This window comes from Bidens hawaiensis, unplaced genomic scaffold, assembly GCF_021521415.1.
Source record: "Bidens hawaiensis isolate Kalapana, Puna unplaced genomic scaffold, B.hawaiensis_p1.1 tig00028552_1, whole genome shotgun sequence".
In the NCBI taxonomy this organism is placed as follows: domain Eukaryota; kingdom Viridiplantae; phylum Streptophyta; class Magnoliopsida; order Asterales; family Asteraceae; genus Bidens; species Bidens hawaiensis.
The window spans coordinates 73002-133949 of NW_027494679.1; the positions used below are offsets into that span (position 1 = coordinate 73002).

Consider the following 60948-nt stretch of genomic DNA (forward strand, 5'->3'; position numbering starts at 1 on the left):
AAGAGATCCAAGAGATCCAAGATTCAACTAGACCACCTACTACATCCAGATAACTAAATTAAAAGACATTTTTACAAAAAGTAAACTAAATTCCATAAATCCAAGTTATGAAACCCGAGACCTTGACCACTTGAGCACAACACTGCTGAGCTTTCCCTACAACAAAAGAAGACAAACGTGAACATAATATGGAGGTTCCAAACTACACAAAAACTGACAAAATTTCAGCAACATTTTGATCCTCGGTACCCGGGCTGCCCATTTGAAAACCGTCATCTTTCATCCGTTAGTGTTTGTTTCATCCAGCGAGCCCAAGACTCGTTACCACATATAACCAGTCCATCAAGACAAGTTTAACAGCCTTGCTTTTATTTGCAATACTTATTGGTTCCAAATAATAACCTCTAAATCAAATTTAAGTTCATTTTTACAATGTACTAATATTACCAAACTCTAATGCAAAACAAGAACTCCGCTTTAATAGCATGCGCTTCAAATTTATATTAATGCCACGTTGTCCACAAGTTATATCGAAATACAGCAGCGCACTAATAAATCACAACTTGTTAAGATAAATGTAAGATTAACTTACCTTAGCCCGTAGAAACTCCATTACCTTCGTCCTCTAATTTGTCCGTTGCCTTGTAAGCTCCAACGCACCTAGCTTATTTACAAAGCCAACATATCACAATTAGGATACATATTGTATAATAACTTCATCGCAGTATTTGTATCCCTCTATGAATCAACATCCTCTTTTGTTCATCAACAAAGTCAAAACAATGTATTGTTTACTAATTTACCCATTTGGCTCGTTACTACAATTGCAAGTGTTACGAACACTTTGAAAAGTACCCTAATAGATGAACGTAATACTTTAAAACCAATGAATCATGTATGGTTAAAAATGTACTCGATTAGTCATATTTATGACTTTTAAAAATATTAGTTTGTGCAGCATTTATCTGCGCAGCTGTGGTAAGTGACTGGTTTTACACGCTTAACGATCATGTTTTCCTTTGTTCTAAAATTCTGATGAAACTAGACTAAATAAAGTTTTCAACCCAAAAAGAATCACCTTAGTCGGGTCAATGGTTGATTTTATATGATTTTTCAAAAAACAGGACAGATTCATAGATTAACCGAAAATTCAGCTTTAACCATTCTGCTATGCCGATTTGCATTGCAGTTTTCATGTACTTATTGTCCATGTTTTCTCTTATTATAAAGATCTATAGAAACTAGACTCAATGAGCTTTTCAACAATATAAAATACACCCGAAAAGGACGTTTGGTTGATTTTATATGAATTTTCAAACCTTAACAAAAATCAATGGAAAAAGCTGCGAAAATCATATTTACTCTTCTTCCCAATTCGACCTAACATTTCATTGAAGCCCCAAATCATGTCTCAAACCCCTGTGATGTTAGAAACACCTAGCCAAGCAAATATGAACCAAAGATATCTTAATTTCTATTCAAGACCCTTAAACATGCAAATCAAAATCCCCAATTAATGAACACGAACCCTAAATTTATCATTTACTAATATCAAAATCATATAACCAAATTGATAGACCCAAATCACTTGTAAATGTGGTGTGTGCATTACAGACCCAATTTCATAGGTGATGATGAAATGCCTTTACATTATTTCATATTCAAAAACATGGAGATGAACAAGGAGAGTTATACTTACCAAAGAACATTGATGAAGCTTAAAATCACATTATGATCTTGGTTTTCACTTAAATTACCAGCTATCGAGCTTGAAATCTCTTCTCCTTTGTCGAATACACCAACACGCACCTTCTATTAGTCAACACGCACCAAAAACATGGGATGTTTTCTTTTTCCCCTTTGACTTATATTAGTCAATTAGTTATTCAATTTCACAACACCCCTTCCACTTATAAAGATTGGTCATTCCACTTAATTTATTATTTATGTCAAGATTTACTAATATTATTTTCTTGAAGTATCCACCTTGTATAGATTAGTATAGATTATAAATATATAATCTATTTATATATAAATAAAGTCTTAGTTTCTTAAGACTGCTTTCAGATAACAAAAATAAGGATGTTACATGCAATTTCTAACTTCAAATTGAAACTAAGGCTTTTTATGCAAAACAACATCAACAATGAATCATGACATCATAGGTGTATTTCTTAATATTAATAAAATCTACAAAATCTTTTAGCAAAAAAAAAAATATAATAGATACAATCATAGATTACATAATTTCTAAATTCTGCAATATTGAAACCCTTTTTATTCATTAATAATACATGTTTGCATAATTTGTTATCTTGTCATGTTGACCATGCGACAGTTGTAGATTTGAGAAACCAAACCCATTCCCACCCAAGATGCCACATCAACAAATAGACACTAACTGAACATGCATAGAAAATTGCTATCGTATGCCATTGATATCACATCAGGGTGTGGCTGAACATTTAAAAAATTATATATTTATTATAGAGTTAAAAAAATATTAATATAGAAAATGAAGAAAAAGAAGCAATGTGATTGTAAAAAGAACTAACCACTGCCAAAAATGTGACAATCTTGAGCTACATGGTGGGGGGCTTCAAGTCGAATAAAAGCACCCTTGTTTCCATCTGCATCAACCAAAAATCGAATAAAAAACCTACACCACGTTTGCTCGGTCCTCTAACCGGATTAGGTTGAGGATCACTCCATAATATATCACACATCAACCTCGAAACAAAAGTTATTAACATAATCAAATTTTAATACCAAACAAAAAACACAAAGTAGACAAAATACTTTCCTTTGTGGGCTTGCAAACCCGATCAATTGATCTAATGTCAGAGAGCTTTACTCCATCAGGTCTAGAAAGTTCACCATGAACAATAAATATCTTCTCATTTATAACATGAGCCAACGGTAAATAACATAAAACTTTTGTAAATAGCTCCACAAATTATCACTCAATTTAGACCGCACCTCACCCTCAAACCTATAAGTCTTGTTCGTGCTTTTACTCTCATGATTACCACGCAAATGATGTATAGCTAGAACAAATCAAGAAATAAACCAGATAATTAAATAGGCAAAATTGTAAACACCTAAAGAGTAAAGACAGAAAATGATGTGGCCATGTTACCTGATAGAGACATACACTTGAATGCAAACAATGTTTGTATCACCTCCAACAAAGTCACCATTAGACAAATAGAGATTTTCTTCTGAAGGAAGACCATTGAGCTCAAAGATATTTAAAAGATCATTAAATTGCATCCATACAAAGTCAATTAATAGGAAACAATACAAAAAAGTTTTAATCTTGACCGTGCACATCACCACAAACGGTGTGCTTTCCATCTGGAACATTTATGTCAACCAGAGATGGGAAGTCCATACATTTAACAAAATAATGAAATATAGGAAATTTACATATATTATTCATTACAAACAAAAGACATAAGCCAATACCGGTAAAAGTAAGCATAATCCTAACCATATAACCGTAATATACAACATTTAGACACTAATACAATATGCAGACTCTGTCTAATGAAAGGCAATACACTTTATTACTTTAATAAGAAGCACAACTGCCCAAAAGTTAACGTTAATGTTAAAATACCCAATGAAAACACAACGCATATGGCAACACCAAACTTGCAAGCAGAAACAAAAATCAGTGAGGTGAAACTCCAATGAGAAACCTACTAACATCAACCCTAAAAGTTAAACTAAAATTGAAGATGAAGAAAACAAAGATACCTTATGCAAATATTTGCTTTACTCCATGACTACCTAATTTGATTCTAAATAATCAAAATCCTTTTAAACGTAATTAGTTAAATTTGACTATCGAATTAATAGTTTTGCAAATATAATCAGTGTAATGAACATCCAAACACCCCAAGGATAAAAAGTTAAACCCTAACTAAATTATTATAACAAATTAATGAAAATCAACTCACGTATTTGTGGGTTCCGATGCGGAAGTGATTGCCGAAGATGAAGATGAGACCGACGAAAGAAGAGTGGTGGGGATTGCTTGTCAAAGAATCACATGGAGCATCATAGAAATTACCTCCGCCAATAGAAGATCAAATCGATTGTAACATTCGTCTAAATAATAGCCTTAGATAGCTGTTATTCGTGTTGGAAGATGATCGAATGCAGAGATTAAAGGCCTTTGACCTTAGATCAGATGAGAGGATCTTGTGCTGATTGAAGAAATCAAACCGAGAACAATACTTCTTAACCCTAACAGTGTTTTCATATGGAACTATAGGGACGACAATTAAACAGCAAGCAAGAGTGATTGGAATAAAAAGGAGTTGCGATAGGTTGTGTCACGGTTTCACGATTGAAGGAAGACGAGATGAGGCAAACGATTAGGATTTTGAGATATTCAGATTCATAAACCCATGGATACCCACGAAATTTAAGGATTGAATCAGAAATCAAGAATCTAGTGGCTTTGGAAGGGGGATGCGATGTGAGAGCGACACATAGGATTTTATGGTAGGTAATTTTATATATATATATATATATATATATATATATATGTTATACCTCATTCATCCAACACCATTGCCACTTCCCACCATTCGCCACCGACGCCACATCCCGTTCGAACACCACTGCCACTGCCGAACACCATCATATCTCGGCTCCTGACGCACCTCTTCTCGGCTCCCCATCACACCTTCCCGGCTCCCCCATCGCACCTTTCTGGCCCCCATCGCAAAACTAATTTGAGCTTGTTAATTTTTTCTAGTTGATCAAAATTAATCATATAATCTGAAGTAAAACCATTTTCTTTTTTTTTTAAGTTTATTACTTCGGTTATTTATAGATTGTTTGATTATTCACAATCGGTTTCTTTTAGATCAATTTTAAAACTCATTTAATTTTTGAACTTATGTTCCCAATTTATTTTTTAAAAAAAGAGCACATGGCTCTGATACCATTTGGGTATTATCTTAACTTCTCTTTCCTTCCTCTACACTCTTTCTCCTTTTCTTCACTCTTTCCTCATCTCCTTCCTAATTATTCTAAATAGTTAGAGCAAGTAGGGTATCGTATCACAAGAAGTATGTGGTCAATGTAATTCGTGTAACATATTTAATATTATGAAGTAAATGATTTTAGTGTTGATCACACAAGCAATAGTTTAAATTAAGAGAACTAAGTAATGAACACGTAAATGAATTTCAAACAGTTAACAAGCAAATCACACCCGGGAATTCAAGTAAGCAACCAAACAGTATCTCATGCAACCTAACAGATTTATTATTAATGATTAACTGAAAACTGATCAACCAGACAAAACCTTAGACGTCAACAATTACTTTACACACGACACTGGTTATCAAACAGTCCTTGCCAGTGTGACTCAGTTAAGGGTAATTGTACGTTTTATCGTATTCAATCTAACCAAACAGTTATATGACTAATTATCTAGCAACTGATAACAGATCGTTCAGACCAACGTAAACCTAAACCGACCGAACACACAAAAATACTAAACATCAATAATCATATATCAATCTTCAATAACAAAACATAAGTATTCTTAATCACATGAGAAAAACTGTAAATGGTTACAAACTATACATCCCGGGTGCGATTCTAGGAGATTAGCCGAGCCGCGACATCATCGAATCTTCAATACGGATGATATAGATCATAGATATGGTCTTGACACGAACTAGGATGGTGGAAATCGCCTATAGGACTGCTGGAAATCGCCTCTCGGTTCTAAAAACGGAGTTAGGGTTATTGTTTGATGAAGAATGAGATATAACCTATTTTTCCCGTCTGCACACCCGTCGCGGTACGCGATGGCTATATCACCATCTCATCGCGTACCGCTACCTAAGAAAACCTCAAATTCAGATTTCTCTCATCGAGAAACCCAAAATTCATATATTATGGCTCCCGTAACTCATTTTCTAGCCCAGGATATGCTCGTTTTACTTCAGGGTCGCATTTTGGCAACCCATCTTGTTCAGTTTTAGCATCGGCTTATGATTTCTCATCCATACTCTTTCCGAATCATTGTAACACTTCCTAAGACATCAAATCATACTTCGGTCTTCCGGAGATATCATTCCATGCTCGTACAGGTCTCTCATTTAGCATCTTTAATGATCAATGACCTGAAATACAAAAGCACGTATGAATTACCAAAGTTCTAACAGTATACTCAATAAAACTACATAATTAATACACCAATATATGTACAAAACATCCGACCATCACAAACCAATTAAAAACTTTACCATAATATTAAATTAACCAAAAATCAATAATAGTTCGTCAAACCATTTATCAAAAATAGTACTCAACCAAAACCTAGTTAGTATAAAGTAATTAGCTACTCATAATAAAGTATAAAACAAAAATAATATATAATTTATTATTGTTCATTAAAAAATAAATAAAGAGAGATAGACAGTAGCTTACGAAAATAATAATAATATCTTCTGTTCACACCTATCACAGCAGCTCACCAAAGAAATATCATTTCTTCTTTTTTGACTTAGTCACGTTTCCAATCAAGCACATAGGCGCCCTCTCTATATTATTCTTATTCTTCTCGTTTGACTTGTGTGCACAGGAGCCACCAACTCAACCAAGTTATATTTTGCTTAGCTTTTTTCCGTCTCCACGTCAAAAAACCAAAGAACCCCCAAAAATAATGTTATATATATAGTTTAGGTTTTTATTTTTAGCTTCAACAAATATTAAAGCCCATATGCGTTTTTTTTTCATGTCATGGTTCCTTTATTTCCTTTGATCCTCTCATAAGCCCAACTCATATGTCTTGTAAAATTTGAAGTCCATTTGAAATAGTTCAACGAGCTCTCCTACACTTTGTAAAAAAATAAAAATTAAAGTAATTGGAGCATGGTTAACGTGAAATTTTATCTTTTAATAAGCATGTGAACATGAAACTCCAAAAAATATGTGGCCATTTATTCCACCAATTATTACTTTGTTGCCATTGTGGTCTCAAGTTTAACATAAATACTTTAATTTAGCTTGTTTAAAAATTTAAACTTTAAAATCCAATTATGAGCCAACTAGAAAGAAATATATTCAATAAAACCGGGCTCAAAATACTAGAAAATGTAAGAAATATTTATATAATAGCATGTATCTTTTAGACCATATCAAATATCCCCGCACTTAAATCTTTTTCTTCCCGAAAAATATATATATATTGCAATGGAATCATAATTCAAGACTAGTTTTCAAAACATATAGGTTATATTTTAAGCACAGATAAACGCAAAAACCGCGATTGCCGATATTGTTGTCCACTTATACCCAACCACCAGCCTATGAAGCCCCCAATTGCATTAAGCGCTTTAAGTTCAAAAACCACGGTTACACCTACCCCATCTCAGATCAAGAGAGCTAGAAAAAAACTAGAGTCGAAGCAAACTGGTTTGACAAATCACCATAAGCCAATGACTCGTTTATGGTACTAATTAGATGCACTCGGTGAAATTTGATGGATGAATGGTCCTGTGAAGGTTGGACGAGCATACCCTAAATATTATTAACCTTTGTCCTATAATTTCCTAATTTTGATATTAATTGACTAAGAACCTTCGAGCCCCAATAGTGTATCCTCATAGTCACTATCCCTTTGGTAACACGTAAACTCTAAGTCCCGTCTAGTATGTGCAACTTTGGCCTCTTTTACTAAGTTTGAGAATGCTTCTTTGACATTTTTCATTACATAACTTTCTCATGGTCATTTGCTTTTCGGACCAACTTTTCAGAATACACTTTCAAAACATACTTCTCTTTTTCTTTTTTTCCCTTTTTTCTTTCGTTTTTTTTATATCACACTAAAGTATATAACAATTTCTAAGTTCGTAAAAAGATGGACATGTGGTGGTGTGCTGGTTTGAGTGCATTTAAGTATTACCATCTCAAATATTTTAGATTATGGTAATCCTCCCTAAGCATCGAAATTCGGTTTCACCATTTTTCAAATTATTAGATATATAAAATCTGTTAAAACGGACTATCAAAGCTAGTTGGGCCTACCGATATATCTCAAGTTTAGTGCGTTATCTTTAATTTAATTTCATATATAATAATAGTTTTAAAAACCAATCACAAATTTTTCTATCATTTTCCATTATTTGCAAAAAAATTTCGTTAAAATTTCGGGACATTTTTTTAACTTTTTTTTTTATTTTATATTTTTTTCTTTTTTTAATAAAATTTGAAACTGTTTTTTTTTTACTTTTTTATTTTTTTTAAACTTTTTTTTAGCCAAAAGAAAACGTTAGTTCCCATCCCCACACTTAAAATCTACATTGTCCCAAACGTAGGAATTGAAAAAGACAGAAAATAAATAAAAATAAAAAAAAATTTAAGCATATAAAACAATAAATTGGAACAGACTACCCTGGTAATAATGCAGTTATCTTCTAAAGTCTCGTTTCAAGGCGACCGTATAGCATTTCATTCGCGGCTGCAGCTTCCGGGTGTCCTCTACAATATGATAGGCTCAGAAAATCCTCGTCCGAATGGAGATTGAGTACGAATGAGCAAAATCCAATCCTGCAAAACAAAACTCAAAACAACCCAAAGCAGACATCAAACAGACTCTAAGGACTAAAACAGACTCAGAGAAAAAAAAATAAAAAATAAAAAATAAAATAAAGCAGAATAAAAATAAAAGAAAATAATGCAACTAAATTTTTATACAAACTAGACAACTCGGGGAAAGTCTCGAGTGTGCTCTCCTCCTCTACTCTCTAGGCGGATCAAGGTAGATCGCCTCATACTCATGATCACCAAGTGGACCTCCAACATAATGCTTCAGTCTATGCCCATTCACTTTCCAAGAATGTCCATCATCAGCCTCTATCTCAACCGCTCTATAAGGAAATGCTTCTTTCACAACGAACGGGCTAGCCCATCAGGATTTTAATTTACCCGGAAACAACTTCAATCGGGAATTATATAGAAGAACCTTATCCCCACATTTGAATTCTTTGGACCCTGTTATATGTTTATCATGACATTACTTCGTCTGCTCCTTATACCCCCAACTTCTTTCATATGCTTCATTCCGTAGCTCCTCAACCTCATGAATCTGAAGAAAACGTCTCTTCCCCGCCGCAGATAAATCAAGATTTACGGCTCTTAAAGCCCAATACGGTGTATGTTCTAACTCAACCGGCAGATGACACGCCTTTCCATAAACTAACCGAAAGGGAGTGAACCTGATAGGCGTTTGAAAGCAGTACGAAAGGCCTAGAGTGCATCATCTAGCTTTTCAGCCCAGTCCCCGTGACTGTTCCCTACTTTTTTCTCTAAGATCCTCTTAATGCCACGATTCGTGTTTTCCACTTGACCACTAGTCTAAGGATGGTAGGCCGTAGAAAGTCGATGGGTAACCCCATAATGTTCCAAAACCTTATCCATCTGAGCGTTACAAAAGTGGGTACCCCGATCACTGATCAGGGCCTTAGAATTACCGAATCGAGCAAAGAGTTTCGAAGGAATCCCACTACAACTCGTGCGTCATTTGTAGGTAAGGCTTGAGCCTCCACATATTTAGACACACGGTCGACAGCAACGAGGAAACGGACCCATAAAATCAATACCCCATATATCGAAGATTCAACCACCTGGATGGGGTTTTGGGGCATCTCATTTTGGGATGAGATGTTACCAGCTCTTTGACACGCGTCACACGAACGAACAAACTCATGCACATCCCGAAAAATAGTCGGCCAATAGAATCTGACATCAAACACGCGTTTGGCGGAATAAGACGCACCAAAATGGCCACCGGTCGGGCCTTCATGACAATGTCGAAGAATACTACAAGCTTTATCACCAAAAACACATATTCGAATCACCTGATCCGTGCCAATACGGAATAGGTACGGATCCTCCCAAATGTAGAACTTGATATCTGCAAAGAACTTTTTCTTTTGCTGATATGCCAGTCCTGGCACTAACTCACCAGAGGATAATTAATTAGCAAGATCAGCAAACAATGGAAACCTCTCATCACTTGCCTTTACATACAGTTGAGTCTCACCCGGGAAATCATCACCAATTCCCTGTTCCCGGGTCTTGTCAATGTCAGAATTTTCAAGCGGCGACATTTTCAGCTCCTCTTTTATCTTTAATATCTATATAAAATTCTTGAAGCAAAAGGATCCAACGAAGAAGTCGAGGCTTCGCATCTTTCTTAGCGAACATATACCGCAGAGCCACATGATCAGAGAAAATGATAGTTTTAGAAAGCACGAGATAGGAACATAATTTATCGCACGCGAAAACAACCGCAAGAAGTTCCTTCTCTATCGTGGTGTAATTCTCCTGAGCATCATTAAGGGTTTTGCTAGCGTAATAGATAGGATGGAAATGTTTCTCTCGACGCTGCCCTAACACAACTCCAACAGCAAAAGCGCTCGCATCGCACATGATCTAAACGGAAGAGTCCAATCGGGAGCAACAAGAATAGGAGCACTCACTAACCTCTCCTTAATCAACTCAAAGGCCCTCAAACACTCCTCACTAAAATCAAACGGCCTATATTTCTCTAGAAGTTGGGTCATCGGATGGAAGATTTTTGTGAAATCTTTAATAAACTGGCGATAGAATCCCGCATGACCTAAGAAACTACGAATAGACTTCACGGAAGTGGGCTGTGAAAGTTTGGAAATGGTGTATACCTTAGCTCTATCTACCTCAATCCCCGCACTAGAAATCTTATGACCTAAAACAATACCCTCACGAACCATAAAGTGACATTTCTCCCAATTAAGCATAAGGTTCGTCTCTTCACACCTAGCAAGCACTCGATATAAGTTACGCAAACAGTTATCGAAGGAATTCCCAACGACAGAAAAATCATCCACAAATACTTCCATGGAATCCTCGATTAACTCATGAAAAATGGCCACCGTGCACCGCTGAAATGTGGATGGAGCGTTACACAATCCGAATGGCATGCGTCGGTACACGAATGTGCCAAAGGGACATGTAAATGTGATTTTCTCCTGATCACCCGGGGCGATGGGGATTCGGAAATAACCGGAAAAGCCGTCAAGGAAACAGTAGAACTGTTGTCCTGACAAACGCTCAAGCATATGATCGATGAATGGAAGAGGGAAGTGGTCCTTTCGTGTGGGCTCGTTAAGTCTGCGGTAGTCAATGCAAACTCGCCACCCTGTTACAGTCCGTGTCGGTATGAGCTCATTCTTTTCATTCGTGATAACTGTCATACCGCACTTTTTAGGGACCACCTGGACTGGGCTAACCCACGCAGATTTGGAGATCGAAAAAATCAAACCAGCATCGAGCAACTTAATAACCTCCTTCTTAACAACCTCCTGCATGTTCGGGTTAAGCCTCCTCTGCGGCTGCACCACAGGTTTAAACTCGTCTTCCATAAAGATTTTATGTGTGCAGAATGACGGGTTTATACCTTTGATATCCATAAGCTTCCATGCGATGGCATGCTTATGAGATTTCAGACCAACCATCAACTTCTCCTTCTCCTCCGTCTCTAAACTCGAAGAGATGATGACGGGAAGTTGTGACCCCTTCGCTAGAAACAAATATTCGAGGTGAGATTGTAAATCTTTTAGCTCTAAAGATGGGGGGGGGGTTCTCAACATATGGTTTTTCGATTGGAAAATCTCGCTCTTCAACCGCAAGGACATTAGAAAAGATTTGGGAACTAATGGTCGGCTCGTGTCCTCCTGTCTCAGGTAACTGTTGCTCTTCCTGCTGCTCCAACTCAAAATCAAATTCTGTCATCTCGAACGACTGATTTTTCACATCGATGATCTGGGTGTCGGACGTGTCTCTCTCGCAAACCTTCATAAGATAGTCACCTACATGCATCATAAAAGTGTCGATGAAGTAGAGAGGGTCATCCAGCTGCTGATTATGCTTCATGGATTTCTGCACATCGAATGTGACTGTGTCATCATGAACTCGAAGAGTCAATTTGCCATCGGTAACATCGATGAGAGCGCGCGCGGTGGCTAAGAAAGGACGACCGAGGATGAGCGGAACATTCGAGTCCTCATCCATATCGAGAATGGCAAAGTCGACCGAAAAGATGAATTTGTCCACCTGCACCAACATGTTCTCCACAATGCCCCTTGGGAACTTCACAGATCGGTCTGCCAGTTGGATACTCATTCGGGTGGGAAGCAGCTCTCCCATGTTAAGTTTGGCAAACACAGAATAGGGCATGAGGTTAATGCTTGCACCGAGGTCGGCCAAAGCATTGCTAACATGAAGATTACTAATAAAGCAAGGAATCTTAAAGCTGCCTGGATCTGTCATCTTCCTAGGAAGCTTGTTCTGTATGGCGGCAGAACACTCCTCACTAAGAGTAACAGTCGAAAGCTCCTCAAGTTTCTTCTTATTAGTGAGCAAATCTTTCAGAAACTTGGCGTGTTTTGGCATGTTCACGAGAACTTCAATAAATGGAATGTTCACATGGAGCTTCTTAAGCATGTCGAGAAACCTAGAGTACTGCTCCGAATCATTCTTCTTCACCAGACGACCGGGATATGGCGGTTTTGGCTTATAGACGCGCACCGGTTTTTGCTCAACCTGCTTATCCTTCTCAACTAACGCACCGCCTGACCGTGAGATATTTGCTGTGCCTCGCCTCTGGTTTACCTTGTCAGGCGGTGTCTCTAAATCCAACTCCTCATCAACTTCCTCCTCCTCACTTGGTGTATCTCTAACGACCTCGCCCACTTCGGGTCGTCACCGCATTGGCCTGAGCATTTTGAAATGGTTTAGAATAGGTAGGACTGGGATTAGGGACTGTGTTACTTGGAAGACTCCTAGAGGGTCGTTGATCAATCTTTGCGGACAACTCACCAAACTTGGCCTCGAGATTCTGAAATGCGACCTGTTGTCCCTTCATAAACGTCTCATGCTACAAAAGAGTGGATTTGGTGTTGGCATCATTTTGTAATAGCTGATTTAACAATTTAGATTGGTTAACCAACATCTCCTCGATCTTGGAAGTACAATTTGGTACAGGAGCAGGTTCGGGGGTAGGTTTTTGGAACAGATTCTGGCGTTGCTGATAACCGGAGTTACCTGCCCGCCAATTAGAGTTATAATTATTGTTTCGCCACCATGAATTGAAGGTACGGTTTTGATTAGCAAGAAAATATACCTCCTCCTGAAAATCAACGGGACAATCGGCTGTCTCGTGATTTCCATGACATATCTCGCACCTACGAGCTTGCAACTTAAGCTCTTTGATCTCTCTCTTCAGTGCCTCCACATCTGCCGACACACTAACATTCTGATCAACATGATGCACTCCACGTGATCCTGAGATGGCTGCGGCCTTGGCAGCCGAGACCGACCTTCTACTCGGTGTATGCTGATCCTCTAATGCTATGCTCTCGAACATTTCTTCAGCCTCCTCTATGGTGAGTTTATCAAGCATGTTTCCTCCGGCGGCGGTATTGAACCGTGTTGGGTTTCCGGAGTAAGATCGTTATAGAATTTTTCAACCAGAGCCCAATTGTTTAGGCCATGCTGAGGACAACGGCTTATAAGAGTTTGGAAACGCTCCCACGCGGAATAATAGGACTCATCGGGGCCCATATGAAAAGAACGGATTTGCTCGCGTAGTCATCCAGCCTTCGATGGAGGACAATACTTCCTAAGGAACTTGGATTGCAAGTAGGCCCATGTGGCGATTGAGGCATTTGGAAGAGAGTCAAACCATGTAACAGCACGACCGGAAAGTGAGAATGGGAATAACTTAAGATGAATGACGTCGGACGAGATATTATTAATATTAAAAGTTTCGCAAATCCGCACGAATCGGGACAGGTGTCCCGGAGCATCTTCGTCATCCAAGCCGTGGAACTGAGCAGAATTGGTGATAGAATTCATGACGTGAGATGGAATTTGCCAGTTTTGATTATTAGTTACAGCAGGTCGGACAATTGCAGATCGGGCTCCTACGATCCCATCGTTGGTTCTAGCATGAACGGTTTCTCTCGGCGGCGGAACGTCGTCACCCATATCTATTCTAGGAGTAGAGATGCTAACCTGGATGTCGGGTGAATCGCTCTCGCTATCTATAGTCTCCATAAGTCGCTCCCGAAACTCTCTCTTAGGCTCTTTTGATGCAGTGAATAAAGGTGGACCTTGAGAACGGGTATTATGCATGAACTAAAAACAAAAACTATTTAATTTAATTTATTTTTTTTTTAAGAAAACCTAAAGGCACGTAAAGGAAAAATAACAACTAAAAAGCAAATAAAAAATTAAACATATCAGATAATCAACTCGGTTTAAACAAAGAATTTGCCAGTGTCCCCGGCAACGGCGCCAAAAATTTGATGTGTGAAAAACGTATATAATATTAAAAACCAAGTTTTACCGAATTCACCTAAAAAACCACACACAATCGGCAAGTGTACCGAACGCAATATAGCTAGCAAGTAAAAACGGATATCGAACCAAGGACACTATGGGTAAACTCTAATTATTAAACCTAATGTTAATAACCTAAACTTTCTTTTGATTTTTATATTTTTTTATATTACTTAAACTAATAATATTAACTAATTAAAAATTAACTAAAAATAAAACTTTATAAAAATTGGGTTTTAAAACAAATATGAGAAACGACTACCTAGGTAATAGAATCCTGCTAGTTAAAATGAATAGTTAACGAACTTGACTTTGTTGAAAAACAATATCTTATAAATATGACACTAAAGACCACCAAAGTACGCTAGATCGCCTCCCGGCCTCACCAACGACACCCTAGAACTCCGATGACATGTGAAACTCAATTGTTAAAGGTTTGGATCACCTCCAGTCTCACCTTGCCTAATAATATTATGGTACCCCCAAACCCAAATCACCTTCAGGTCTCTTCGAATACAATATATATTAATATAAAGGGGGTATTAATAATTAACTTGAACAAAACTTGTATCACAATAATCTAAGGGACCTAGGATAACTCAATCCCGTGCAATTATTACCCAAACCCACAAAATACAAAGATGACACAACACTAAATCACCTCCCGGTCTCTCTAGTGAAAGAACAATAAAATCTAATAAACTTTTATAAATTATTCCTACGGTTATTTCGACCATAAACCACAAACAAGTTAAAAACACAAAGTAAACAACCTAATCATGTGTCTAACAATAACCAAAAAACTATCAAACACAAGTGGAATAAATATTAAAGTAATAAACTAGATTTAATTACTCACCAATATTATGACCAAACCAATTAAAAACCTTTACCATAACATCAAATCAACCAATATCAAATAATAGTTCGTCAAACCATTAATATAACATAGTACTCAACCAAAACCTAGGTAGTATAAAATATTTAGCTACTCATAATCAAGTATGAAACAAAAGAAAACAATTCATTTGAATTCATGACAATAATTATAAAGAAAAATATAAAACTAATAATAATAATAATAATAATAGTTTAGAACCTTTCTCTCTTTTTGCTTATGATCGTTGACTACTTGTCTCTTCCAACAAAACAAAACCCTTTTTTACCCTCTACGTAGCAGTCCACCAAATTCATGAAATATATATTCCTCTGTTTGCTCCAAAGAGTATTAATATATTAATGTTCTTTTCTGATTTCTTTCTTTTTGTTCTTCCTACGTGAGCTCAAAATAAACCCCCACCAAACTCTTCGTTTGATTTTTTATTCTCCGTAGCCGCACCACAAATTCAATTCTCTTATTTCACGTGCACCTTTATAATATTTATTATATGATATCTTTTGTTTAATGACCTAGCCCATAATTAGGCCCCTTAACCACCGCATCAATTCTCTTGTGGTTTGCTCCAATTCATCCCAGGATTAAGTCTGCTATATTATATACCATAAATTAGCTCATAACTCAAATAAATATATTACAAGTTAAATCGTAGAGTTATGTAGTTAATAATAAATAAGTCCAAAGTATTCCTGTAATCCAACGACAGTTTTATTCATTCTCTTTTAACCATTATTCGTTTACTAAGTTACATTGTTTAAGCTTATAATAATAGTAATAATAAAACATCTTCAATAATTCAATCGTTGAACTCAAGTTTGATAAAAATATTTTGTTTTAGCTCGTTGAACCTTGAAACCAATAAAAATATGAATATGAGACGACATGGTCAACTTTTCAATAAAAATTACTTTAAAGCCACTCAAAAGTGTGAGAAATAGTTATAATATTTATATATAATTTAGCCTATATCAGTTACCAATTTATTTTTTAAAAAAAGCACATGGCTCTGATAGCATTTGTGTATTATCTTAACCTTCCTCTCATTCCTCCACACTCTTTCTCTCTTTCTCCACCACTCCTTCCTCCTCTCCTTCCTTCTTTCCTTACTCTTCTCAACTTTCTCTCCTTCCTCCACACTCTATTATATATATGTATATATATATATACCTCCTTCATCCAACACCATCGCCACCGACGCCACTTTCCGTCCGAACACCACCGCCACTGCCGAACACCATCATATCCTGGCTCTCGACGCACCTCTTCCCCGCTCCCCATCACACCTTCCCGGCTCTCGTCGCACCTTCGCGGCTCCCCGTCGCACCTTCCCGGCCCCCGTCGCAAAACTAATTTGAGCTTGTTAATTTTTTCTAGTTGATCACAATTAATCATATAATCTCAAGCAAAACCATTTTCATTTTTTAAAGTTGATTACTTCGGTTATTTATTGGTTGTTTGATTCTTCACAATCGTTTTCTTTTAGATCCATTTTAAAACTCATTTACTTTTTGAGCTTATGTTCCCATTTTATTTTTTAAAAAATAGCACATGGCTCTAATATGATTTAGGTATTATCTTAACCTCCCTCTTCTTCCCACATTCTTTCTCCCTTTCTCCACCAATCCTTCCTCCTCTCCTTCCTTCTTTCCTTACTCTTCTCAACTTTCTCTCCTTCCTTCACACTCTATTATATATATATACCTCCTTCATCCAACACCATCGCCACCGACGCCACTTCCCGTCCGAACACCACTGCCACTGCCACTGCCGAACACCATCATATCCCGGCTCCCGACGCACCCCTTCCCGGTTCCCCATCGCACCTTCCCGGCTCCTGTCGCACCTACCCGGCTCCCCGTCGCACCTTCCCGGCTCCCCCATTGCACCTTCCCGGCCCCCATCGCACCTACAATGATTTTGATCATCAATGTGAACTTCAATCGGGCTCTATTTGGAGTCCCGATTGAAGTTGATCTACGATTCAGGTTCCGGAATCGTGCAATTTCGGTTCGGTTTTTTATTACTTTCGCGGGCCAAAACTGAATCGACTTCCACAAGAGGTGGCATTTCGGGCCGCGTCTCCTTACGTTGAAAAATTCCGAAGTTATAATTCGAGTGTTTTGTTATATGTATTTTATGTATGTAAAATCCCGAAATTTATAATTCGGGTGTTTTGTTATATATGTATTTTGTGTTCGTGTTATATATATAAAACAAATATTTGTCTTCATTGTGTTCGGGTTCGGGTGGTTCGGATTCGGGTTCGGGTGGTTGGAGTCGGTTCGGGTGAAAAGTTTATATAAAAAAGTTGAAATATACGTTCGTTTGGTTGTTTTCGAGTTCGGGTCGGGTGAAAAGTTTCAAAAAAAGAGAAACATATACATTCGTTTGGTTGTTTTCGCGTTCAGTTCAGGTGAAAAGTTTTAAAAAGGTGAAATATATACGTTTGTTTGGTTGCTTTCGGGTTCGGTTCGGGTGAAAAGTTAAAAAAAAGTTAGATATATACGTTCGTTTGGTTGTTTTCGGGTTCGGTTCGGGTGAAAAGTAAAAAAAAGTGAAATATATACGTTTGTTTGGTTGTTTTTATCAGTTCGTTTGGTTGTTTTCGGGTTCAGTTCGGGTGAAAAGTTTAAAAAAAGTTAGATATATCGAATTAAAAAAAAGTTAGATATATACATTCGTTTGGTTGTTTTCGGGTTCGGTTCGGGTGAAAAGTTTAAAAAAAAGTATGATATATACGTTCGTTTCGTTGTTTTCGGGGTCGGTTCGGGTGAAAAGTTAAAAAAAAAAGTGAAATATATCGGTTCGTTTGGTTGTTTTCGGGTTCGGTTCGGGTGAAAAGTTTTTAAAAAAAGTGAAATATATACGTTCGTTTCATTGTTTTCGGGTTCGGTTCGGCTGAAAAGTTTTAAAAAAATTTAGATATATACGTTCGTTTGGTTGTTTTCGGGTTCGATTCGGGTGAAAAGTTTAAAAAAAAGCTAGATATATACGTTCGTTTCGTTGTTTTCGGCGTCGGTTCGGGTGAAAAGTTTTTAAAAAAGTGAAATATATCGGTTCGTTTGTTTGTTTTCGGGGTCGGTTCAGGTGAAAAGTAAAAAAAAAGTGAAATATATACGTTCGTTTCGTTGTTTTTGGGTTCGGTTTGGGTGAAAACTTTAAAAAAGTTAGATATATACGTTCGTTTCGTTGTTTTCGGGGTCGGTTTGGGTGAAAAGTTTAAAAAAATTTAGATATATCCGTTCGTTTCGTTGTTTTCGGGGTCGGTTCGGGTGAAAATTTTTAAAAAAGTGAAATATATCGGTTCGTTTCGTTGTTTTCGGGGTCGGTTCGGGTGAAAAGTTTTAAAAAAGTGAAATATATCGGTTCGTTTGTTTTTTCCGGGTTCGGTTCGGGTGAAAAGTTTATAAAAGTTAAATATATATATATATATGATGATGATGATGATGATAAAGATATGGAGATGATGGATATAGGGAGATGAAGAAGATGATGATGAGGAAGTCTTTAATGAAGTAATGAATATATATTTCATATTGTATAGGTATAACAAACAATAGTTCAGTTCAAACGGTAGGTTTTGTTTGTTGTTAAACCAAAGGTCGGGGGTTCAAACGCCGGCCTCTACACCATTTGAAAGATGAGTTTTAGATTTAATTATAGGCTTAGGGGTAAAATGGTCATTTCAACCTTTTTTAGTTAGTCACTAACGGTGAACTGACGGGAAGGAGGCAAAAAACCCCGCCCAAATTTCACAGACGTGCAACATGCGCAAATTCTTTTTTCAGTGGTTATTCCATCTTGCAACGATATATTCCAGAGACACAAATTGGAATTTTCTCTAAAAGAAAACTTAACCTAGAAATTTAAAATAAGTAAAACAAGATAAAATAAAAATAAATAAATAAAAATTTCCAAATTTAAAATAAATGAAAAATTAAAAATAAAATTTAAAAAAACTTAATTTTAAACAAAAGAGATCATGCCCAATGACTCAACTAGATACAAAAATCGGACACGATCAAAGGCTTTTTTAAACAGGTCTGCAAAGTTGTAGTCTGAGTGGACCCGTTCTATTATGACAAGCTTTCGGTCATAACAATCACGAATAAAATGCATTCGGATGTCAATATGTTTTGTCTTAGAGTGCTGGACCTTGTTTTTCACAGCTGCCTCATTATCACACTTAATAGGGGTGTTAAAGAAATTCAAACCGTAATCCAGCAGCTGATATTGGATCCATATGACTTGAGAGCAGCAAGTAGAGGCATCAATGTATTTTTCTTCAGCAGTGGAGGTAGACACAGTGGCTTGTTTCTTGCATTGCCATGAGATCAACCTATCACCCAGGAACTGACATCCTCCCGTTGTTGATTTTCGATCAAGATTATATCCACCATAATCGCTATCGGTGTAAGCATGTAATACCATATGGGAGTCCTTGGGATACCAGAGACCCAAACAAGGCTTTCCCTTGAGGTACCGAAAGATTCGCTTAACAACGGTGAGGTGGGACACTTTCGGATTACACTGATATCTGGCACACTGACAGACAGAGAACATGATGTCCGGTCGGTTGGAAGTGAGATACATCAGGGAGCCGATCATGGATCTGTAGAGATGTTGATCAACTGGAGTTCCTGATGGATCTGTAGGGCATAGGTCGGGTAGCGATCGGAGTGAGAAACGGAGTTGAGTCTTTGAACCCAAATTTCTGGACGATGTCTCGAACATATTTTTCTTGATGAATCAGAATCCCGTCGTCCTTTTGTTCAACTTGAAGACCCATGAAGAAACTCATTTCCACCAATGAACTCATCTTAAACCGATTCTGCATGACCTCGGCGAACTCTCTACACAGCTTATCAGAAGTCGATCCAAAGATAATGTCGTCAACATACACTCGGACTAAGATCTGATCACTGTTTACTTTCTTGATGAAGAGTATTTGCCCGTAATCTAGCAGCTGATGTTGGATCGACTTGATCTGATCACTGTTTACTTTCTTGATGAACACTGATGTGCTAAAAACAGTCAATTAAATATTAACTAAATTAAGTAATAAAAACTAGACCTAAGACTCAACTACACAAAACACCGGCAAGTGAACCGATCAATTGTACTAAAGCTAAGTAAGTCCGGAATATCGAACCCACAGGACTCTATAAATTACGTAAATTAACTAATTAAACTCGACTTACGACACGACTATTTATTATTAATGTTTTAAGGGTGTTTTTAAACTAATATTAAACTAAGAAAGTAAATAAACAAGTAAACTATAAACAAGCAATAAATCACAAGATCGAAACCAATAAGAGAAGGAATCTACCTAGGTAAGAATCCCATGCATCAATAATCAAGCATGGACAACTAACATGATATGGAAACTGATTTCTAAACATATTCATCTAACAAACCCTAAAGGACCCTTGATCTAATCAAACGAAATCCCAAAGAATAATTATTAGATTATTAAGAAATCAGTTGGATTGATTTCCTCAAAGTCATCAATTAGGGTTAATTAATAGTATCATAAGCAAGCAATCTCACGAAACACTAAACCCAAGATAACTTGTTAAATTAAACACGACATCATGAACAAGGATCAACACAATAACCAAGTAAGAATATTGTCACTAATCTAACCTAGAATGCGATTGACCAAGACACATGAACAACTCCTTACCTCACAGCTATTGGGGTTTGGTAGAACATTCAAAATCCTACTTAACGATCAACAAGCTTCTATGATCTAATAGGCCTATTCAATCACAATAATCAAAACACCAAGTAATTATTAAACATAAACCCTAAATCTAAGGAACAAAATCAAGAGATAAAAGATCTATGTGAAGCAATAGTTAATAATCAACCAAGATAATAAACACTCATATGCACCATGAAAGCAAAATCAAGTCTTTACTATTAATATAACGAAACCAAAATCAAAACAATCATCCAAAGCAAGAATCAAATCAAAACATGTTCATTAAACCTAGGTAGACATGAAGTCTAGCCTAGTATAATCATCATCAAAGACAAATAACTAGAACACAGAACAAAGAGTAGAATCATGAAAGATAATGAACAAGAACAATGAAAAAGAACGAGAGAACATGTCTTAATCGACCCTTGAACACTCGTATGAAAGCTTGATGATCTTCTCTCTTCCTAGTCTCTAATGCACCTTCAAAACTCTCTTTTTGTTCTCAAAATCGGCTGGAACCAGTGATCTCCTTTTGGCTAGGTTTATAACATTACGTTTATATCGTGCATAATAGGCTTGTTTGCGAAAATTGGCTGGACAGAAGCCGGAGGCGCCGCGCGACCAGGCTAGCCCTTCCTAGCCACGCGGCGCGGCGTGCATGGGAGGGGCTACGAGTTTTTCTTCTATATCTCATGCTAGAACCTGTTAAATCTTGTGTATTTCTTTCCTTGAACTCCAAGCAACGATAGGAACCTTCTAGAACTTGTTCACCTTACTTCTCAAGCATAAATCTATAAGGAAACAAATCAAAACACTAAGTGAACTAATCATATAATCATTGACGAGAAAAAACGAACTTAAACCTCACATGAAATAACATAAAGAATTAGGTTTTAACATGCAAGACACCAAAAGATTTGAAACATGATAAATATATAATAAACTTAACTCAAGACCTAATTAATAAAAGATGAACAAAACACGAACTAAACCGAACTCAAAACCTTAAATATACATAACTTTACAAGGGATTCGAGATGTATAAATAGATGTATATCAAACACCTCTTCTGTAGCCATTCTTAAGCAAGTGTTTTGCTAGTGTTGCGTACCATGCACGATGTGCTTGGTGCAGGCCATACAGAGCTTTGTCAAGACAGTAAACATGGTTTGGATGATCAGGATCCTCAAAACCTGGAGGTTGCTTCACGTATATCTCCTCTTTTACTTTCCCATACAAGAAGGCAATCTTCACATCCATTTGATAAACCTTGAAATTCATGTACGAGGCATAGACTAGAAAAAGACGAAATGCCTCCAACCTAGCCACCGGTGCATAAGTTTCATCGTAATCAAGGCCTTCACACTGAGAGAAACCTTGTACGACCAATCTTTCTTTATTCCTTGTAATAACCCCTTTTTCATCCTTTTTTTGTTCCTGAAGACTCATTTGGTCCCAACTGGTTTCTTGTTCGGTGACATCTTGACCAGTCTCCAGACTTGAAGTTTCTTGAATTGTAACAACTCTTCTTGCATTGCCCTAACCCACGAGTTTTCCCTTAGGGCCATTTTGTAGTCATTTGGCTCAACCTGTGAAATAAAACAATCAAATAGACATTTGTTAATGTTACCAGATTTACTTCTGTTCTGGATGCCGGCAGATGGAGAACCGACTATGTTCTCTTTTGGATGACGTTGGTGAATGAGCGACTGAGGAATGTCTTTGACAATGGTGACCGGTTCATCTTGAAGATTTACAGTGAGATTATCAATGGGATGGAAGATACGAGGAGCACCTTCAAGAACATCAACAGTTGATAGAACAGAGTTAGGTTGATCAACTCTATTCTCTTGATTAATCGATTCTTTCCAAATATCCTCACCATAAGGAACAACGATGGTGTTGATTGGAGTTGTAGCAGTGTGATCAGAATCACCAGTAGCAGGTTTTTCAGCAGGGGTAGCTGCTTGAACAGTTTCATCAACAGAGGGAGGTATGGCAACATATTCTACCACACTAGGAGCTACTTGAACATCTGCTACAGGTTCAGTATGATATTGTTCCACATTGTCAGCAGACTGAAAGGAATTGTCTGAATTTGAATCAGACACATCTTCAACTTCAACCAACTTAGTTGAAACGGCAGCTTGAGGAGTAGGTTGAGGAACGGCTTGAGGATCAGGATTGTTAACAGCTTGATTGTTAACATGAGGAGGAGGTGGAGGTGGAATTGCGGGTGGTGCAAGCATAACAGAAATATCCACCTCAGGCAAACTGTTGATCAGTATTTGCATCAACAAAAGTTCTTGTGATGAAGATGGAACTTGAGTACTTGCAAGTTGTAGAATAGACATGCCTCGAAACTGATTGAACAAGTAATCATAGTCAAACAACCACCCTGGTCCCGTGCGTGCGTCAGTAGCATTCAGCTCTTGCCAGTCAACATTAAAGGATTCCAAAATCAGCTTGGTTTTCTTGTTGTAGACTCGATAAGCAGTTTTGTTAGATGCGTACCCAACAAAGTAGCACTCGTCGGCCTTTTCAGCAAATTTGGGATCATGCCGAGCACCATTATGGAGTAAGGTGCAAGGACATCCAAAGGTTTTGAAGTAGTTGACTTGCAGTTTCGTTTTGTAGTAGACTTCATACGGAGTCTTCTTTAGACGCTTGTTGATAAGCACATGGTTTTGAATGAAGCAAGCCGCGTTGATGGCTTCACCCCAAAATAACATAGGAAGTTTAGAGCCCGACAACATTGTTCTTGCAGCTTCAATCAATGTTAGTTTCGTCGTTCAGCAACTCCATTTTGTTGAGGAGTATAAGGTGCACTGAAATGACGTTCTATTCCATTTGAACTGCAGAGGTCATCTACAGTTCTGTTGCAGAATTCAGTTTCGTTGTCGCTTCGAATACACTTCACCTTCTTATCTGTCTGTCTCTCCACCAGAGTAATGAACTTGATCAGAAACTGTGCGGTTTCATCCTTGTGCCCTAAAAGGAATGTCCAGCTGAAACGGGAAAAGTCATCAGTAATCACAAGACAATGGACTTTTCGGCCGATTGCCAAAGGATGAATAGGACCAAACAAATCCATATGTAATAGCTGAAGAATGGAATCTATAGAGTTGATCGTCTTGGGTTTGTGAGGGAGCTTGTGTTGCTTGCATTTAGAGCATCAAAGACATTTTTCAATGCAAGAGAAAGATTTAACAGGCTATCCCTCACATGTTCCCCTTTAACCAACTTGTTTAGATTTTTAAAATTAACATGACCGAGACGTCTATGCCATATAGATGAGTCGTTCTCCGAGGCCTTAGATAATAAACAGGAAGTTGTCTTACGGGAATAAGAACTATTCATGTCTATTATATAAGAATCATTATGCCTCAGAGTACGCGTCAATATCCATTCTTCCGGGACTTTAAAACCTGGTTTAAGAATCAAGCATTCATTCTCAGTGAACAGTGTGGAGTACTGTTTGTCGCAGATTTGTGAGATGCTAAGCAAGTTGTGGTTCAGTTGTTTCGCTAAATTGACGTCGTCAAACATCAGGATTCCATTTGACACTCTACCCTGTTTTGTAATGTTCTCACCCATATCACCAGCAAAAGAAACGTATCCACCAACGAACGGTTTAACGCCAAACAACAAGGATTCGTCTCCTGTCACGTGTCGGGTACAACCACTACCCAAGTACCAAATACTATTGATAGAACGTCTTGGCTGACCCTACACACATTAACAGTTTAATTAGATATAGGTTCCTGAGACTTAGTTGTCTCGGGAAGGTCAACCACAAGGTTGTCAAATGTCATTTTCTCATCTTTATTTATGAAGTTTTGGAACGTGTCAGAATCAGAAGAACAGTCTCTAGGACTCCATGCACGTGCAGGTTTCCTGTTTTTAAAAGATTTTTGAGGCTGTCTTCTCCTCGGTTTTAAAACAAAATCCTCAGATTTTTCAATCTTTGGATCCCTATTCTGATTTCTTTTTTGTAGAATTCTTGGACCTTTCAGTCTTTGAATTCCTTTTTGCTCTCTCTTTTTTGGTTGTCCAACAAGGAGATTTACTGTCTTTCTTATTTCTGGATCTCACATCCATTTCACTGGCAGAACTGTCAGGTTGATCATTTCTTGCTCTTGAGCTTGGTTTAGCTCTAGAATGGAATTGATTAAACTGACTATTTGTTTCTTTTGCATCTTATGCCAGTTCTTGCAATGTCTTTCAAGGTGAGACGGGTTACCACACACATAACAAAGTCTTCTTCTGTCTTTCCTATAGAAACTGTCAGAATCATAATACATGGGTTGTGGTGAATAAGGTGATGGTTGAATGGGAACAAACAAGTTGTCAGATCTATAATCCCGATTATCAAAAACATTTGAATAGAAAGAGTTGACATAATCTTGTGGATAATAACCATAATAGCTATTATCAAATTGATTTTATAGTTGAGGTTGATAAGTTTGATTAGTGGATTGATAAAATTGTATCTATGAGGTGGGAATTGTTTACCGGATGTACTTGCCTTTTCCTTTCAAAACAATTTTCATGTACTTTGGTTTCCTCAATTTTACAATCACTTAACGAACAGCTAGGTATGTTCGTATTCACAGATACCTTTTCTTGCACGTTTCTATTAAAAACAATCTCATCAAAAAAAATTTCACAGTCACTATCAGAAGTGGAAACATCATTTTCATTCTCAAGAGAAGTGCCAACATGAACACTCTCGTCAATTACATGTTTCTTCAAAATGTTTTTAGAATCAATATTATTACAGACGGGGTTGACGATAGATGAACCAAAAAGTAATTTTTTATCTCCACAACCCTTGTTTGTTTTCACACACCCACTTTCTTCTACATAACCTGCTAAAGAAGATGAATTACCATTAGGATTAACTAACGAAGGAGCTGGATTAACAATTTTGGGAGCAGTAGGAACAAATGTCTTTGAAATTGGCACATGACCAAGCCCATAGACCATTTCTTCCTCAGGTGGTGAGTTAAAACTAAAATGAGAAAGGCTAGTATAGTTATCATTGAATGGAGGTGGAACTACAGAACTATCATAGCCTATTCCTAACTTTACTTTTAACCCCATTTGTGCCCCCAATCAATTTATTCAGCTTCTTATATGATAACTCAAAATTTTCTATGGTGATTTTTCTTTGGGCTAAATCTAATTCTAACTCAACAATCTTAGCATTTAGATTAACTACATTTCTTTCATGATGTTCAGCCAATTTTTGAGTTACAGAGACTTTTTCCCTAAGTTTAGCCATGTCATCATTATGAGTTTTAATCCTAGTAGCATAGATTTGTTCAGCCTTTTTATATTCATCATTCTGACATTTAATGCTTTGGATTTATCCTAAGATTTTAGCATTATTATTTCTATAGTGTAAGACTTTATCTATGCAAGCTTGTGAATAGAGTTTATGTACCTCGGGAATGAGTGAGGCAGGTGTAGGAATCCCATCAGTGGTGCTTGATGAGGTGCTAGCTTGATCTGTGAAGGCCATCCCAACAAAGGCTAGAGGATTCTTTAGCTCCTCAAATTGATCTTCTTCCCAATCAGGTGCAGTTGATTTAGAGTTTCTTGCAATCATTGCCTTTGAACTTGACTCGAAGTTCCCCTTTGATCCACTTCCTTGATTGATTCTTGGGGCCCTTGTCTTCGAGGAGTACTTTGGGATGATTCTCTTGTCAGGCCTCTTAGCACTCTCATTATCCGACATCTCCGTGATTTTGATATCACCCATAGCCATCGGTGGATTGGTGCATTCTCGGGCAAAGTGACCAGGTTCCCCACAGTTGTAACAACGAAGCTTGTCCTTCTCAAACCCCAGATTCTTCCCATCATCTTTGAAACTGTTTTTCCTGTACTTCTTCATAAAGTTGGTAGCTCGATGAACGGCTATGGCCATCTGGTACTTGATGTCCATTTTATTGAGATCGTATTTGTTGATCTCGGGAAGATCTCCTTGTTCAAAGGAAGGAGGAAATAACTTTCCTTGCAATAGCTCCTCATGACTTACCATAAAGGCATGAAACAGAGCCACGTTTGAGTCATCATGGGAGATGGTATAAGAGGCAGAGAAAGCAGGAGTGCTTGTTGGGGCTTTAATCCCATGAGCCTTCAAGGCTTGAGCAACAACATTGTCAGTTGCATTCTGAAATGAACTGGAGCTGGAGCTTGATGAAGGTTGAGGTATGGCAACAGTCTTGAAGGTAGAACTTGCATTGTGAGCAACAGTATTGGCTTGGATTATGAAAGCATTGCTTACACCTGATCCAGTAGACATACCGACTTTGGAGAGAGAACTAATGTGGTTTCCCATTCTCAATTTATGGTAATCAATGTTTGTCATTTATCTCAATTTGATCATATTCAATTCCAGCACTATTGATTTTGGTAATCAATGTTTCAAATCTTGAGATGAGACTAGCTATGGTTTCTCCTTGAACATAGTTAAACATTTTGAATTCTCCTTTCAACATCCCTTTCGGCTGTTTCTCATTTCCAAATTACCCTCAAACTTGTTCACTAATGCATCCCAAAGAGTCTTGGCAGTGGTGTAATCTCTCAAGGTTAAAGCAATTTCCCGTTAAAGACATACACTCACGACACCAAAAGCTTTGTTATCTTCATTAAGCATTCTTCTATCAGCATCATCATAGTCAGCTACAGCTTTAGGAACCTCACCATCAGGAGTTGTAGTTGTGGGGATATGAGGACCTTGTTCAAACGGTCTAATGAGATTGTAGTCAATGATCTTGAGGTAGTTCTTAAATCTCCATTTGAATTCATCAAAGTGGGATTCTCAAACATCACACAACTCGTTGCAACTTCATTACTAGCAACGGTATTAGGAGTGGCCATTGCTCAACAAACTTCAAGATCAACACACTTGAGACAAAATATGCTTGAAAACACAAGTCCCTTGTATTCGAATAGCCTATTCGAAAGGAGGTTCAAATAGGAGTTGAATGTAATCTGATTAAACAAAGTATTCAAATGAACCAGTATCTTTGAAATGTTGTTAAGGTAGTTGTATTCGAATAAGGATGTATTCGAATAGAATAATGTATTCGAATGCAAATGTATTCGAATGGGTATTCTAATCGATTGATTATTTGATTCGAATAGATTAACTAATTTGATTAGAATGTCCTTGTTTAATTTGATTACAAACTTGAATGGTTGTATTCGAATAAGGGTGCTATTCAATTCGAACTTGTATTCGAATAGAGGTGATATTCGAATGTATTTTTGGAAGGTCACCAAATCACTTTCCTGCCACCAACTCCTTATACGTGTATATCACAACTTTTGAGTAAACCTTTTGTAGATCTACATAAAGACGCTTTACTATTCCAAACACCAAACTTGAAGATTCAAAAACCATTTCAACATACTTTTCATAAACTCTTAACACAACTTCTTGAATACTTTAAGCTTTGAACACACTTTTGTTGAACCTTTTATGAACTTTCTTGAACTTTAGTGAACCCGAACCCACTAAACCTCTTGAAAATCCATCTTATGACACACAAAAGACCAAAATCTAAGGTTGTGACCCAAGATCTACAACTAGTAGAGGCCGAAAGCTCTGATACAAATTGTAGGTCCCGTGACTGGATCAAACAACAAACAAATCAATTACTAGTTATCTTGGATCAACCTCTCAACTAGTTGGCGGAAACAACTAGCTAGGACCGAGATCTCGGATCTGGTGGTGTGGTTATGTTCGGCCGAAGGTAGAGGGAGGGAGAGAGAGTTTGTAGGTTAGAACAATAGTATTTGCAAAATTTAACATTGTGCATGTGATACACCCACTTTATATAGTGTGTGTATTCTCATACACTCTTTCATTAATAATAGCCCAGTGGTCTCCAAATACATAAGGCCTCGGGCCCAAAAATTACAAACATAAAGTTTAATAAACAAACTAACATCATAAGCTAAACGAGTTACAAATACGAAATACTAAACTACAAATGGGCCTTACAATTTGCCGATATATCTACTAATCTCTTGATCAAACTTATTGAGACCACCAGAAAACCAAAGTTGTCGCGGAGTACTAGCGAAACTTTAACGCCGCCACCCACTACATCCTTGAGATCGGGATGTGACAATCATAAGACATCGGAAAGATACCAACATACACCATCAAACTATTGGATCCCTATAGTGTTACCGGATCTGACCCTGACAACCATAACAACCTCCGTCGTATGACAGAAGAAAACCTAGCCACCGATCTTCCCGTAACAGCCGCGATACCGTCGCTTGTCTAATATTTAACAACCCTCGCGAAACCACACCACCACCACCGATCAAAAAACTTCACCGGAAAATCGTGGTGGTGAGTGAAGATAATGGTGGTCGACCGGAAATGGGTAGTAGCGGCCTTAGATGATGATGGAGACGATTACTGACAACAACGGGCCGGAGATGGTGGAACGACGGTGACAAGCCGGAGGTGGTGACGGGAATGCGGTGACCTGTGACGTAATAGAGTTTTAACAGATAGATTAATAAAGTTGGTTACAATTTATTTATTATTATTATTTGTTAGTGGGTATTTTAGTCATTTAGTACTAGCTTAACAATAATAACTAACGGAGTTAACAATTTGTTAAACTGAGATTGTTATTGGTAACAAAAATAAAAGTTGGGATTGTCACCGGTCACATTGTTAGTTGGGATTATTATTGGCAAGTTATTAATAGTTTGAATTATTAAAATCCAATTTTCCTATTATATTTAGTTATTCACAAAAAAATCATGGTTTACCACCTTTTAGCCGAAAGAGATACTGTAAAGTTAAGGTACACATTAAATTAACGTATGTGAGAATCAAATATTGTAATTATGTAATTACATTGTATTGTACTGTAATTATAATATGTTGTAGTTGTTATACATATAATTACACTATTTGATAATCACGGTTAGCATATTAATCTAATTTGTATTTTATCCAAACCCATAGAGATACATTGTTATTGTTATATATAATAAACCTAGGTGTTTTAGTTAATTCTGGTGTCGTAATGAATGTGACAAATAGTCTAATGCTGATTGAATTTGTGTTAACTCGTTCTTGTGGGGAATCAGTAGTTGTTATAACACCTAAAAATGTTGTTTGGATTTTGACCTGACCACACATGTTTTAAGCAGTACTAAATTATTTAACCGATTACCCGACATGTTTGTTACGTCTCTAAGCCTTCTTTTATCAGTGATTTTTTAGGAGGTGGGTGGACACGTGTATTAAAGAAAAAAACCATTTCATATGGGGTACGACCAATCTGATTAACATGTTGAGAGAAAATAAAAAGAATTACTCATGGGTATGGTTGACAGGATTAACAAGTCGAGAGAAAAAAAGAAAAGAAAAGTATTGTTCATGGGTATGATTGACAGGATTAACAAGTCGAGATATAAAGGGCTCGATAAAAAAATCTAAGTTTTTGGATTATTATTCTTTTTAGGTATTAGTCATATCATATAATGGTTTTCAAATGGTGACTATATGTTAACAAATAGGATATCCAAAAGGTTTGATTTGAAATTTAAGTTGGTTACATCATAATCAATGATCTGTCTTGTTTAATCATAATTAATGAGTTGTCATATCTTCATTTCTATTTATTTGTATTTCTTTTATTATTTTTTCTAGCAACTAAATTTTTGTACACTTAAGACTTTGAATTCATGATCTTTAATTTTAAACATTAACTACCTTATTATCCCATTTAAAGAGGTGTTTGATTGAACTTTTAAAACTTTCTTATATGCTTTTTGAAAAGAAAAAACAATTTTGAAATGCTTTAGTTTGAAACTTTTTAGAATTGGTTCATTGTTATATACTATAAACCTAGGTGTTTTAATTAATTCTTCTACCGTATCAAACGTGACTGCTAGTCTAATGTTGATTGAATTTGTGTTAACTCGTTCTTGTGGGGAATCATTAGTGTTATAAAACCTAAAAATGTTCTTCGGATTTTGACCTGACCACACATGTTTTAAGTAGTACTAAATTATTAATTTTACCGATTACCCGACATGTTTGTTACATTTCTAAGCCTTCTTTTATCAGTAATATTTTAGGAGCTGGGTTAACACAATAACACATGTATCAAAGAAAAAAAAAACATTTCACGTGTACGACGCCAAAAAGATTAACATGTTGTGGGAGAAACGACTTGATAAAAGAATCAAAATTTTAGTTATTAGTCTTATTATATAACAATTTTCAGGTGATGATAATAGATTAACAAAAAAAGGTATTTGGGTTTACATATAAACGTTGATTATAAATGTTCCTCACTGATCCCTTTGGTTTGATTTGAAATTGAATATTGTTTAAGTTAAAAATTTAAGTTGGTTAAATCATAATCGACAATTCTCACATGTTCATTAATTTCAATTTCAGTAAATACTACATCATTTTGTTTTAAGAGAAAAAAAATGGTATTTTAAAATACCAGTGACCGAACCATCACGTCTATAACCACCACCACACCTTCGAACACGTGACCCGAGGATTCGGATTCACATCCAAATGCAAATCACACGAGCCAATATTAACCCATTTGGCTTATAAACTCCGTATCAATTGCCATACAAACAATGTGAGACAAGTCTCATACCTTGCAATGAAGTTGTAAACTTATTAATATTATTATTATTATTCTAAAATTAAATATTCATTCATTGAAATAATAATAAGTCCAAGGTTGACAGATTCTGGATCTAAACAAAAGCCCTAATAAGTAATAACTAAACTAACACTGGAAGTACATACATCCAAATCCAATACAAGAAGGAAGAAGAAGATGATGCCTGGTGTCCTCTTAACAATAACAATAACAACACTTGCAGTTTGTTGTATCTCGATCTCTTGTCATGAATTTACAGTAGCAGATGGTAAAGTGTTGGAACTCGATGAATCCACCTTCGATTCAGCAATATCTTCGTTTGACTTCATCTTCGTTGACTTTTATGCTCCATGGTGTGGCCACTGCAAGCGTCTTTCTCCAGAGGTAGTATATGTTTCGGTCATTCATTTAGAATGATCTAACAAGTGTATTGACATTAGTGTTGAGTTTGTATCACTGTCAATATTAGAACTTGAATTGTTTTGATTCAGTTAGATAAAGCAGCTTCTATACTTTCGGGATTGAAGAAGCCTGTTGTGATTGCAAAAATTGATGCTGACAAATACTCCCGTATTGCTTCAAAATATAAAATCGAGTATGTTCCATGCCTTCATTACATTTCTTTTATATTCAAACATGAAATTGCCTTAACTGGTCCTAAATCAATATTAGAGGTGGAAATTATAAAATTTCTTATTTACAAAAAGAAGCTAAGCTAAGAGGGCAGCATATGTATTGATCGGGTCGAATTGGTTAAATGGCGTCTAACTTGAATTCCTTATACATAAAGACTGTTTTATTCAAGAAATTAGATTAGATTATTATCATTTGCAATCATATAGATAGACCAGTTCATAAAAGAACATAAAGAATTGCCGACATAAAGTGTTTTGAGTTGACCCAACTCCTTCCGAACAGGATCATTAGATTACCCCTAGAGGTGTAAACGAGCCAAGGCAAGCTCGAGCTCAGTTTGTTGAATGCTCAATCTCTAAAGCTCGAGCCTGGCTCCTAAGTGGTTTTTCAAGCTCGAGCTCGGGGTGAGCTTTGCTAGTTCATTATGCATTAATTACTTAATTATTTTATTTATATATTTCTATAATTATTTACATGTATATTTTTATATATAATATAATTATATTACTTGATTATTTTTATCATAACAATATAATAATAGTTATTATATTAATATATTAAACTGTGATCTTATTATTATTATTATTATTATTATTATAATTATTATTAGCTTTTATATAGCTGTTAAACTGTGATCTTATTATTAATATTATTATAATTAGTAGTAGTTTTTATATAACTGTTAAACTTTGATTTCCTTTATTTTGCTTTATTTTCCTTTATTTTGCTTCATACACATGTACTTAGAGCCGAGGGTCTCTCTGGAAGCCACCTCTTTATTCCTTTGGATAGAGGTAAACCCTACTTATAGCTTTGCTGTCGGTGGGATTTTACTGGGCATGATTGATTGATTGATTGATATTAATATATTAAATAAAACTATACAAATAAAAAATTTGTTTAGGCTCATGATCGGTTTGGGCTCTTGATTAAATGAGCCTCAATAAAATCTCGAGCTTGTTTAAGCTCAGCTTAATTCGAGATTTTAACGAGCCGATCTTGAGTAGCTCACAAGTGGCTTGGCTCGTTTACACCCCTAATTTACCTCTCTTTGATTCATACTCGTTAGCCAATATGCTTGACCTTGGTCAATGTTTGTAACTTTGTTTTGTTACGATATGATTTTGAATATTAGTAGATGATTTTTTGTGTTGTGAAACAGTGGTTTCCCCACGTTGAAGCTTTTTACGCACGGAGTTCCCACAGATTATAACGGGCCAAGAAAATCAGACTTACTGGTCCGCTACCTCAGAAAGTTTGTTGCTCCTGATGTTACTGTTATTGAATCTGATTCTGGTATTACCGAGTTTGTTGAAGAAGCCGGGACCTTTTTCCCTATATTCATAGGCTTCAGTTTGGATGAGGCAGCAATTTCAAATTTGGCAGTTAAATATAAAAAAAGCGCATGGTTTTCGGTGGCAAAAGATTTCTCAGAAAATACCATGGATTTATATGATTTTAATAAGGCGCCTGCTTTGTTAGCTCTTCATCCAAAGTTCAATGAACAGAGTATCTTTTATGGTCCTTTTGAAGGTTAGTTGACTTTCAGATGATGTGGCACTTTTTATTAATGTCACATTGCAATTTGGTGGTGGGTAAAATGGGCAAGTTTGAAGTTTCTATAAGTAGTAGTGTAACAAATATGATTACAAACACTTTATTATTACACTAATGATAATAATCGTTTTAAGTAAAATGGTTTCAGAAGGTGTATGAATTGAAAACGCACTTGAGATTGTTTTTTAGGAACTAGTTATCTGATTATTGTGACTTGAAGTTGCAATAATCAAGTATTATTGCTTTGATAGACAAATTATACTTCTGCTTATGTGGTTATTAGAGTCCAATTAAATGGTGATGCATCGTTATTAATTATCTTAGGGTAAAAGGAAATGACCCGTTTCCCCTTTCTTTCAACCTAATTTGAGACCTTTACTCCCATTTCACAAAACATTTTTCCTGTTTTCTTTTCGTTAAGTCCTTTTTGGTAAAACGTTATATTTTGTCAATCAATATGTTAGATTATTAAATAGCTAGAATGTGCTAAATAGTGATTATCTGCTTGCCATTATTATTATCCAAACACAGTTTTCTTCAACCTGTTTTATCACATTTGATTATCTCATTCTGAGTATACAATATCACATAAATCTTTTAACATTTTTTTTACAAATGTTGCAATGTGTTTATGAACACGCAGATAGTTTTTTGGAAGAATTTATTAAGCAGAGTCTATTGCCATTGACCCTGCCAATGACCGAAGACAATCTAAAGCTATTAAATGATGACGAAAGGAAAATTATTTTGACAATTGTGGAGGATGAGACGCATTATGAATCCAAAACATTATTTAAGTTATTGAGAGCTGCTGCATCCGCAAACCGTGATTTTGTATTCGCATATGTGGGTTATAACCAGTGGAAAGATTTTGCTGAGGATTTTGAAGTTGGTAAGAAAACTCCGTTGCCAAAGATGGTCGTTTGGGATGGAAATGATGTCTTTTTCTCGGTAAGTTTAATTCATAAAAAGTTGGATTAATTGGCATATAGCCTTACAAACATTGAAATATCATAATACCCAACCAAAACTAAAAGTATCATATACGACCAATTTTAATGAGTTGACCATTCTACCCCTTTCCATTATGTGTTTCGTTTATACCCTACTCTTTTATGTGTTTCGTACTTGTGTTCTCTTTTATTCTTTTTATAAACGAAAATTGTGTAGTGTCTATATCATATATGTATGTTATAAAAGAAACCAAGAAAGTTAGATATAATATTTTTGAGAATATAATATTTTTGAGAAAACTGTTGTTTATGGTTAAAAATAAAAAATACTAAGTTATAAAAGGGTTTTATAATTGGAGCTAGAAATGGGTAACTAAAAAATCGAAGAGTCGAAGGTAAAAGTGGGTGTATATGAATTTTAAAGTTTTAGAAAAATAGGGTAAAATGGTCATTAATAATTTTTTTAATGAATCGGGTATATTTAACTACTTTGTAAGGGCATATGTGATATTTGTTTGTTTTGCATGACTATATATGATATTTTCATATGAAATTGCCACTAAAAAGTTTATAAAAGTGATAAAAAAATGACCATTTGAGGCTGATTAGGTTATTGATTCGGAGATCATTGAGAAAGAGGATCAAGGATCCCAAATCACACTATTTCTTGAAAGATACAGAGAAGGGAAAGTGATAGAGAAGAGAATGGGCCCATCAGTTTGGGGGTATATTTCATCCCTTTTTGGCATGAGAAGTGTGTATATTCTTGTGCTTGTGGCTTCCGTTGTGTTTCTTGTTGCAACTGCTGGAAAGGAAGAGCCCTTGGTGGTTGGTCACGGAGAACCTGCACGTACGTCTGCTGACAAGGAAGATTAGAATTCGTATGGATTGTTATGTTGTTTAAGTTATGAAAGAAACAAGGAATATGCATCAACTTTGCTGTATAATTAGATGATTCCAAATCGAGTAAAGCGACCACACACGAGGCGTCTTCTTTATCGTTTTCTTACACAGTTTGTCTTTTGTTTATATAATGAAACTGGATTTGTCAACATGCACGCATTGTAATTGTGCAATCGTTATTGTAATGTAGCTTTTCTCGTTTTGTTATGGTTAGATAAATCTTAAACCCACAAATCGACGATTTAGAACTTGGAACTAGTCGTAGTCGTGGTTTATGATTGTTTATACTTTATTATTATTATTATTATTATTATTGTCGTTTTTTTTCTTTTCTCAACTGGAGAGAAATCAAATACATTTCACAGCAATTTTCATTTATACACTTAGTTTTATCTCTTAAAATTTTGTTGAATTTCTGACTACCAAAATATGTCTAAAACGTTTCACTAGTGCCAAAAAGGATTTTTTTTTTCTTTTTAAATTCAGTTACATATTTTTTGGTAGCAACATAGTGGAAGTAAGACAGTGTAATGAGTTAAACGTGCCATTACCATGTAGGAAGGGTATTTATGTAGTTAAAAACTCATTTTAGTAGCATACACGTTTATAACTGAGTTAGATAAAATTAGAAAAGAGGTAGACGCACCTTTGTAATCAGCAAAACATCAAACGATTTGAAAAATGTTATTAAAAAAATATAGAAAGACTAATATAAAGTAAAGAGAACGAATATATAATTCTTAAATGAAAAATAAAATATACAAAAGAAAGTAAACATTAAAAATCAATATCCCAATATCGATAAAAGTAATAGATGGAATTATGAACGTAGATAATTGATTTATACATTTTAGCAACTTATGATTTTTATTTTATCATAAATTGGAGTGCATAAGCAATGGCTCACTAGCTTTAGTGGTTTAATTTCGAGCTCAAGCATAGACTTTGGCTGGTGAACCCAAGTTACCTGAGAGGGTGTTTGTTTACAGATTGTGGGAATGTGGGGTTATATTTTATTAAAACTTTTAACTATACCCGACAAAACAAGCAGAATGGATAACGTGTCAGGATGGGTTCTGTCGAGATGGTTTGAGTCATAAGCAACACCAATTTGTAACTATTAAAATCTGCAAATTAGTCATTTAAACAATCTAAAACAGGTTCCACAACCATAAAGGAAATGCATTAAACTCCAAAAAACGAAAACTCCAAAACAAACAACTTTCAAATCTACCAAAGTAACAAATTTCATAAAACTGGAGATAACATCAGCAGAACATAGATACCGTGATTTACCATTCTTGAGCAAACAGAAGACTGTTCTACTACACCAAACACAATTAGTTTCCAAACATCATATTACATTCATAAACTGATAAAAGCACACACCAACTCACCTCTCAAGGCTCCACAGCATCCAAGTCGTCTAAGTTACCATTATTATTGGCGGTGTAGTCATCATCATATAGATGATCATACGGATCATATACCTCCCAAGGTACATAATCAGAATCATATTCAGGTTCATATAAAACATCACGAGCATATGGATGCCCTTTAAGCTCCTCCCAAGGAAATTTTACATTCTTAATCTGTTGTGAACATCTTTTCCCCCAGTCTTCGTGTAGACCCCACATGTTCCGGCACCGACGCAGGTCAAGTGATTGAAGGTGACAGCAACTTCTCAGAATGTATTGCAACCCATGGTTTGTCATGCTGTTCCCAATGAGTTCCAGGTGAGTTAACGCACGTAAGTGCCTCCTAATTGCCAAAGCGCTATCATCCTGCATACTAAGAATGTAGTCTATGTCATCATCACTACCATACGATGATCTATCAGCTTTTTGGTTCAGTTTGAGTGTTTTCAACAAAGGGCAATAGCGGGCAACATCTTCAATATTGTGTTCCCAAATTTCCGTTTCAATAAAGCCGAGTTCCTCCAGTAGTGGTAGTTTCTTGAAAGCTTCACCCCATTCTTCGTTAAAGATATGGCGGAACAAGTTCCAGACGTCTAAGCTGACTTGATCTGTTAATAAAAGCAAATCCAAATAATATATAAGAAACTCGATCTTTAAAAAAGATACCAACGCAGATTGCATATAATTAATAATCAGTCGTGCATACCTGTCAGCAATATAGAGAAGAAGCTCATAATCACCATAGCGGACGGTTAAATCAAGCAATTGACCTTGGCTTCTGTCTACAGCCTTACACATCTCCTTGTATGCGGCCCTTCTAACGGGATCATCCAAACATGCTTCCCTATAAACGACCCTCCACATGGCAGGGTCCTTGCAGGCATTACGCCAGGCTGTGCACACTTTTTGGGCATTCTCAAGTCGGTCAACCGCATCAAGTCTTTGGAGAATATTGATGGTTAAATCCGACGGAAGCTCCGACCAGTTCCTTGTTCGCTCTTCAATTTTATACTTTGATTTTGATGTCATTGTCACTATAACATTAATTCACAAAGCAAATAAATACTTTTTTATTGTTATAATCACTTTGTTAAAGTATGATCATGTAGACTAGGAATGTCATAGCAAACTAAAGTTCAAATCCACTAACAATTCTACATGAAATTAAGTGTGGATATTGAAAAATAAGAAAAAGAAAAAGACAAACTGAATCCTAGAATAACTGAAACAATGAAAACATACATACATACATACATGCATACATCGATTCATGAAGAAATTAGGGAAATTAACTCACATTACACTGAGAGAATCGGCTGATGGAGGCAGTTACGAAGAACACATTTGTGTGTTGCTTTGAAACATATATATATATATATATATATATATATATATATATATATATATATATATATAGCAACCGCCCATTTATTTCGATATTTACTTTATTTTAGAAAAAAACGCAGAAATGTTTGGACGTTACACCAATTTAATTTATTTTTTTAGTAACTGAATTGCATTGAAAGTTTTAAATTAGTTATTATTATGTCTAGAAGGTTAAAAGTACACATTAAATTTTCTTTAAGAAGTTTTTATAATAACGTACGTAATATTTATAAATAGTTGATAGTAGTTAATGTATGATCGATGTGATTTTTATTTCAAGTATGTGTTAGACAAAACCGAAACGGAAAATGAAACGGAAGGACTGGCCGGACCGACGGCTAATGATTCGGTCCGTTTCTTGTTATCAATTTATGGGGGCTGGTACATAGTCATTGTTAATGGCTTCCGGCTACTTAATTAATAGGATTAATTGTGATTAACGAACATGAACCTTGGAGAAGATTGCTTTATACCATTATCGTTTTCAAAACTAAATTAAAATTATTTGTTTTTTAATATTTAAGTAAAAAGCGTTCAAATTAAAACTAACCATAAATTCCTTGTGGAGACGATTCGACTTTCATTTACTACGTATTTATACATATTTTTAACCGACCAAACGACATCGATCACAGTATCACGTTTATTTATAGTTTAGTCTATGCACCAAACTCACTAAGGCCATGAACTGCCAAACCCAACGTCATATTACACGTAATTATTCTAACTTCGGTACTGCCACACCAGTTGTATAACTCTCATACTGAAACACTGCATCATCAAAAGTTAAAATGAACTAATTAGCACTTAAGAAAATTCACATACATCACATTCACATGCAAACATTAACAGTTTATAAACTTAGGTTTAATTAAATTTACTAATTTAGTACTCTCACGTGGAACAGTCAACAGTAGGACTAATTGGTACGCTGAGAGTAATTCTACATTTAGCAGCAATGTCCTTAGCAAAAGTGTCGTTAAATGCATACGCAATTGCTGTTTCCTTCGCACAACAGCATGCGGTTTGCCTATCAGCCTTAGTCGGGGTAGCGTTTTGAATCCTCTGCAAATCGTCGCAGCAACTGAGCGGTGGAGTCCCACCTTCCTTTAGGAAGTTTAAGCATGATCCAAGCAACTTGTTAACAGCAGTACAAGTAATGGCTTCGTTTGGCTGCACCATGAACTCAGCTATGACTAGCATTGCCAGCACAACTATCACAAGTCCTTTCATCTTCGATGGTACACTACCACACTCGAGTCTCGGGTTATATGTTGTATATTCTATTGAAATTATAGCAGGTGGTTGGGGTGAAATTAGGTTGCAACATACAAAGATAAGGATTCAATAAACGGTGTGACATTACATTTAAGTGTTTTAGTCATGGAAGCGTGACACGATCGAGATAAGTTTAATTAATGTTAGTTCAGTATGAAGTGTTGAAGTTGTATATGGAGTGCGCGCGTGACATGTGCACGTCGTCTAAAAATAGTGAACTAGCTAGTGATTACGCACATTGTTGCATCAGTTAGTAGGTGTCTAGGTAGAGACGGACCTATGTGTTGGGTTGGGAGGGGAGGTCAGTCCATCTTAAAAAGAATTTAGTTTTATTTATATGTGAACATGTCGACCGTCCCCCTTAAAATTAATGTTATGTTTCGATGTCGCCCCCCAAAAAATTAATTCCTGTGTCCGCCATTGTGTCTAGGTGAATAGATTTTCGCCTCTAGGTGAATAGATTTTCGCCTGGTACCGTAAAATTTATAAATAAGTGGTGCACTCTTTTTGTAAAATTATGTAATTTTGTATATAAACAAATTGATTTTGTAATAAAATAAATTAACACCAATCAATATAGAAATGGTAATTTATACAAATTCTTGTTTAATATTTGTTGGTTGGTGGATATAGCAAGAAAGCTGCCATATTTTGTTTAGGGAAAATTTCCTAAATAGCCCTTTTAAAGATAGAGAAACACACAAATAACCCGTGAGATTTCGTTTTTCAAAAATAGCTCTTGAAATTCAACTTTCACGTGATATTGGGAATTTCCCCGTGAGATTTCGTGGACCAATCAAAATCTGCCATTTGTCAAGCCCTCCCACCTACCAGCAAGTTTTCATCCCAAATCCGTCTTAAAGGTTACTTTTCACATCAAATCTAACCTGATAAAAACCAACTTTAACGTGATGTTTCAAGTTGTTTCTGTCTCCAACGTGAGTTTTCAAAAAAGATGGTTTTTGTGTTTTTTTTGAAATTTATCTCCAAAGATTAATTTCAAATGAATTTCAACTTCGGAGACGAATTGTGATTAAAAGCAAACTGTCAAGATGAATTTCAAGGGAATAAAGTATTTCTTCTCAAAATGGGTTAGGTGGATGGGGTCCACATGAAGTATTTTCCCTAATAATGTCTTTGAAAATGAATTTTATAACAAAGCCAACTATGACTATGGTTTTCAACATAAAATCAACGTATTTTGAAAGGGTTAGGTGGATGGGGTCCACATGAAGTTTTTCTCCTCAAAAATGTCTGTGAAGATGGATTTTATAACAAACTAGTTTGAGGCCTGTGTATTACACGAGTAATTGTTGAAAATTTTAAACTTTGACCATTAAATGAAATATAGTCAACAAATTGATCATATATTGTTAATACAATTACAATTAAATTAAAATTACAACAATTACATAATTAAGATTACACAAATATGTTACAAATAGGTAAAAACTTCCTTTTACACTACATTTGTGATTGTATTAGTAGGTATACATTGTTTATCAAAAATCAAAATCTTTAGTCCACGTCTGCTTGTAACTCATAATAAAGTAACATATAGGTCTGCTTATAACTCTTAATATAGCCATATATAGTTGTTCGTGTGACAAAAAAAGTTCTCCAAATACATACCAACTCTAGATAAATGATTATATATATCCATGATACTAATAAAAAAATATTCATACACATAAAATATCATAACTTTTAATCAATTAATATGATGTCATTTGAGAACATATGCTTATGTTTATAAAAAAACATGATTATCCCAAAAACATATACCTGAACTTGATAATATAATCATCCTTAGAATATTTACAATTTGAAATTGATTGATCATGATAAATTTGTTGTCATTAATATTCTGTGTATGACAAATTTTTAATTGACTTTATATTTTATAATTAAAAGTTGTATAATCAAGCAACATAAAAACCAAAAATTTAAATATAACAAAATAATTTGTTTATTTCATATGAATGTTATTGCCAGGAAAATGAAAAATACATACTGAACATTAAAACCATGTTTAAATAATAGTGATTATTCTGAGTTAGAAGAATATTAGAAGATTTAAAGTTGCATAAAGTGAAGGTAGTGGTTTTTATTTATAATCGTTGAATGTAGGACTGTCACTTTTCCCCGTAACATGAAGCCCAACCCAAGAAAACTTGTACCTGAACCCAAACTAACCCGACCCGAGAAACTCGAACCCAAGAAAATACTAACCCGAACCTAAATCGAAGTAATTCGGGTTGATTCTTGGGTCCGAATTCTAGGTTTCAGGTCAACCCGAAAACTTTTGATTTTAAAATCATATATATTTTTAGGTATTAAAGGCTAAGCCTTAGCCGTTGACGTTATCAAGATTTAGTCCAAGTCGATTGTTCTCATTTCACATATTATGAATCGAATGTTTATTGTTTATTATTTTGAATATAAACAATAACAAATACTTTAATTAACACTTCGAAATTCACTAACCGTCTCTTGTCAATCCATATGAAAAATACTTATTATATGTAGTAATGGATTTAGTTGGAATAAACCTATAATTTTAATGTCATATATTGAAATGACTTAAAAGATAAAGAACATATATGAAAATTGGTTGAAAAAAGATGAGGAGGGCTATGGTATTGACAAGTGGCAAAAAATGGTAGACTTTTATTAGAATAGATAGATACAACTTTGACTTTGATTTTTTACATAAAATCAACGTATTTTGAAAAGGGTTAGGTGGATGGGGTCCACATGAAGTATTTTTCCTCAAAAATGTCTTTGAAGATGGGTTTTATAACAAATCCAACTATGACTATGGTTTTCAACATAAACAAATATAAAAAAATTAACACTTCATTGAAAATATTTAATTAATTCACAACTAATTGAAAATAATTACAAACTAATTTCTAATTAACAAATCAGATCAGATTTACGCAAGGTTTCAGAAGGCCACCGAATTCATGACCTAGAAGCCGACCCCAAAATTCTCGACCAACTTTCATTCCGTTAAGTAGATGAGAGGAACAAGCCGAACAACTTCCATCATTATAGAACTTATCAACGTTTAGAGACCAACAATCAGAATCTGAATTTGGCAATTGCCAAAACGTTTGAACCGGGAAACATATGTACTATGGGAAAATTTTAGCGACACTTGATGATTCCATTTATTCAATTTCAACACGAATTAAATGTTATATATCTAAAAATAATTCATGGATGGATTCATATGGGAGTGGGAGAAGAAGAACATGGTTGTTGTGAAGGACAGAGGCGTAGCTACTCTTTGACTAGGGGGGTCGGTCAACCCCTGTGAGAAATATATTTTTAGTGGTATATATATGTTAAAATCTCCACCGACCCTGTGAAATTTTGACACCGACCCCTGCGTAATTTTGAGAACGACAAAAAGACCCTGTGAAAATTCGAGAACGACCCCCATGAAATTTCGAGACCGGCCATAATAAACAATAAATTTACAAATTTAAATTTATAATTATATAAATGTATATAAATAACTAAGTTTGAGTTTAATTGAAACAAATTTAAGGCCAATGCCGAATCAATCTATTCCTAATTTTTAAGTCCAAGCCCAAAACTCTCAACCTAATATACATTTAAATTATTAAAAAAATGTTATTATGGCCCAAGTAATTTGTTAGGTTAGTTCAACGGATTATAAGAGCTTTAATTTTCAAAGAATGTTTCGACTTTCTACATACGTTGGTTTGCTCACCAACTTCATTTGTATTGGTTTATCGTTTATTGAGGCTATCTATCGTATTACCCGTCGCAACCGCAAACGTTGAAAATAATTTTACGTGAAGTCTGATTTGTGTAATCAAATGAGTGATGAGAATTTAAACGATAGTTGTATTTGTTTTATTGAAAAAGACATGCGTGCTATATGATTTTTTTTGTTAAGCTTCAAAAAATGAAAACGTGTTAAAAACAATTTTAGACATATGGCATTTTATTTATGCATTTCTAGTGAAGTTTCGCGTATTTTGTTTGTTTGATTATCTTTTTTCTATATTACTCAAGCCGACCCGACTCTAGCCGATCAGAGGGGCCCAAGCGGACAAAAAAATTATATACTGATTACTTGACACGACCGGCCGAACCGGATCGAAAAAAAATTATGTAGCAATGGTAAACTGAATATCGAATAAAAATTTTTTCGACCCCTGTGAAAAACTTTCCTGGATATACGTGTGTTTTGAAGTAATCCTGTGTTACCTTTACTGTTATTATTCGTGTTCTTGAATCACCGAGTGTTGGTATTCCGCACCAATACTCGTTTAGTTGATATCATATTGTAGTGATCCAGATTCGGGAGTTACAATTGGTATCAGAGCCTTTGACGAACTCAGGCTCGTTATTGTGATATCAACGATTCAAGAATATCACCTGCAAGGTTACGAGACGTTTTTCTTCCGGTGAACTGTTCATTGGAGAAGAAGAGAGGGAAAGGTTTTGGTAAGGATTGGTTTTAGTTTGGAAAGAAAATCAAAACCCATATTTTCGGAAGTTTGTTACATCTAGATTGAATGATGGTATAAACTGAGTTATCGGACAAGACTAGTTTTCGGGTGTGCTTCATTGTTCTCGGCCATTTATTGTTCTCGGTAACACTGTGTTCTCGGCCTACATAGTTCTCGGTCAGTTGTTTTGGTCAACAAGGGTAGTTCTCGGTCAACAAAAGTTCAACATCTTGAGTTCTCGGTCAAGGGGAGTTTTCAGTCACGATTTGGCCGACAAGAGTGGTTTTCGGTTTAGTTCTCGGTTGACTCTAGGTTCTCGGTCAACATACCTCAATGTGTTCAGCCCAGACTGTTTATTTGGGCTTGCCTTCTTGGACTTAGCTATTGGACTAAATTTTTAATGGACCCAGAATCAAACAGTAATAAATTTGAAATGGCATAATTAACCAATGGCAGCAATTCAACAAACTCGTCACTTCACCAAGAACTTGATTCCATCATGGGCACTGCTACTCGCATACCCCGTCTGTTATCCCACGAGGGGTTCAGTGAGTGGAAATTACGTTTCGAACATTATGCTAAAATGAAAGATTCAAAGATTTGGAGAAGTATCGTGAGGGGACCTCAAAGAATTACTTATCAAAGGGCTGGTTCAACTGAGGTCCTTGTGAAACCGGTTGCTCACTACGATGATGATGACTTTGCAAAAGTTGAAGAAGATGAGAAAGCTTTATCAACTCTAACTATGGCACTTTCACCCGAGATTGCTCTCCAGTTTAGAGAGCTCCAATCAGCAAAGGAGTTGTGGGCCGCACTGATAGAAGTTTATGAAGGTAATGAGGATATGAAGAGAAGTCGCTAGGATTTGTTGCGACAAAAGTTTAATATGTATAATCATGTTTTGGGAGAGACATTGGAATCTCAACTTCAGAGGTTTATATCCCTCGTAACTGAAATGAGAATTGCTGGGATTTTTCTGCAAACCTCAGAAATTAACAACAAGCTAGTGAACTCTCTGCCGAAAAATTGGGATATGAATGTTGCAGTTATCAAAAAGACCAAATATCTCAATAGAATGAGCATAACTGAAATGATTTCCACCATTAAAGCATGCGATATGGATGATAAACAACGGGCAATAAATCATGCAAGTTCTTATAGTGCTGCCGGTTATAACGTTGCCTCTAATAGTGCCCTCATGTCTCAAGATAGCTTCTCACTGTTCAAATCTACTCAACAACCACCATAGGGAAACTTTCAAATGTTCTCGTCCACCCTTGGTCAATCATCGTCGTCAAATTCACCTAATCCAACTCCATTATTTTTTACCAAATCTGGTTAGTGTGCCAGTGATTCTGGCAAAACCACTCCTAGTGTAAACTCCAACCAGATTCCCACTATACCTAAAGAAACTCAAGAAAATATTGCTCTAATGGCGGGATTCATGAATTGCTCTCATGCATTTCTGGCCGGAGACTTGGTTCAACCAGTGGTTACTGCTGAACTTGATCAGATTCATCCCGATGATGTTGAAGAAATGGACATCTCGTGGCAAATTACCATGGCAGTTTTCCATGCAAAGAAGTTTACCAAGAGGACGGGTAGAAATAACCGGAACATGCCTAATAACCAAAAGGTAGGTTTTAACAAAGAGACACTCAGATGTTACAACTGTCACGAACCGGGTCGTTTTGCTCGTGAATGTACTAATCCAGCTAAGGAAGGAAATACTGAAAGGGCCTTGGTTCCAGTTGGAAATGCTCGGGGTGAAGCTGGAGGTAGTTCTGGAAATGGTGAAAGAGGTATGGTTGCTCAAACGTTCTCATGGGAATGTCAGATGGCTGCGCTGAACATTGGGAATCAAACCGCAAATTTCGCAACAGTTGAGGAATCTGAAGAGGAGAACACTGCTGAGGAGAAGGTCAAGGAGCTCCAGTTTGCATACATGGCGTTCACTTCTCCGGACTCATCTGAGGTACGTTTTCAACCATGTTCTTTAAACTGTGGTGAGAAAATTGAGATGTATCAACTTCATAATGACAGTCAAATTAGAGATATGGAAAGAATAAAATCAGAGAGCTTTAAACTTAAGAAAAATGAAAAATGGTTTTTAGAGAAAATTGAGTCTCTCAACAAAGACATTAAGAAACTTAAGTCTGATTTTAGTATTAAGAGCTGTCACTATCTTGATGCTAAACAAGAAATCGCTGATTTGACTGCTAAACTGGAAACCGCCAAATTTGAAATTTTAAATTTGACTAGCAAGTTTGAAAAGGCTGAACTTGATTTTAAGAAATTCGATGGCTCCAGTAAAGTTGTCAACTCAATGATTGAAAATCAACTGTGGTGGAAAGAAAATGAAGGTGGGGGAATAGGATTCAGTCAAGTCCCCCCACCATACAACCACAATTATGTCCCCACTCCTGTTACTACAGAACAGGAAGAAAAGATAAAGGACATGAAATATGGTAAACAAGATAAGGGTGATGGAACCGGATCTGCGAATACTGGTCCATCTACCTCAAGTATGAACGATTCTAATGTGTCTACTTCATGTGCAGAAAAAGTAATTGTGAAGGAGTGGACTGATGAGGATGACGACCCTAGCTTTGATTTTGATAATAATTTTATTTCTAATGTTTCTTTAGAACTTCCTGTTTTGAATTCTGTTATTCCGACTGTTTGTGTGGGCTCTGTTTTAAAGAGCAAGGATACTTGTGTGATTGATTCGGTTGAAACTTCAAATTCTAATAATGTGATTTCTGATAAAAACAAAATTTCAAAAAATTTAAAAAATTCCGAAAAATATGTTGCACCTAAGTTTGTCAAGGAGGGATGCTCTAATGACAAACAAGGTGATAAGTCCAAAAGGCAAAATGTGAATTCTCGCAAATCTAAACAGACTAGTCCACACAACCAGTCCAGACAAGGAGCTGCCCAGAGTGAATTTTTCATAAAACGTCAGACATGTTTTAACTGTGGCACTCCTGGTCATATTGCCAGAAATTTTCCACATCGTCCGTACATTCCATACTACGGATTTTATCAAAGAAATATGCCATATGTGCCTCATAATGCTTATAGGAAAGGGTTTAGACATTATTCGGCTAGTTCCTCATTAGACCAAACTCAACATGATTAAAAGAAGGGTTAGTAAAGGTGTTTCAAATTCAAAATCACATATAAACACTAACACTAGACCTAAACAGGAGAAGAAAACGGTTTCATCTAATAATTCTACGTATAAGGCACAGGAGATCATGACAACCATTCGTACTTATAATTCCAAATCTTCCAGACATAAATGGTTGCCTAAGTCTTCGGCGAAAGCATCTAATCATTCTATTTTTAATGATTAAAAGGATATGTCATGGCAATCCGTGACAACTGTAGACGAATCAGGGTCACCCAGTGTAAGTATGGACTGGGTACCAAAATCTAACTAAACCCGCGTTTTGTGCAGGGACAGCTATGGAGGAATATCATCAAACCTTGGTATGTTGATAGTGGCTGTTCCAGGCACATGACTGGAGACATCACCCAGCTGCACGACATTCAAACATTTAATGGTGGGTATGTGTCCTTTGCGGGAGGAGAAAAGGGAAAGATCACTCAAAAAGGTACTGTAAGTAACGGTGTGTTGAAGTTTGAAAATGTTAATTTTGTTCCAGAATTGAAGCATAGTCTTTTAAGCGTGTCACAAATTTGTGACAAAGATTTTTCAACTCATTTTACTAAAAAGGAGTGCTTAATTCTGAAACCTGGTATAATCATACCAGAAGAGTGGATTCTTGTTCGATCACAACGAAAAGATAATGCTTATGTGATCGACATGAACAAAAATGTTCCTGACAAAATAACCTGCTTGTTTTCAAAAGTGTCAGAACATAATGCGATGCTTTGGCATCATCGGCTTGGTTATGCTAATATTAAAAATCTAAATCGTCTTGCTAAAAACAATTTAGTGCGTGGTTTACCAATCAAAGATTTTGTGACTGTTGAAAAATGTGTGGCGTGTGCTTTGGGAAAACATCATCGAAAATCTCATAAGCCTAAGTTAATTAATACCATCTCGTCAGTCTTTCAATTACTTCATATGGACCTTTTTGGGCCGGTTCATGTGTAAAGCTTGTCTCGCAGCTCTTATTGTCTAGTTATTACTGATGATTACTCACGTTTTACATGGGTGTTTTTCTTGTCAAATAAGAGCGAAACTGCAGATCTGATCAAGAAGTTTGTAGTATTAATGGAGAATCAACTTAACCTAAAGCTGAAAGGAATCAGGTGTGACAATGGAACAGAATTCAAGAATGCAGTTTTAATCATTTTTACTCAGAAAAGGGGGTGCTTTGTCAGTACAGCGTTCCAAGAACACCGCAACAAAATGGTGTCGCTGAAAGAAGAAATCGAACCCTGATCGAGGCAGCGAGAACGATGTTATGTGACTCCAAACTGCCATTGTTTTTCTGGGCCAAAGCCATCAATACGGCCTGTTATGTTCAGAACCGGGTGATAATCAATAAGTCCAAGATGAGGACTCCATATGAGATCGTTTATGGTCATCAACCCACTGTCGCACATTTCAGAGCTTTCGGGTGTCCATGCACGTTGGTAAATCTAGAAACCACTCCAAAGTTTGGGGCTGCAGCAGATGAGTGTTACTTCGTTGGATATGCGGGAAATACAGCTTACAGGGTTTACAACAAGTCAACTAAGCAGATTATAGAATCTTATGAAGTCCGTTGGTTAGAGAAAAATGAGACTGATGCCCGTGTTGGTCCTGATTGGTTATTCGACTACAATGAATTCTTCAAGCCTTTCAATGTATTCCCAGTCATCAGCACAGACTCTCCAGGTGATCCCACCGTGGGAGTAACACAAGACAGTTCTCAATCATTGTCTCATATTTCTCCGTTGCTAGATGATGAAGCTACCGAGCTGACCAGTGTTGACTCTCCCAGCATTTCAATTTCAACTGAAAAACAGCCTAATCAATCTTTGGAGACTGCTTGTTCACTAATTATGTCTGAAGATACTACAAATGTTGAGGGGGAGAGTTCCGTTCCTCAGATATTCGGAAGCACTCTGTTTCCGGATACCATTCCAGATGAATACGTTGCCGGCACCTCGTACTCTCACAGTACAGCAACGTCGGGATGGAAAAACCCACTTACTGACTTCGGGAGAATGTAACGAATCTTGAACCTAACAATGATGTTTTTGATCATTCAATTCCTTCAATAATTCAAAAGAATCACCCGATTGAGAACGTCATAGGACCCATTGAAGCGGGTGTGTCCACCAGAAGTCAGGCCGAACACATAAATAGTTGCATGTTCTCTTGTTTCATATCTCAAATCGAACCAAAGAATGTTGAGATGGCCCTTCAAGAACCTAGTTGGGTTGATTCCATGCATGAAGAATTGAATCAGTTTGAGAAGTTGAAGGTATGGAGATTGGTTAAACTGCCGGAAGGAAAGAAAGCTCTTGATACAAGACGGGTTTTTAGGAACAAGCAAGATGACACCGGGGTTATTGTTCGTAATAAGGCACGACTGGTAGTTTGCGGGTTTCGTCAGGTTGAAGGGTTAGATTACACTGACGTCTATGCTCCAGTAGTTAGACTTGAGGCAATTAGAATTTTTCTGGCATATGCATCTTACATGGGTTTCACAGTTTATCAGATGGATGTTAAAACAACGTTTTTTGTATGGTGAGGTCAAAGAAGAAATTTATGTCGATCAGCCACCGGGCTTCGTTGACTTTAAGAATCCAAATCATGTTTACAAATTAGACAAGGATCTTTACGGGCTACATCAGGCTCCACGGGCGTGGTACGCTACACTGACCGCGCACCTACTTGACCACGGCTACAAGCGGGGAACGATTGATCAAACCTTGTTCCGGAAAATTGTCGGAAAGGATTTAATCCTGGTTCAGATTTATGTTGATGACATCATCTTCGGTTCCACCCGTGCTGACTTGTGCAAAGAATTTGAAGGTGTTATGAAGAAAAGATTTGAGATGAGCTCGTTGGGTGAAATGACAACATTTCTGGGGTTACAGGTTCGACAAAGTTCAACGAGAATTCTGCTACATCAAGGAAAGTACGTTGAAGATATGCTGGCTAAGTTTGAGTTTCAAGATTCCAAGAGTGCTAATACTCCAATGGCTGAAAGACCGCTTTTGTCATCTGATCCTGAAAGGAGTCTCGTAGATCAGTCATATTATTGATCGATGATCGGGTCTCTGATGTACCTCACAGCCAGCCGTCCCGACATAATGTTCGCTGTCTGCCAATGTGCTCACTTCCAGGCTAATCCTAAACTCTCTCATTTAATTGCTGTTAAACGTATTTTTAGATATCTGAAGGGACAACCGAAGTTAGGTCTTTGGTATCCCAAACAATCAGAATTTGATCTCTATGCTTTTGCCGATAGCAATTATGGTGGAGATGACATTGACAGGAAATCCACGTCAGCTGGCTGCCAGTATCTCAGAGATAGGCTCATTTCATGGCAGTGCAAGAAACAACAAACAATGTCTACCTCGACAGCCAAAGTAGAGTATGTTGCTGCGTCTGCTTGCTGCTCTCAGGTTATCTGGATGCAAAATCAGTTGCTGGATTACGGTTTGGAATTTCTTGACACTCCTATTTTCTGTGATAATGATGCTGCCATCGCTATTGTGAAAAACCCAGTCCAACACTCTAAAACCAAGCACATCGATATTAAAATTCATTTTATTCGTGACTGTTTCGATCGAAAACTGATTCATCTTGAACAGGTCCATACAGATAATAATGTGGTAGACCTATTTACAAAACCGGTCGGAACAGCAAAATTTAACGTGCTTGTGAATTTTCTTAAAATGCTACGTTTCGAGGATTGGGTCTTTTTGGGAGTAAATTTGTACTTGTTTTGTTTAATTGTTGCACAAATTTAGGGGGAGAAAAATCAAAAAGACAAAAATAGTGTGTGTGCGTTGCTTTTATTTTAAAAAAAATTACTTTAACATTCATTTTTGCTTAAAATCACGTCGGTTGCTCAAGTTTGAAGGACATATACTTGTATATGGTTGGTCCGGTGTTCTATCTGTAGTTTCACAGGATAGCCATTCACCTAATGACTGAAAGCACCCAAGGCGATTATGATATGTTGGTTGTGTTTCGTGTTCTTTTGCTTAAAATTATGTTGGTAACTCTAAGTCGGAAGGACATGTGTTTTTATGCATGTTTGGTCCGGTTAACCACTTGTGGTTACAATGGATAGTCATTAACCTGAAGGCTTAAAGTGACCGGGGTGACTAAATGCTTAACGCGTGTATTTTACTTAACTCTCACGGGAAGTGATATTATTATTCAGTCAATAGCTTTTTTAGAAGCTCAAATTTTTCAAATGGAAATTGATCCAACCTTTGGAAAGTGATAGATAAATTGTTTCTGTGTGCCTAACGGGTGAAGTTATTAGGCTTAAAAGGCTCTATAACAGTCATTGATGTGTATGGTACTTTCCACGATGCGTAAAAGTTAAAGTGATATAAACTAAATTTGCTAAACTTAATGTGGAGAGTCATTTTGAAGACATGTGCATGTCTCCAGATACATCTCTCCGAATGATAGGCAGAAAAGTAATTACCCAGTCATACACGAGCTCGTTAGTCTCTCGATCACCAAAAATATTGTATAATCAAGCTATTGCTACTACTATTATTATTAAAAAAAATATTTGTGATTGAAGTAATTTATGTCTATTAAAGTTATCTCATTATCAAGGCTTCAAGGGTTCAAACTAGAACTACAGAGATGGGGGCACACAAGTAAGTCCTGTCATGTCTCAAATGAAAGGCCTGTTAGTTTACTGGCACTAAGTCCAACGTTCAACCTTAAATCTAAGCCATGCTTTGTATAAAAATTATTTTGATCAAGCACTAGGGGGTTGGAGTCAAATTGGGATGATCTGGGGAAAGCCAAATACGCTTTGAGAAGAGATAGGAGGCATCACTGAACCTTAATCATATCACTGATGCGATGAAATATTATGCTAAGTATGGGATACACGCTATCAATCTGTCTCTTAGATGTCATAATAATGCTTAACTGTTCTTACGGATGATTTGTTGAACTGGTCACTAGTGTTATGAGTAATTGGGCTGATAATGGATATATTGGCTTTGATTTGGGGTTTTCGGTTGATCTTAACCAGTTTGTTGCAGGTTTAATGGTGTTTTTTAGGGATCTCGGTGGGATTGAAGACGATTGTTCGTTTCCCGAGGAGGAATCCAAAGGGGTTCTCTGCCCAGCCGGAAAGGAGTTTTCGGTTTGACTTATGTTGACCTAGAACTCCCATATATTATCATATATCGTTCTCGGTTTGACTTATGTTGATCGAGAACTCCCATATATTATCATATATCGTTCTCGGTCATCCATTGACAGAAAACCCCTCTGTTCTCGGTCAATTGTAGTGACCGAGAACCCCTGTTCTCGGTTGTCTTTCGCTGATTTCTGTTGACCGAGAACACCCTTTCTTGTCCGAGATCCCCCCTGCCTGGCACAAAATTCTCATTGCTCGGGCCCAGATTCTCATTGTGGTACACTATTGGGTTACTCCAACGTAACCTGGACTGCCACAGAAGTTCATTTGAGTCCACCATGCTTAATAATAAAATTGTATCTTAATTTATGGTTCAAACGAAATTACTTCTATCTAACTTGTTAAGTTTGGTGCAGATATGACTGATCAAAATCCGTTAAAGTTTGTAGACACTTATAATTTAGCTGGTCACCTGTATGATCCGCCACTGGCTCACAAGGAGTTCAAGTCGATGATTGTTGGACTAAATACTTGCAGGATTTCTCATGCTCTTCATGAGAATCCTGTCATTTGCAAGAAGATGATTACTGATTTCTGGAAGAATGCAAAGATCAACTCTCAAGGAGCAGATGGAGTTACTTCAATCGACTCCAAGATATAGATGAAGCCTGTTACCGTTACTGAAGCAATTATCAGAGAGGTACTTCTATTTGGAGATGAACCTGACTACCCAACAGAGTATTCTACAGCCGAGGTTACTGAAGTAATTACTAGGATGGGGTATGAAGGCACTTATCCACCGGCAATCAAGAAGCTGTTTCACCCCTACTGGAGATATCTATTGCACACGTTCTTCACATGTATCTCGGGAAGAAAGGGGGGTTCAGACGAGATCAATCACACTCAAATGTCTGCCGTTGCTGCTCTGATCATGGGTTGGAATTACAACTATTCCAAATTCGTCTTCAATGAAATGATGAGCAATCTCAGGGCAAAGAAGAAGGAGATGTTTTTGATGTACCCAAGGTTTTTGCAGATGATCTTTGACTCTCATTACACTGATTTGGTTAAAGCTGTTGAGACCTTGGATATGAAGACAATGGGACCCAACTCCTTTGGGTTAATGAAGCAGTCAAGAAAAGGGGCCAAAATAGTTTACAGGGAATTGAGACCCCTGGAAAAATTCGGTCATTTTGCTGAGACCGAAGCTGAGCCTGTCATAGCTCAGGTTGCTGATGAACACGTGGTACCCGCTCAACCACGTGCTGCTACGTTTGAGATCTCCGATGATGAAGATGAGGAAGAAGAGCCTCGTCATCCAAGTACTCTTACAGATGATGAAAAATTAAAGGCCCTCGAAGCTGCTAAAGCTCTACTTCAGTCAACTGCTCGGAAGCCTCCTCTGACAGTTACTGAAAACTTTGAGGAAGATTATGTTGAAGAACCAACTGCTGATCTCATCCATCGTAAACGAAAACGGGATGATTCGAGATCTAGCGAGTTGGCCAGTGAAGTTAAAACAACCAAAGCTACACCAACACCAACAATCACACCAGCACCAGAATCAACCTCCAGTCCTTAACAAGTCACCGATCAACCAAAATCACATGTCCCAGAACCACAAACTGAATCAGTTACATCTACTACTGAGCCAACATTTATGGAACTGTTGTTAAGTGATTTCGGTGATGACTTTGATTTTGAAGCAGAAATTCCGCACACTAACGCTGCAGATATCCCCTCTAGGTCATCTAGTCATTTTTTTCATGGTCAGTCAAGTTCAGGTGTTTCAGATAAGGTTGCTCAAATTCTTGCCATATAGAAAGCCTTTCTTCAGAACAATGGAAAAGGAGTGGTTCTTGAGAATGCTCCTGTGGACATTCAGGCTCTACAACGACGAGTTTTTGAACTCGAGCAGGATTCGGTAATTAAGGATATTCGTATTCAGGAGCTTGAGGCCAGCAATTCAGACAAAGACTCCAAGATTAAAGAATTGCAGTCTGGAATGGGAGGCCTAACTGCCATGTATCTCGATCTTCAACAAAGGCTATTTAAAAAGTTTGGAGACGAGTTCAAAAGTAATGAAGATATGGTACATCGAGCTCCAACTACTGATCAAGACAAAGATTCAAATGCTCATCCAGACGATAATATTGGTGTCAGTCGACAAGAAGAATCAGATTCTCTGAATCGTTACTTGGATGAACCATCTGTTACAAAAGAGAAGTCTGACAGAATTAAAAAGAAGTTGCTTGAGAAGGGAAAGAAGAAGCTGCTGGTAATGAAGAACTCAGATCAAAATGTTGTATCTTCAGATCACCCAGAGAGATATGTTGTTACACTTCAGAAGGGGTTCTCTGACAAATACGGTGATCGATCTAGAGTTCTATCATGGGATTTTGATGCAGATAAGAGCATGTGGTGGGTCAAGAGAAAGTCAGGGACAATGGAGTACTATAAAAAGATGGACTTTGGTTCTTGGACTAAAGTTGATTTGAGTGACTTAATAAATGCTCCATTTTCAAATCCATCACACGACAAACGGGGCACAGATTTCTGGAACTTTCTCAAGCATCAAGTTGATAGAGGCTTTCTAAATATGCCGACTGCTGAATCTTTCCTGAAGAAAGCCAAAGGAGTCCTGGATCCATGAACTAGGAAAACTATGGTGAATGTGATGTGGCCTCCCACAAAGAAAGCTACTTACATTCCTGTACCTGGTGCCATTCCCGATGGTACATTGGACAACATGAGATTCTGGTTCTTTGATCCCTTTACTGCTACAGCTGTTGTCAAGTTGCAAAAAGGGAAAGGTCAATATCGTTTTGTTGACCCTAAGGATCTGTTGAGATTTCAGGAGAAGGACATCAAGACACTCAGCACGCATCAGATTGTTTCTGATGGTATTTTTGAAACAGCCGCCAAAGAATACACGAGCATGGTGGCATCTATCATAAATAACAAGGAGGATTGAAGGATGCGAATATTGATTACATGGAGGAAGAGTAAAGACAAAGCTATAAACCAGGGGGAGATTGTTGGGCCTAGTTTTGTGGTTTGAGTTTGTTAATACTTAGTTGGGTTTGGGTTTTGGGTGCACATGTAAACCGAGAACACATTTGTGTTCTCGGTGGGCTTGTTGGTGTTTGGGCCGGCCTAGATGTATGACTATCCTATATATAGTTTACGTTTTGTATAGGGTAACGTTGTTCATTATTATTTTCTCAAGTATTGTAAGTGCTTAAGCACCTGACGTATTCAATAATATACGTGTATTTTGAAGTACTCCCGTGTTACCTTTACTGTTATATTCGTGTTCTTGAATCACCGAGTGTTGGTATTCTGCAACAATACTCGTTTAGTTGATATCATATTGTAGTGATCCAGATTCGGGACTTACAATAGTAGAATTATTCAATCAATCATTAATCCGTTCTCATAGATGAAACCTTTATTTTATTTTTAAAATTATTATTATTATATTTATCATTATTATATTTTTTTTTGACACAAAGCGAATATATTGTCTATTGGACTATTAAAATAAGTTATAACATTAAAACCGACAACAACCTCAAACTTTCACTTTTATTAAGAAAGGGCTATAAAATATCAGTCGTTATAATTTGTGATCTAGTGTCTACGAATTTAAGCCCAATGATAATTATAGGTTTTCGCAACGTTACTGCTCGCGACAAGGATTCGCCTTCGGTCTTTGCCAACCAAAATGTAACAAACGTATTAAACGTGTTAACTATATTTTTACCATTAGATTTTCGTTAAAGATCCCAAAATAAATATTTATTTAAATATTATTATAATAATTATTTATTTAAAATTTTGTATTAGATTATTTAATATATTACAAGTTATATTTATTTATGTACACATTTATATAATTGCATTATATTTATTTAAACATTTACTTATTTAAATATTTATATAATTGTATTATATTTATAGATTGTATATTATTTATAAATTGTATATTATATCAGGAATAACTAATGGTATTTTAAAAAAATAATAAAGTTATTAATCATATAAATAAAGGGTGAATAATAATATTGTTTTTGAAATAACAATAACAGTAGAGATCAATCGTTTAATCAATAACATACTAATCACAAATATAACTCAAATCACATCGAAATCCTAAATACATTATACGTGTTATATCATATATATAATTAACTCATAATACTATGTTATTTAAGTAGGAATCCTTGACGGCAATTCCCGGAGAGTTTAACATTCTCACATCCTCACTTGTATTTTGTGCATCTAATCAGGTGAGTAATTCACCTGACTAGACATTTTAAAATTAATAAAATACAATGGGGAATGTAACCGTTTAGCCTATTACGTTTAACCACTTAAAGTGTCGGTTGTTTGACAATTTCCACTTTGACGAGAAATCTTGTCACACTCCCTAGTTTTAAGCTTTATGGGGAAAAAAGCAAAAACATAACTTATGGAATTCTTAAGAAATTTCCCAATAATGAAAACAATCTACTAAAATTAAATGAAAATATTTTGAGAATGAGGCATTGCCTCGGAGTTATAAAAATATTTTGAGAATGAGACATAGTCTCGGAGTTGTGTGTGCAAGACACCTAATTTATTAATATATAAACATCTAATTTAACAATTAAATAAGCAAGTAATTTAACAATTAACTGAGTAGGCTATAAACACATAAATAGAACACATAAGGTAAGGTTTGGATGGCCTCATAGTCAATCTACAAGAAGGTATCCTTTTAGGACTTACAGATATCATTCTATTACTAACTTTGGACAGCCAAAGTACGGGATGTATCGACCCAAGACCAATAGGTCTTGGGTCCCCAGATTTTAATCCTTTTCTTTAATGGTGCAGGAACAGTTGAACAGGGCTGCAAACAATCTATGGGTTGTGGATAACGGCTGTTCCCGGCACATGACGGGTAACAAGAATTTGTTACACGAATGGAAACCTGTTCAAGGAGGTAGAGTAAGTTTTGCTGGAGAGAGTGGTGGAAGGATTACTGGAATTGGGACGGTGACTAATGGTAAAATGAAGTTAGAGAAGGTGAATTTCGTTGAAGAACTGAAGCATAATTTGCTGAGTGTGTATTGTCTAAGCTAACTTGTGTTGCATCCTCTAGATTTTCCTCTTCTTGGACACATGTTTCTTCCTCATAATATTATTTTTATCATTTAGAAGTTTTAAAAAACACAAAGTCATTAATATTAATTTATAAGATAATATATTATTTTTCTAATTTCTTACCTTCACAGTTCAGATTATCCAAAACATTCTTAATTAACTCACCAGTATCATCATTGTCACCATTTGTTGGACTCCTACCACACAATTGACTGTTAACGCACTTCTGTAACGGCTACAAAGTTCTTCAAACTCCTCTGTATGTATGTTCTTATTGATTAGCTTTGTTAACATTTTATCCATTTGTTTTTTTACACTCTCAAACTCTTGGAGATCTTCTTTGGCTTCAGACACCTTAGCCTTGGTTACAAAATAAACATCATATACATTAACATGCGTTTTATTTAATAAATACCATATGTTACAATTTGTTTTTTCTTACCAGCAAAACTTCTTCGTCATCAACTTTCTCTTCCTTTATCCATTTCCCAATTTTCTTTTTCTCCCATACTCCGAATCCTCCTGCTAACCTTTCTTTTTTATCTCTTAAACCAAGCAACTCCTTATTCCAAAACGACATTGGGTTCGTATTTTCATCTGAACATACCTTTTTGAAGTCCATGCTTTCAACATATAAAAGTTGTAACAAAAAAGTTACGAATATTAGTTTCCTACATGTTAAGGTATTTTACAAATTTGAAACATCCTGAGCATTAACATTCTTAAATTAACTACAAAATTACCGTCAAAACTGTCAGTGGCACGCAGATGATGTCAATGGGTCAGATCTGGTACGGGTCAAGGTATTCCCAGACCCGAACCCAATTATAAAAACCCGTCCCAGACCCGTCAGGTTTTTATCGGGTAATTACCCATCGGGTATCGGGTAAACCCGCGGGTTTCGGGCATACCCGTCGGGCACACCGAAATTAAACCCATCGGGTTTTGACAATATATATATATATATATATATATATATATATATATATATATATATATATATATATATATATATTATTAGAATAATATTAAACTTTTCAAATGTTACAATGACCACTTATCGAAACTAACAAAAGCAAACATATATATATATATATATATATATATATTAATTTTTAATATTACTATATACTAAACATATATATAACAAATATATAAAAAAAATTATGTCGGGTATATCGGGTATATAATTGGGTAAATGGGTCAATGTTATCAGGTAATCGGGTCGGGTACCCGGGTATTTTATAAATCCCAAACCCGTCCCAAACCCGCGAAAAATTTCGAAACTAATTCGAAACCCGTCCCAAACCCTAATGGGACGAGTAATACCCGTCCCAATTATGTCGGGTTTCGGGTATCCCCGTCGGGTCCGGGTTTAACTGTCATCCCTACCCGCATAAGTACTTGCTTACATTACATCTTTCCCATCCAAGCTTACATGTTTTCAAGTATTTCATAATGTAAGACCCCCAGTCAATTTTCTTGAAATTTGTTTTCCTACTTATGTAATGCAAGATTTCCTCTCTACATCTCCCTTGAGTTTTGCAGTCCCCATTATGCATTAAACAACATTAAGAAATCAAGACGGAACATGAATATATCTTTATCCTCAGCTTCCCTTATTTTTGCCACAATTTCAGTTGGGCAACATGTAGACCTGGATACTCTCTCTCCATTCAATCACACTCTTGTGACATTCTTCATAATACATTTGATTTTCAATTTTTTCTCCCTCACATGGTATTCCAAATAATCTTTTTATTTACTTCTTTGTGACCTTAATACTCCCCGTCTCAACCTCAATTGTCATTTCATCCGGATTGAACCTGTCAACCACAAAATACATTAACTTGGCCGGTATCCTGTCAACATTAAACTTTAGCATCCTCCCAAACCTCATTTTCTTTACACCTCGCTTTTGATTCTTTCTTAATTCCTTTATGCACATGCATAACTGCGACAGCGACGACCTTGTCCTTATACCATGCCACTTTTCCTTCTTTTCTTCGTTTGTCGTTTCTGCCTTTTCTTTTTTACACTCTCTGGTTAGTTTCCCCAGAAACTTTTTCTTGACCACTGGACCTTCTCACCTGTTATGTAATTAAAATTAGTTATCCTAATAAATTTGATCTAAACTTCACAAACATTTTAGTCTTTTTTACTAAAAATATATACGTGTGTCCTCCCCGTATAAGTTTTCTTTCTGAGAATCTTTTCCCTCATAAGCTGTTAGTATTAAATAATTCATTAATTTTTTGTAAAATTCTGAAACCTCTTTAAAATATATGTTTAACTTGACATGCTACTAATTACCTATTTGTTTTTTCTTTCCCGCCTTACGTTTCCTCTTTGTGTCAATCTCATCACTATCTGAATCTGTTATTTTAATTTTCCACAAATTAGTATCAAATGTATCCGAACAAAATTTAATGGCATTTAATTAAAACATTTAATACAACCACAATATTTTTAATTTACTTTAATATATTATTAACGAATCTGTTTGTGTGTTATCACTGATTATCTTTGTTAACATTTTGTCCACCTTTTTTAATATAATGTCCTTTATTGAACTCATCTCTTTGCATATTCTTAATGATTAACTTTGTTAACCTTTTATCCATCTTTTTTTTTTCACCTCTCAAACCTTTTATAGAAATTATTTGGCTTAACACGCCTTAGCCTTTGTTAAACAAAAATCCTCATAAAACTATAACATATGTGTCACACTCAACCTACAGCGGAACATGTCGGGGCAAGACATTGATTGTATCATAGCTCAGAAGACACTAAGAAAATACACGTGTCAATATCTAAATTATTCATTCATATATCAATTTTCAAAAGCACAAACATTGTCTTAACAATAACGTTACAAATCGATAATAAATATAATTTAAAATAATAAAAAAATGTTCTTCAATCATCAAGCAACCTAAGGTCTCGTCTACTTCCAATACTTGATTCATCTGATAAAGCTACATGCGCCATGCGTGAAAATATATATTTTGTCAACATAAAGTTGAGCAACTAAACCACTATTTTGAGTATATATAATAATAAAATGACAATTCCGTGCGATAATTGTAAATCACTACAACTAGTATAACAATAAATAAAAGTTGTCTTTTCACTCGAATCATTTTGATAACG

General features: G+C 36.2%; 2 protein-coding genes and 1 pseudogene across 2 annotated transcripts; 1 reads left to right on the plus strand and 2 right to left on the minus strand.

The window, feature by feature from the left end:
• Positions 1-31853: 31853 nt before the first annotated feature.
• Positions 31854-36017, plus strand: LOC143577396 (protein disulfide-isomerase 5-2-like). The gene is made up of 5 exons (XM_077061238.1): positions 31854-32089; positions 32197-32300; positions 33504-33874; positions 34542-34849; positions 35461-36017. The coding sequence occupies exons 1-5, from the start codon at positions 31883-31885 to the stop codon at positions 35725-35727; spliced, it is 1257 nt and encodes a 418-aa protein (XP_076917353.1). The 5' UTR covers positions 31854-31882; the 3' UTR covers positions 35728-36017.
• Positions 36018-37154: 1137 nt separating this feature from the next.
• LOC143577400 (putative F-box protein At4g05475) lies at positions 37155-38191 on the minus strand. The gene is made up of 2 exons (XM_077061241.1): positions 37879-38191; positions 37155-37780 (listed from the first exon to the last, which is right to left on the minus strand). Exons 1-2 carry the CDS (start codon positions 37913-37915, stop codon positions 37155-37157), a joined length of 663 nt encoding a protein of 220 aa, XP_076917356.1. The 5' UTR covers positions 37916-38191.
• A 1261-nt stretch (positions 38192-39452) lies between these two features.
• LOC143577401 (non-specific lipid-transfer protein AP10 pseudogene) lies at positions 39453-39791 on the minus strand (annotated as a pseudogene).
• Positions 39792-60948: the final 21157 nt, after the last annotated feature.

What these genes read in the sequence shown, in the direction of transcription:
- LOC143577396 (XM_077061238.1), top strand. Translation starts at nt 31,883, where the DNA reads ATGATGCCTGGTGTCCTCTTAACAATAACAATAACAACACTTGCAGTT. An exon ending in GCAAGCGTCTTTCTCCAGAG is followed by an intron (nt 32,090 to 32,196) that starts GTAGTATATGTT and finishes GTTTTGATTCAG; the next exon opens with TTAGATAAAGCAGCTTCTAT. An exon ending in CTTTTATGGTCCTTTTGAAG is followed by an intron (nt 33,875 to 34,541) that starts GTTAGTTGACTT and finishes ATGAACACGCAG; the next exon opens with ATAGTTTTTTGGAAGAATTT.
- LOC143577400 (XM_077061241.1), bottom strand. Translation starts at nt 37,915, where the DNA reads ATGGTGATTATGAGCTTCTTCTCTATATTGCTGACAG. An exon ending in CTTCTCTATATTGCTGACAG is followed by an intron (nt 37,781 to 37,878) that starts GTATGCACGACT and finishes TTTTATTAACAG; the next exon opens with ATCAAGTCAGCTTAGACGTC.